The 72,089-nt window shown below is 43.6% G+C and overlaps 1 protein-coding gene and 1 long non-coding RNA gene across 9 annotated transcripts; both read right to left on the minus strand.

Annotated features, from left to right (window-relative positions):
• Positions 1-2,238: 2,238 nt before the first annotated feature.
• RTN4 (reticulon 4) lies at positions 2,239-42,398 on the minus strand. Of its 8 annotated transcripts, none has more exons than XM_015621148.3 (9): positions 41,850-42,398; positions 28,514-28,570; positions 25,283-27,595; positions 12,268-12,475; positions 10,320-10,458; positions 5,426-5,495; positions 4,759-4,805; positions 3,722-3,780; positions 2,239-3,319 (listed from the first exon to the last, which is right to left on the minus strand). In XM_015621148.3, exons 1-9 carry the CDS (start codon positions 42,298-42,300, stop codon positions 3,277-3,279), a joined length of 3,387 nt encoding a protein of 1,128 aa, XP_015476634.1. In that variant the 5' UTR covers positions 42,301-42,398; the 3' UTR covers positions 2,239-3,276. The 8 variants fall into 8 exon arrangements, with proteins under 8 accessions (XP_015476634.1, XP_015476633.1, XP_015476635.1 ...); XM_015621147.3 differs by having other exon boundaries at positions 25,283-27,712; XM_015621149.2 differs by lacking the exon at positions 25,283-27,595.
• A 1,350-nt stretch (positions 42,399-43,748) lies between these two features.
• Positions 43,749-52,406, minus strand: LOC107201624. The gene is made up of 3 exons (XR_004496583.1): positions 49,275-52,406; positions 46,641-46,680; positions 43,749-44,098 (listed from the first exon to the last, which is right to left on the minus strand). It is a non-coding gene; the product is annotated as an uncharacterized LOC107201624 (long non-coding RNA).
• Positions 52,407-72,089: the final 19,683 nt, after the last annotated feature.

Below are 72,089 nucleotides of genomic sequence, written 5' to 3' on the forward strand. Positions count from 1 at the left end.
ATACTGTGTTGTTCAAACCGTGTCTGAAAAGGGAGAAAACGCTGACAAAATGCTGGGCCCTTTAAATTCCAAATTTGTGGCTTGAACAAAGTTCAAAAAGTGGGTGGGTTTTAACCACACCTGCTTAAAACTCCAATTTGGTGCACTCAGTAAAGCTGGGAGGATTTAACAGCAGGCTGGGGAGGGGGGAGATCATCCTTCAGCTTTCATTAATTGAAGGAGCAAAGTATCCTTTTTTTTTTAAGTCCATTTTATTTTTAAATATATATATTTGGCAGAATTTTCTATCCATGAAGTGCCTTGGAATAATTTTCTAGTAGTTTGGGCTGCAGCCTTGCCTCCCCCACCTGCTTTTCACACATGGTGCTATGACTCTCACCCAGAGGAGGGCTAAACCATTCTCACCTTTTCCAGCTGGGTACTTACATTATCCCTGGTTTCTGCTTTGGGGTTTTAATTCCTTCACAAGTGAACTGCCCCGTGTTTCGGCTCTGTGCTGGCAGAAGGCCAAAAAGGGACGGCAGCTGCTCCTGCAGCCAGCAGTGCAAGCTCAACTCCAGCAGTGAGTGAGAGGAGAGCCTTTGGACAGACTTGGTTCAAGAGATTTTAACACCAAGATTGAGGAGTCATTCCCCCAAGTGTTCCTGCATGCTCCCCGTTTCTGGGAAAATGTGCTTTACACTCCTACAGGCAGTGGCCAGCCAGAATCTCAGCCTGGTGGGAAAGCCTCCATCAATTCCTATTTCCTGTTCTGGGGGGGCATCCTAAGCCTCCAAAGGAATCCCTGCAATGTCCCTAGAGCAGGGCCACGTGTGCCCTCCAGCCAGTCCGTGCTGCTTGTAAGCACAACATAAATCCCCTGGAACCAGGAAATGCACCTTTGTTTTCTTTGGGAAAAGCTTTTCCTGGCTGACTCTGGGTTCCTCTCCCTATCCCTGCTTCTCCCTCACCCCACAGAGACCCTTGGCCTGAGGGACAGCAGAGGAGAGCTGCCTCCGTGGGGAACTGGAACCATGGACAGACATTCCCAAAAGGCAACTCAAGCCCTTCACTATTTGTTAGAATATCTTATCAAAACTAAAAACTCAAAGGACTCAAAGTGGAATTGGAGAAAGTTTAAAAAGGAATAGTAAATATGGGCAATGTCAAAATATGTATTTAAGATACTTAGGATTCTGGGCATGGAACAACATCCATATTTTGAAATAATTTGAATTTCTTAATTAAAAGAAATAAAGGCTAAAGTAAAACATTTAGACTTACATTTAGTCTCTGAAAAGCAATAGTGCTTTAGTCCCAGTGCAGGACAATAGTGAACTCTGGAACCTTCCTGCCAGTCCGTTTCTGCTGCCCACTGCACAGAAAAGTAGCAAAAACATCCCATTAAAGGAGTGGATTCCTGTCTGTTTAACACACAAAGTGCTTCAGCAACCTCAAAGAATCACCTTTTTTTTACAATTGAATTTATTAATGCCTTATATATGACTATACAGCAGAGCAGTTTGTCAGATACACAGTACGAGTCCCTATGCAGTCTGTTTTTTAAAGAAACCTTCGGGATCAAATCCTGTTCTGTCAGGTGGTGCCAGCAGTGAGCACCTCTGCCTGTGTTGTAACCACTCATGTTTGCCTTCCTTCCACGTTGATTGTATCCCAAATAAAACCAGTTGCGTGGCAGAATGAATTAATCAACAGTGATGTGAGAAATATCTTCAAGCAATAGTGTCTGTCAGGAAAACACTTACTTACGGTTTGTATGTTTCTATGGTCTGGCTTCCTGTATAAAATGCTCAGAAGTAATGCTGTATTTTACTGTAAACTGAAATATTAATGCATGAATTTCTATTTTTCAATGGTCAAGATGCCATTCATTAAAAATCTGCATCTCAAATAAATTTGTACACAAGTTTTCAATGTCCAGCTCTTCAATCAGAATCAACACGTTGACCTGGAAAGATTATTGGGACTTATTTCCTTCAAACTTGAAAACGGCATCCACCATTCCTGTCTCAAAAATCCAAGAACCTGAAACCCTCTGGAGCTCCCTGGGACTCTGGAGCTGGCCCTGAGCAACTCCTTCCCAGAGCAGAGAAAGAAAAGGGACCGTGACAAACCCACCCTGCACCGCGCTCTACTCGGACACTACTGCCACCACCATGGACAATGGATATTTATCACAATGAACTTCAAATAAACACAAATAGATTAAACTTGCCTCAAGAAAGCCAAATACCGGGATTATTTTATGTCTATAAGCTTTATTGATACTTGGGGTTTTGGGGTTGGTTGGTGGGGTTTTTTTTGCTTTTTTGTTGGTTTTTTTTTTTTTTTTACATTTCACAATGCATTCCACAGACTTAGTTCAGTACAGCTCAAACTGCAAGTGTATAAATTTTCACTTATCATTTCTTGCATAACAGGACAGGGCTTTAAGTTTCCAAACAACATTTGCAGCATTAGATACTCGGTCCACAGATTATCAGAGTCTGAGAGCTGGAGAAGTATTTGCTCAAGATCAACTACTGTACGTTTGTGCAACAAAGTGTATGCTGTAATTTTCTTTTACTCTATGTGGAGGTTCTTTGTTCTTTTCTCTTTTGTTGGTTCCAACAGATGCCAGTGTTTACAGAGACTTTTTAGTTTCTCAAGCTTGTGTGCTCTGGAGCTCGTCCAGGCCTCAGTCAGTTCTCTGACATACAAAGCACTGTGGAGCAGCTGAAAGATCTAAGCTTTGTGAAACACATATATATATATATTGGCAATTGATAAAACAATAAAATCACAATACAGCTATACTCATACCAAAAAGGCAAGATTTTTCAAAACTTGCTAAACTGGTATATTCTTCTAAAACATCTCATTTTAGAAAATCTGCATCAATCTACACAGACCATACACAGTGCACAAACTGGGAAGTGTTCTCCTCTGCCCCACCTGCTCTACACCTCCGGAACGCAGCAGGAACTACCTCTGATGAAGCAAATGTACAGCTGTCTCAGTCGTTTGTATTAGCCAGTGCTGCACACAGGATAAGGAAAGATGATTAGTTTTAGATCCATACATAGCAGCTTACAATACTTAAGATGATGAAACACATGGCAGTCAAAACAGTTATTTTTCCTCAAACACTGCGTTGCTAAAAAATAAAGATCTGTGAAATTGCACTGCAATGTCAAGGGGTTTGCTATTCCCTGACCCTCCCCGTGTAAATCCAATGAGTATTTTTCCCCCTTAAAAGATGAACTTCCTATTGATAAGTTGCTTCAGGCTTTTTTTTTATTCGGTTTTGCGCTTCAACCCGGGGATCTTTGCTTGGATCCTGCAAGAGGAAGAAAGACAAAACTAAATTTGAGTAACAGGAAAAAAGAAAAGGTTAAACGGAGTCTTAGAAACGGTAACATGGCAAAGAACCCTCAACACAGCTTTGTACCCAGAGCCCAATGGAACTGCTGAACTCATTTTCCCCCTCAACTGCACCTGCTGAGGGCTCAGGTATCACTAAGGGGTTGGAATACACAGATTTCTATTAGAAATAATAGAGGCTCGTCTCAGGACAGCATCAGCAATAAAGAAGCTCATTTCCCACCCAGTCCAGAGTTAGAGACCTTTTCCCTCCCTGGCCTGGCACATGGAAGAACACATTAGTCCCAGACAGGAGCACCACATGTGCCAGGAGCTGTCATCAGCACTAAGGGAAATAAATAAACCCAAAGCAACTCACTTTGCCATGGCATCTTTGACGTTCTTGTTCACGAGTCCCAGGTAATGGTCAATTTGGGCCTGCAATTGAAGCACACACAAGTCAGAGCCCAGCTGAGTCCCACAGGGAGCTCAGCCAGGGCTATTTCCCAGTGGGATTCCAGAACTCCAGGAACGCACCCAGCAGGAGGCAAGGTGGGCAAAGCCCCAAAGGACTCAATCCCTGGCTTCTCCCGGGTCTGTCAAGGCCCAGTTGTGGGTGTGGGGCCGGGCCCCTCTGGGCCCCAGAGAGCAGCAAAGCTGCTTAGCTGGGCTGGGCCGGGTAACCAGCTTAGGCTGCAGCTCAGGCTAAGCCCCACACCCGTCCATGCTCCTGCCTCGGGGCTCCAGGCTGCCTTTCCCTGTGGAGGAGGAGCCTGGCCAGGCCCCATGAGGCTTCACCATCTGCTCCTGCCTCCCCCCCACGGCAGCCTTGTTGTTGAAAGGGGAGACAAACGGGCTGAGCCAGAGCTGGCTCCCCCCTCCTGTGCAGCGACCTGCCCAAGACAGCCCTGGCCATAATTTAATCAAAAGCATTTTACTTTGGCTCCTTCCTCCCTCCTCCTTTTACATGGGAGCCTCTCCCCAAGAGCAACACTGGACTGGGCCAAGCAGCTCCCACCTCCTGTTTTTGCCAGGGCTACAAATTCCACAGATCTTTGGGAAACCAATCCTGAATATCAACTCCAAAAGGTACAGCAGGATTAACAACACACCATGCCCAGTGCTGCTCCAAGTCCTGACCAAAGCTGGACCAGCAGAAAAGGCCTCCAAGTTTATCAGGCCTTTTCCAGAACTGTTTGCTGGGGAAACCTCTTCTTCCACACCAAGCAGGAAAAGGGAAAACACACAGTGTGAACTTCAAACTAAACTAGCCTTCCCTATCCCCTGGGTAAAGGCCTGTTTTTAAAGGCTTTAAGTATTTCAGAAGACTGAAATTAATTTGAATTATTTGTTTCTGGTTTTGCTTCAACACAGCTGATTTTATGAAACATTTAATGAATTCTATTAAACACCCACCTGATGTCTCTCATAAATAACAGGAACACTGAAGAGTGAAATCAAAGCTGGAAAAGAGCACATCAAACATATAAATATTGACAGCAGGGATGGCGTTCAGGCAGAACAAGGACTGGTTTCCACACCTTGATATGTCTTGCAAAAAGGTACAAGAAAAATGAATTCCTAAGCCCCATGCACCAATTGTTGGCCAGTAAATTCAATAATCCCTATTAAGGAAAGCCTGGGCTGTTCTCCAGGTCTCAGCAACAGTACAGTAAGTCTGGTCACAGGTCACTTTTCCACTGTGGGTTATGCAAATTCTTCCCAAAGGCTGCTCAGGCATCAGTTGGTTTTGACACCTGAAGCCAGCCTGCTCTGGGATATAAGAAATTAAATCCTGCAGTGGGACACAGCCACAGCAGATCCTGCAGGGACAGGCACAACAAACTGCCTGTAAACAATGTAATAGTATGGAAATCAGCAATCTTAAGGAATTCAACAACTCAAAATTATCCATTCTGTTGTGTTATCAAAAAAACAAAAAAAAAAAAAAAAAAAAAAAAAAGAACCTAAAAATGCAATAATCTTGAGGCTACAGGATCAGCCTGCCAGTGTTGACCAGACCCCACTCCTTTCCCCAAGGTTATGTGGTGTGGCAGGTGTGTAACACGAGTCAAACACTTACCCAGGATCAGTAATGTCAGACCATTGAACAAGGCACCAACATAAGTGAAAACCCACATCAACACTGCGAACTGCAAGGGAAGAAGAGCCTGTCAGCACCCAGTCTGTGCCCAGGACACCCCACAGTTTGCTGTAAACACAAATACCAAACTGAACAGCCCCAAAGTGCACCTCACCCTTGTGCACCTCCTGTAACCAGAGCTGGCTGATGAGATGGCTGAAGGATTCAGTCATGGGATCCGAGGCCTCCTGTGTCCAGGTCACGGGGCTCAATTCAGCCCGAGTCAGCAGCGCCCGACACTGCCCTGTGCCAATTCCACAGTGAGGAATGATGGGCAAACAGTTCCTACCTGCCATCCTCCAGAGACAGGGGACAGGCCAGGCCTTTAGAGAGGCCAAGGGGCTGGTGCATGACAGAGCCAGAGAGAAAGGAGGTCACACGTGTGTGTGTGGTGGCCCTGCTACCACCCGAGTGTCCACCCAGCCATGCTCTGACCAGAGCAGGCTCTGTCACATCAGGAAAAGCCTGGCTGCAAGATAACAGGATAGGGTGGGCTTGATTTACCTTTTCTCTTTCAAAAAACCCAAAATGCACTTTGGATATTAAAAAGTTCAGGAACAAGGAGTGACAAGTGCTCTAACGTGGAAGCTGGCTCTGGGTCAGAGCCAAACTCAGAAGCAAAGACATCCCTAAAGCCCCACACTGCCACCACTGCTGGCTCCCTGTCCCAGCCCTGTTCCCTCTTCCCATTTGTCCAGCTCCTGGTGGGGCACAGGCTCCGCTTCCCAGCTCCACACAAAGGTCTGCCCACGTTTAGTGCCAGGTGGAGTGTCCCAGGCACACCTCTGACCTATAGCAGTGGGAGGGGGGCCAGGGCTGCCAGCTTTATTTCGGACCAGGATTCCTCCCAAGGAAAATCAGCCGCTTCCTTCTAGAGTTGCGGGGCTGCTGAGGAGCGGAGCAGCAGCCAGGACAGGACCAGCGGCTTTCCCAGCATTTATTCCTTGGAGCCCCCAGCCCTGGGCAGCTCAGCACACAGGGTTGGTTTCCAGCAGAACCCCGGACAGACACCGTGGGAAGGCTGGCACTGGCACCAGGGAGGGCAGAGCCGGGCATGGAGAACAAGCCAAAATGGAAATGCTCCCATCGGCGGGAGCTGCACCCGAGGAAAGGACGGGTACAAAGTGCTGGCAAGGAAAACAATGCATGGGTGCAGGACTGTGGGTGTGGGCCAGGACCCTGGTAACTGGCCTGCAGCCAAGGCACTCTGAACTTAGGTATCCCAACATCCAATTTTAGCTTATCAAAGGATGTAAAATATCCAAACCAAACAAAATCAACAGCCAGCAACAAGATAAGGGCATGATGGTCAATGCAAGTTTAATTCCATGACCCCTGCAACAAAATTAAGTCAACTCAAAAGCTTCACTCAAAATTGATCCTGTTAAAAATTCAGGTGCATTAACTGCAAGGGATGCAGCTCTTTATCTGTCAGCACTTTTGAGATGTGACAAAGCAGCAACAGGGAGGGGTACAAAGTTAACCCTCAGAGAGGCTGCAGCATTCCCAGCACTGAAGGGTTCTGCCAGGTTTCTCAAGTAAATAAAGCAGATGTTACTGAACTCCGTCATGACTGATTCAAAGCCTGGCCCAGTTCTGCCCTGCAGTGGCAGTGTGAGCCTGGAGCTGACCTCTGTGCATCAGGCATTTCACACTTGCATGTTGGACAGGCTGCACGTGCAGCACATCCCCAGAGGGAGGAAAGGCACCAGCTTGCACTGGGCAAAGAGCCCCAAGTGTGTGATGGCTCACAATTAGTTCTCTTGCATCCCAACAGCCATCCATGACCTGCTACCAATGGACACAACTCCTGAAGCTCAGCACCACCCTGCCAGCTCAGCAGCCAGGAGTAACACTGCTGATGACTCTGCCCAGGGCAGAAAATGGGAGTTTACATAAGCACAGGGGTAACAAGACACAAATCAATCCCAAAGTCCAATAATTATCAGAACTGTCCTATTTAGCGAGCATTGAATTTATGGTTCAAGAAAGAGCAAAATCCAGGAGTTCACATTTGACTACACAAGCTTTTCTCCACCCAGAGTCTGTCCAGAACAGCATCAGGACAGAGTCAAACTGCTGCATGTGCAGTTTTAATCCTCTTCACTTTTACAGTACTGGATTGGAGAGGGACCCTGATCCTACAACTCCCCTCTCTGCACCCTCCCGACATCTCAAGCAGCTCTCACAGGATTATCCAATCCTGGAGTCCATCTCAACCCCACATACTCACTGGTCTCTATTTTCTTTTTCTTATAAACTGTCTGTGAGACTCTCACAGACACAACAAAGCTTACCTGAAACACACCTCAGAGATCTTGACAAACACAAAAATCCCCTTCCCTGAAACACCTCTAAGACAAGAAGAGGGAAGCAGGAGGCAGCCCAGGATCCGGCTCCAGAAGGACACTGCCCCTCCCAGCCGCTCGGGAGCCAAGCTTGGTGTGACCCTCCCAAGGACGGGTACCTCAGTGCCTGTGGGGCTGATGGACTGAACCCAGCTTTGCCAGCCAAAATGGGCAAATCCACAAGTATCCCATACCCCTTCTTTGCTACACTCAGAATACAGAGCTCTGCTCCTCAAAGCCTCAGCTGAGCAGGAACAGCCGTGCCCAGTGCCAGCACAGCCTTTACCAGGACAAAATGCAGCTTCCCCTGGGGCTCTGGCAAGGGCTCTTCTGCAGTTACTCCTCAAGAGCTGTGAGGAATTTCTCCTTGTGCTGCATAAATATTTAGTCCATTTTAAGACTTCCCTGACTGAAGCATTGTTTAATAAAGAAGAAAAAAAAATCTTAACAAGACAGATTTTACAGTCAGAACTATTACACACAATAAACTGACCTGCAGACATTTTCTACATTAAAGCTCTGTAACTTGAATTATACATAAACATGTGGTTTCCTATAGTGAAGATGTTTAAACTACACAAGCCAAGATATTTTTATTTTTTAAACCAGGGCCATTATATTACATAAGACCCTGGAATCCCAACGTTCTCCTCGAGCACAAACTTTTCAAAATCAGTAACTTGTGCTTGTGAACTGTCCTGACATTCACTGGTTTCTGATAAAGGGTTGTTTCCAACTACCATAAATTAGACTAATTAACCTACATAAAACGTTTAAAATGTCAGAAGGAGAGAGGGGAAAGGAATTAGTTCAGCTGAATAAACACATCTATCCTATGGACTGTAGTATTTTAAGTGATTAGAGTGCCTTGAAGACATTCTGGCTGGCATTAATTCTGCTTTTAACATAATTCCTCCAGAAGGCCTTGTTTTCAGACCAGTGTTGACTGGAACAGCAGTTGGCTGCTCACTGCTCCCTTCTCCTTTACTGCAAGGGGTTGGGATCTCTACACAAACGGTGTGAGAAGTCTCCTAACTCAGCCCAAGGCACAGATCACAAAGAGCTCAATCAGAAACACAAGGGACCTTGTGATTCCCAGTTTTTCTGTGCTGTTCATAAATCAGATCCAAACACGACTTTAGCAGCAGCACTATTGATCATGTCTCCAAAAACAACCAGAAAAAGAATGCACAACCAGCTCCTAAAAAGGCTTTTCCTGCAAAGCCCCTTGGGAGCAGGGAGATTATTGCACAACCCCCAGGCCAATACTCCACTGTCCTCTCTCCCTCCTGAGAAAATCAATCTGTCCCAGGAGCAGCAGAGCCCCCTTACACCTCTCCTGCTTCCAGAGGGAACTGCCTGACTGCAGGAGCCTTGCAGGGCATCAGGCACAGCTTTTCTGGCACAAACTGTGTTTAACTTGGAGTGGAATGAGAAACTGGATCTACAAACTCTGGGTAAGATTCCGAGATCTGCCTGCAGATTGCCATTGCACAAATACAACAAAGACTTGGACAGCCTTTCTGGTTTCCCCCACGTTTCACAAGGAACCCCTCCCCCAACTCCACAGTAACTCAAAGGACTTTACAAAGCACTAAGTAAGGGGATTTACTGCAGGATAAATGCAAGTTTTTTCAAGAAGATTAAGCAAACTGAAAAAGAAGTGGACAACACACTGCACTGGGTAAAGGAAATACCAGTTTCAAAAACAAAGAAAGGTGATTAGAGCTTGAAAAGAGAGAATATAACTCTGCCAGCACAAAACTAAAGGGGATTCAGCCAATTCTTTTATTTTGGAGGGTTTATTGGGGGTGTTTTGTTGGGTTTTTTCTCTTTCTTTTGGTTACATTTTGTTTAATTTATTACTATTCTTCACAATAAGTTGTGCTCTGCCACTCTCAATAAATGTCATTAAGTTCTACATGGATGTACTCAAGCTGTTATACAGCACTGCTCACACTAGGTCGAGAAATTTGCAAACCCCATTTCAGTAATTCTCATCACTAAAAGCAGCAGCTTTCACTCCCAAATCCAGGGGCTGGAACAAGAACTCCTGTTTGAGGATGTGCACTAAGAACAAACACAAAACCAACTCCAAACCAGGCTGGGACAATCCAGCCCAGAGCCAGGTTTTCCAGAGGGACACACACATCAGTGACACACCCCCAATGCCCAGACAGGAGCACAGCTTGATTTTTTTTAGAAGATTCCTGCTGTGAGTGGCACCAGTAAGGAGCTGGAACAGAGAGCTGCAGGCAGCCACAGTTATTTCTGCTTTCCATTTGTGTTACTGCTCTGCCCATGTGCACATCAAGTCATCCTTTACCTACCCCATCACTGCAGGCAGCTCCCGATATCCAGCCCTGTGCCAAACACTTCCAAGAGCAAACTACACCTGGTTATTTACTTAACCAGAGCCATTGCTCATTCCACAAGGAGCAGCAGGCTTTGCTAACCTGGGTCAATGTCCTCAGAGGCAAACTCACCTTGAGGGAATCCACCAGGTCATCGACGAGGAAGAGGCGCCGCAGCTCCCGGACGGTGCCGTTCACGTGGCCCAGCACGACGTTGCTGTACTTCTGGATGAGCTCCTCGGACACGGCCACATCCGAGTCCAGGTAAGCCCTGCAGGAGACAGCCAGGAAAGCTCAGGGTAACAGCCTGCAAACTTCATCTGTGTGTTAGATACAGTGTCAACAGAACCTCCTTTTTATGCTACAGAGAAACAAACTTCACAGGGTGAGGAATGCTGAAACAACAGAGCTAACCACAGTTATTCTTAGAGAACCATTCTTTTTCTCACTGCTATTTACTCACTCACCTGCAACAGGCAAAAAAAGGTGAGCAGGCTAAGACAAGGGGAAAAAAATAATCCTACAAAAGCAATATATCCATTTCTGCCCCTGGAAGGCCATTGTGGAGTTACCATTAAGCTGTAACATACTATGGCACAGCAAAATGACCTAAATTTCTCATTTGCTAGGAAAAAAAAAAAAATCTTACAGCTAGTGACAGTGGTTCTTTTACATAAAGATATAAACCCCTATTCACTTATATGCTCCTTCCACCCCACTGTCACTTATCTGTAGTTGCAGTGGCTGTGGCAATTTGGAGTCCTTAAACAAAGTATGAATTATTTATCTAATGTGCATGCTGGAGGCAGCAGGAGCAATGCAGCACATCTGTAGCACAGAGCTCATTTTCCAGTTGTTAAACTTTCATTTAGGGGATTCTGCTTTGGGGTGGTTTTGTTTGGGGATTTTTTTAATAAGAAAATTGCACAATGTTCCCATGGATGTCATTTAAGGCAAAGGTGACCTTGTGGCAAGTCCAAGACAAACGAAAATACTTCAAATGGTAACTGCAGCAAGTGGCCATTTCAAGGCTACATTTCTGCCATCTACCCTTGGATCCATCTGCTCATCCTTCCCAGCTCGTCCACAAGATATTCAGTGCCTGCATTAAAAATCCAGTTCCTCTCATGGGGTTTTTCAAGTAAAAATATCCTTCTTGTAGCTAAGCTATACAGAAAAAGGTAAGCAACAAAAAGGTATGCTGGGCAAGAATGTCTGGGAGCTACGTAGGAATACTGGTATTCTTAGAAAAAAAACTGCAGAAAGAGCATGGGTAGAAAAAGTTCTGCTTGTTCTTGCTAAGAAAAAACTTGAAACTGTTGTTTGGATAATGAGAAGCAAGCTGGATTTCAACTGAGAATATCCACCCTAGCAGGGGGGTGTTTTTTCCCCAGAATTTTGTTCCAGAGAATTCTTCCACTGGAAAAGGAGCCACTGTATGTGATCTGAGAGGAATGGAGGGAAACCCACAGAAACATTTTACTTTGCCTGACAGAAGATGGGGAGAAGGGAATACCACCATATTTGTAAGAGGGCTGTAGACAGAGAGGAAAACAGGACTTTCTGGAGGCTGCAAGGGGAGACTGAGCCACTTCACTCATTAGTGACAGGGAGAAAAGCTGGGCAGAGTGGGACAGGGCTGGCAGGGAAATGGGATACACACACTGCTACAAGCTCTCCAACACAGATTAATAAGGTTTGTTTTCTCTTGAGGCAGTTCTGCAGCAGTGGGTACCTGGACCCTGTCACTGACCTTGCAAGTGGGGAGCACAGCTACACTGCTGCACACTAAACCACAAGTTTTAAGGTCATAAAAGTTTCAAAAATATTAAAGTTGCTCTTTGTCACGGTTTAAACCCCTCTACATTTATTCTGATTTTTCTATCCCTTGTACCAAGCCCTCAATCCATTTTCTGTATAAACTGTCTGACTCCTGAGAAAATCTGAAAGTGGGGAACATTTTTCAGTGCAGTCTATTTACGTTATTATGCAACGTCTTGCAGCATGTGTCACCCACTGCTTCTGGCAGCACCAACACTGCTGCTCTCCAAAACAGCACAAATTAAAAGAAAAATCTCACCTGAAGGGGTGGCCCTCATCAGACTTCTGGATTGCCTGGATAACTCCCTTGTATATCCTAAAGCTGATGGTGACAGAGAGCAGGGCCAGGGCAATGTAGGCTGTGACGCTCACGATGCTGAAGACTGTTAATGAGAGCAGCAGGAACAAGCTGGCTCCAAACACCACCCCGGTCTTCTTAATGTCTCGCCAGTAAAGGAGGTCAACAACTACAATTTGAAAGAGGTAAGAAATTAGAACAAGACACTTTGGCATTCGTATCAAGGCAGTAATTTTTCATTATTCACTCGGCTGCTGAGAGTCACCGAGAGCAGAACTCACGAACCCCTGTCAAACCAGAGCTGAAATCACAACTAGAAATAGGTTATTTAGTGCTGGTTCTGCTCTGGATTTCAGATTATTGGGATTACTGCTATTAGGATTACCCCAGATGCAATTGTTTAAATTTTAAAACAGTGATGCCCTTAAGCAATGTCAGAATTCATCTCTTCAGCTGCTGTGCTGTGTTCTGCACCAGAACCACAGCAGTTTGTGCCTCACTTCCTCTCACTGGCAGGCATTTTGTGGAGGTCACTCCCTGGAGAGACTGATTCCAATTCCCTGCTAGGACAGATAACAAGACACCAACAGATCCCTAAACCATTATATCTTTCCAAGCCTGGTAGAGGCAAAGGCACTGCTCAAAGACTCATTAACAGTTCACTTTGTTTTCTTTTGATGGAAACATTCCCGTGGCAGTTTATAATGTTGATTATGGCTGACAGACTGAGCCATCAAAAGAGAGAATACTCACCCCGAAATGTCAATCCAGGCTAAATCTGCTGTGCTCCAAAGCAGGAGACTTCATTTGCAAACCAACTTTAGTTTTCCTTAAGTGACCCTCATTAGAGAACACAATATTATGCCATTTTTAGCATCACTGTTCAGAGCAAAGTACACCCTTGCACAAGGCATAGGTAATGGCTCAACACACCCACTGCAGCTCTGTTTGTTAACAGCAATAACCCACCAGAGACAGAGTTCAAGATGAATTACAGAAACATATTACTACTGCACTAGATATTTAGCAATCCTGCCTCATCCTAAACATCACCAAAATTAACTGTAAAACAATATATCACAGCCTGGAACAGATTTTTTGGATGACTATAGAAATATTTTTAAAAATAGCATGTGTCTATTATTTCTTGCAGGATAAAAACACAGTCAAGCACCAACATTCAACACTTGGTAGCCTCTGTAGGGCAAAGTCTGTGTAACCCATTTGTAGCTACAACGTGCCAAAACCCCTGGGGCTGGGGTGTGTTTTCCCAGGCTTACAAGAGCTGATGTTCTTTCCAGTTATTCCAAGATGTAAACTATACTGCATAGCAGGAAAGATGAAAACCATAGTCAGAAACTTCAGCCCACCCTGAAGCAAAGTATCCAGCCCCAATATTTAATTCACATTTCAGCAGAAGTTTTCCTGCAGCCTCATAAACAGAGCCAGGTTACAGCTACACCAACACCTCCAATTTATCACAGGCCAGAAGCAGTGTGGAAAGAACAGCCTCACCCCTCCAGCACCATCCATCCCACTCCTTTCTTCCAGCCTGGGCGCCTGTGCTGTGCCAAAACCACGGCAGAAAGCCGGGAGGCAGCCAGATCAGGGGCTGGAGCTGCCACCACACGTGACTGCACAAACATATGGGGGCAGAGATAGAGCAGCATCGCCCAGAGGCCACCACGCTCCTGTTTCCCCAGCACCTCCAATCCAAACTCCTCCTCCCACTCTAGTCCAGGCACCAAGCAACACAACTTTTCCTTAACATTTGTAAAAAATCAAACAAAATCAAGTCATCATACATCTGCTTTCGTGAGGGTTGAAATCACAAAACTTAGCTGCTTCTTTGGGTTCTTCCTTTGCTTCCAGACATAAAACAATCTATTATTAATTATTGTCTGTGCACACCTTGCATCATTAAACATCAACAAAACTGTGTGATTGACCTAAGAATCCTTGCAACCTGTAAACCTAAACTGAGCTGGAAGGAGCCTCAACACCTGGGTGAGATCTTCACAACCAACCAGTCTTGCCAAAACCAGTTGGTGGATTTTGTGCTCTTAAAGCATGTAAGGCATCTTATTTAAAAAGAAAAAAAAAAAAAACAACAACCCTCTCATATCTTTTGGAGTATTTGCTGCAAGTATTGAAACTGTGTTTATTTTTAAATGCTGCAATTTGAGCATCCATGCACTCGAATTTGGTGCTGCCCCTGTATCAGGTGACACATTCAGTATGAGCCCTGCAGACAGCATTACTTCTGTAAATGAGCTGCTCCCTCCTCTCTGCACAGCTTTAAAGCCTTGGGTTCCTCCTGCTCCATAGGAAATCACTTATTCCATGCATTAATGCATTAGCCCAGTTATAAGGAATGTAAAGAGAGTAATTCATCTGTATGACAGCTCCAGAATGCCAGAAACAAAGGTACATTGCTGGAATTAAAGCACACAGCAAAAGCCAAATGGCCTTTAGCGACCCATCAAGTCTTTTGTTCTCGGTAATCAATAAGAAAAATCCCACGCCAGGAGCTCCCGGACCAGGGTTAAGCTGCACATAAAACATTTTTCCTCATTCCATCTCCACTCCTTTTAGAGAACGATCAAACGAGCCTTGGCTTAATGACATAGGGATCTGGTTTCATAGTAAATTCCTCAAAGGAAATTCGGTGTTTAAGTCACTGAAAAAACTGCTTTGTAATTTTGCAGTCCAAGAAAGCAGATGAAACCGCTGATTTGTATTCTCCAATTGATCAGAAACAAGTTATTTGTGTTTATTTTGAAAGGAAAATATTAAAAGCATTACTAGAAGCAGCTTTCTGGCTTCAACTTACACGCAAGATATTCACAGCAGATTAAAAATAAAACCAGAAAAACAAAAACCCCAAACCAATTTTCAACAACGGCCCCGCAACATCTTTCCTTATGGAAGCCGTTCTGAGCTGCACTTAATACAATACGAATAATAAAATAAATAATATTAATACATGTCTTACAGGCTTATTCTAAAACAAGAACAGCTGCCTACATTTGGTAAGCACGAACTGTCACTTGGCACGTCTAAAAATAGTCCTGTACCATCCGTGCCTTACATGCACAACTCATCCAGTTACATTTTGCTTTCAAAGCAAGTGCTGCCATAGCTTTGGCGTTGTATTCTTTAAAGTCTTTTCCTTGCAGATATTTAACTTAAAACCGAGCAAATCATATCGGGTTTTGGTGACAAGAACAAGCGGTCTGATATATTTAACCTGTTAATTCTCATTTAAAAAAATAAAAAAATAACTAAACCGAGCGACGCTGTGTTGTTTGAAGAATGAGAAATTAAAAGCGAGAGCTCCAAGGAGTGGAGCTCGCGTGTAGCAGAGAAAAAGCAGGAGAAAGGGACTAACCCATTTTGGCATCCATCTTGAGCGTGCAGCGAGCGGCCGGCCCTGGCACGGATCGCTCCCGGCGCTTTGCACTTCCTGTGAGGGCAGCCCGAGGTCGCGGCTACGCAACCTCCGCCCGCTGCGGGCCCTGAGGCGGCGGCACCGCCAATGGCAGCCGGAGAGCTCGGAACTCGGAGCTCGGCTCTGGAGACACGGCTTGCACAGCCTACAGCTCCCCGCAGGGATTTACAGCTCTACAAAACCCCTTCAGAGCCAAAGAAAGGCTGTTTGTGTCAAAGGGGAGGGGAGGGAACGCTGTGGGAATTACAGGCGTTGTTACACTGGAACATTTGTGTGATGCGAAAGGTAGGCACGGATGCTTTCTGTTCTCCCAGAGCACGAGGCACGGGGAAGAAGAGCATTTTCTGCCTCAATTTCGCCTTGTGCCGATAGAGAAATGGGCCAGGCAGCTTTCAGCACGGCTGTGGCGCAATGTCCCATCTGTCACCGAGCACGGCAAATGCACAGCCACAAATTGCTCTGTGTTTCTGCTCAGAGAGGCCTTTTCTGCTTACACGTAATAAACTCACATAGGATGTGATCTTCGGGGTTTCTGGTGATGTGTGTGCAGAGATCTGAGTGCTGGCCCTGCAGGGTTGTGCTGGCTGGACACGGCCCATCCCCCAGAGAAGCCATCAGCCAGCCCGTGTTGGTGTGGGGCATCACCACACACTGGGCTTTGACATTTTCAAGCTTTCCTGCATCAAGGTGATTATTAAAAATCCCGGTTGATCTCCTAGCAGGGCCACAAGATTGCAGCCAGTCCCAGGGACAGGCATCCCCAGGGAGCAGCACATCCAGCTCCACTGGGTGCCACAGGACACGGAATGAGCCTGCACCATCCACACTTCAGGCTTGGCACATCTGCATTGCAACCCCAGCAAAAATAAAGTCGTACTTTTTTGTCATACAGATTTCACAAGTACCTGCTAGAATGACAAGGCAAGCTACCAGATTCTCAAAAAAAAATTAATTAGAAAATAAAAATTAAAATCCCAAATGCTACCTAATGAGCCAAAGCAACACTTTCCTTTTATTTCTACTTGACCAGATACTCCTGCCTGTGTGCACAATGTACCAACTGGGAAACCATTCCAAAGCCCCAAATATTCATGATAAAAGTTGCCTACGCAATCTTTGCCATCAGTTAACTAAGCTAAAGCAAAATTCAGAGAGTTTCTGCTCATTAATTACAAAAGAATCCTGGCATAACCTGGAAGTATAGCTGTGCTGTTCACCATATCGTCGTATCAATATTCAGCCATTAAAACCTGACAATTCCTTGAAATAATTTAAAAATAAATTAATAAATGTTACATTTTAGTACCAATTACTCCATAGGGCTTATCTTCAAGAGCATTAAAAATTAAAATGCTATCCCCAGGGTAGATTTATTTCATCCTATCTATCTGGCTGATCAATACCACAGGTATTAATCAATGCCACAGGTTGTACCACTTGCATTATGCTTGTTCCTCAACTACAACACATTCACCAAATCTAAATTTAAGATTATATTCATTAGGAAGCGATGTTTCAGCTGCAAAGTCCAACTACCAATCATACTTTTTGCTCTTCTCTGGTTTCAGATGTAATTGGTTTTTTTAAAAGTAATTTTTTAGTATGGAAAGAAGCATGTTGCAATATTTGCTTCTATATTTATTTTGGGACTTGATGAATAGTGCAATCAGTCCCTGAACTTTTACCCATCATTTTCTATGCCACTGGAGCCTGAAGGAAGAACGTGAAGCACAGCGTCTTCATCTTGTTGTAAACAAAAAAACAACTCTAAACCAGGCTTCAACAGCAGCTGCAGAAGGAGAGGAACCAGGGTCTTCTGCTTCCCCAGAAACCTTCATTTCTGCTTCCATTTTCTTTTAGACCTGATCACTGCTCAGGGTGGGAAATTCAGGGCTTTTAAACCAAAACAGACTCCATTATCCTGAAGGCCTCAAATTCCAGGGTTGGAAATGTGCTTTCAGATCAGCACCACCCCTGCCGGGCTGGTTGTAAAAGAAACCTGAAAATTTGGCCTGAACACAAAAAGTGAATTTGCCTTTAGATTTTTACCAAAACCTTCTGATCTCACCGCTCTTTTTTTCTTTTTTTTTTTTTTTTTCCCTTTCCTTTCTTTCTTCCCATCCCCAAGAATTTCAGGCCTGACATGCAAACCCTTGAACATTTTAAATTACTTACACATCAACAACATATTGCTAAACACTGCAAAATATTTTTTCCTAATATTTTACAGCCCTTTAATGAAAGATTAAACTTTAAGAACCTGATTTTGCAGGGGTGAAGTATTTTCACCTTCAGGACTTCTTTTGCTATATATTTAGGTTCTGATAAAGCATTCTATGGATTTCAGAGAGCTGAAAATTTTATCCAAGTGGAAAAAATATTAAAAAAACACAGATTTTGAACAATAATTCCAAAAAAAAGAAGAAAATCTCACAAGCACCAAGCACGACAGGGCCCTTTAAAATATATTTAAGTATCCAGAGATGATTAAATGTTTTAAAGCTTGTCCTGTTGATAAAGTATGAAGATTACTTATTCAAATAAGGCTTAAACTCTAACACACTGAGCACTAATGTAATGATCCACAGAGATTTACACCGGAGATCTCCCATTGGTTCTTACAGGAACAAAGGTCATCACCACACTAATTTAAGGTTAGCTACTTATTTACCTAAAACAATTTGACATTATGGCTGTATATTCTGAAAAATCAGACACAATTTTACCTAGAATTCGACAGAATTGTGAAAGATCCAAAGCAAATGGGATTAAGGGTAGATTTCAAACAGATTTTTAGAGAAAATACCCCCAACCCTGCTGTAGCCTGCATGCATTTTCTCCTCTTAAAAATATTAAGACATGACCTGCAGATTACGTGGGGTTTTTCAGTTAATGGTTAGTATTGTTAGATTATTAATAATCTTGAAATTTCCAAGGAGCACGGACTAAATTCGGACTATGCCGGTATTTATGCCGTGCATACCAAAACAAGCCCTTCATTAATATGCTCTGTAGGACTGGAAAAGATCTGCAGTGTCACACGAGCCTTTTCACCTACATAAATTATTTATTTTTGTGCATTGCTCGTATTTACCCATTTTAACCTGCAGCTTTTATAATTCTGCACGTGGCACAAAGATATTCCACATCTTCGGCTACATTTCACAATCAAATAAATACGTGATACAGACACCATTTGCTGAAAACAACCCGCGGCATCTCAAATGAATAAAATAAGGAAAAAAAGGTGAAAGAATAAATACCCTTATCCTTCCAACTGCTCGGCTGACTGTCCATCTCTCCAGCTGGGATTATCAATTATGCATTCCAAAAGGGGAGAGCTGCGGGAGAAGCGCCCTGCAGCCCAGGGAGGGAACCATGGGCTTCCCCGTGCTCCGCAGTGGTGCTGCACTGGTGCTGCAGGAGCGGGTCAGCTGACGGGGTGTGGAGCTGACGCAGTGCTGGCACCGCACGGCCCCGCTGCGCCCGCCGCGGCCCGGAGCGCCGGCAAGGAGCGCTGCCACGGCGGGAGCGGCTCCGGCAGGGCCGGGAGAGCGGTCCCGGGAGAGCGGCCCCGGCCGGCCCGGGAGAGCGGCCCCGGGAGAGCGGCCCCGGCCGGCCCGGGAGAGCGGCTCCGGCCGGCCCGGGAGAGCGGCTCCGGCCGGCCCGGGAGAGCGGCCCCGGGAGAGCGGCTCTGGCCGGCCCCCAGCGAGCGGCTCCCGGCAGAGCGGCCCCCAGCGAGCGGCTCCCACCGGCCCCGAGCGGCTCCCGGCAGAGCGGCTCCCGGCAGAGCGGCCCCGGGAGAGCGGCTCCCAGCGAGCGGCTCCCGGCCGGCACGGCGGCCCCGCTGCACGGACGGCAGGGAGGGCTCCAAAGCCCGGCCGCGCTAAGCGGCTTTTCGCGGCCCGGCTAAAAGTAGTCAGCAGACGAGCTCGAAATAGATTGCTTTTCAAACAGAGGGTCAAAGGCGTTTACAAACCTCCCAGATGTATGGCTTCCACTCGGGCTTCTGTAAACTAATGTCTGCCTGCTGGAGGACTAACAGAGACATCTTTGTAACACTTCTCCCTTCACAACAAGCTGCGTGAAGGGAAGCAGAAAAGGACCCTTTCTGTGCCTGGGACAAAAGCAGAGGCTCACGAAGAGCACGATTAACCCATTTGCTGGTATCTTTAGTCCTCAGGAGCTGCTCAGCTGCATTTGTTCCTCTTAAGGAAGGCTGCAAAAAAAGTTACTCAGCCCTTTACCTAATTCCTCCAAGCAAACACCTTCCCCTTTTTTATTTTACGTCAGCATTTTCTGTTTGCACCTGACAATTAACTGTTCCCCTCATTTAAATAAAAACAGGAACCTGACAGTTTACACTACCAACATATGTAAAGTATTGCACAGAGTCAGGAGACTGAATCTGAAAGAGAAGAGCTGTGGGAATCCTGTTGTCATTTTGTTTTCATCTCTGCTGAAAAAACCACAACTTTTCCAGTTTTGATTTTCTTAAGGTCTGGAGCTAACAACAGAACGCTAAAATATTCCCAGGACTGCTCCAAAGTCTCTTAAATGTCACCATTTCTTAAGAACATTCTCACCATTTTCTTAAGAACAAGAAAAGGGCATTCTCACATTTCCACAAAAATCCTGTAGACCAGAAGGGCTAGAGATCCCAATTCACACCTTAAATAGACAGGTTCACTTTTCATTAGAACAATCTAACATTAAGAAGGATTACTAGAAAGAGACCCAAAAGCCCTGCGTTTTACTTTAACTGCTACATAAATTTAAGGCCTCCTTTGACAGCAGGAACAGTTACATCTCCTTTTAACTTATACAAAGATGTGTATTTCAGTTCCAATTTCAACAGGTAAATCCAAACAAATCCAAAATAGGAGGGAAGTAGGGAGTGTGCATTCAAACATCACAGTGCAAGTAAATGTGAAAAGTTGCACTGTACTAAAAAAAAAGTACAAAACACATCTGAGAACCTGTTTCTGTCTTCAAGCTGAACTGGAAACCACCAAAACCTGTCAGTCCCTTTCAATATTTGCACTGTCAATAAATTTGCCAAAAACATTGTGCTTGCAAAAGTCTTTCCATTAATTATCTAATATATAAAGATACCAAATTGAAGCCTCTTGATTTTATATTTACATCCTTTATCTTTTAAAATAGTGCATTTGTGCAACTGTGCCTATGGAGAGTTTGTTGTGGCCACAGCAGAGTGGCTGCTCCACATCTCATCTTCCCATCTCCAGTGTGCCCCCACCACCCTCCAGGAGTTCCTCCAGAGCCTCCTCTTTACTCTCTGCATACTCAGTGTTCACTCTCACCACTCCATGCAAACACCATCATGAAATCCATCTCCTGTTCCAGGCACCAGGGGACCCTACTCTGCACATGAACTGGGCACCAGCACTGCCAAGCCTGTGGAGCAGCTGTTTGCAGCAGGGATATTGCACAGCTGCCTCCAGAGCATGTTTGAACGCCCAGCACAGAGGAGCTGGCATTATCAGCTCCCCCAGACAAGTCAGACACAATCAGTTCTGGACACGTGGCATGGAACGCCCCAGGCTCCATGGGGCAGGGTGAGTGCTTTACTCACTCACTGCTCACACTGACAGCAGCACTGCACCTCCCTCAGTGCTGGTGCCTACCTGGCAAAGGTGGGAACCTGGCCCTAATGTTCCATTTTCTCCCTTATTGTGCCACTCCAAAGGAGCTTCCCTCAGGCTTTGCTCTTTTAGCAGCCTCAGCAACACAAGTCTCTCAACAGGGGTCATGAGCTCTAATGAAACACAGCAGGTCTGTATCTTTCCTTCAGAAAAATTTCACTCATTGGGTTTGGTTTTTTCCTCATTTCTCCTCCTCCTCCGCAAATTCTCTGCCCTCTGGAACTCTCCATTTATTACTATTTACCTGATATAGCATAAAAGATGACCTGAACAAGCAAAGAATCTAAGAATACAATGAGATGAAATTAAATCAAGATATTTTATGTTGAATTAAATTTTACCAATCTGCTTCTGAAATAAACTCAGAGGCATTCCAAAGCCTTTTTTCTCCAGTGAAAAACAACAAACAAACCCAAACACCTCTCATCTGCTGAGTGGCTCCATTTAACTCACTACAAACACAGAAAATAGCAGAAATTCCCCAAATGGGTGCAGCTGGTATCAGGCAGAATTTCCTTTAAGTGTCCTTCTGTTACAGCATCACAGGAAGTATTTGATTTCTGCCCCCCATGTTGTAGGAAGAGAAAGGAAAGATTCAGCATTAGTACCACCCTGTCAAAGCACATTTCCCACCTGAGCTTCACCTTTATATTTGCCCCCTCAAGAAAATCTAGGAAATATTATTAATTAGCTGCATTTCTTAGTGCCTGTAATGAAAGCAAATAAAGCAGTTAGATTTAATCTGAAGGGAATATCTACAGAGCTGGTGGTCAAACCCACGATGACACAAGGGTATTCTGGGAAACTGTCTTGATTACTTCTAAATATTGTTGTAATACTCAGCATGGACACTCTGAGAGATTGAAACCACCAATGTCCATTTAATAAGTAACTTTGTTGTGGCCAGAGATTTTGAGTCTGTAATTCAATAATATCAATGATATAAAAGCCTCTACATCCCATCAATCAAAAGCAGGTTTGTGGAAAGCATGGACTTGGGGAGGATTAATGATCTGTATGAGAGAAGAAAGTCTGTGCAACAGAAGGGCTGAGATATGGAAAGTGTATATTTAGCTTTCACCTCTCTTCAGGAGCTGGCAACTTGTCCAGACCAGGATGGATCCCTCCTGTTGGGCAGGCACTGAGGTTCCACCTCGGTGACAAACACTAGATGGCATTAAAGCCCTGTCACACAGGCTGGCCCTAACCCAGGGCTCCCCAGTGCCTGCTGCAGGCACACAGGAACACACAAACACACAGGAACTGCCCTCTGAGGTCACATCTCAGCAGGCACAGCATTGATGGAGCTCAGGAATGTGTATGTGAGGTCTGCTGAAGGTGACAGAGAATTTTTTGCTATTTGCTCAAAGCCAAATACAGCAGCTACCGAGAAATACAAACTTGGGAAAAAAACCACCACTGTATTCAAGACAGCAGAAATTGCTGGTGTTACAGGGGGGTGTTTGCCCTTAAAACTGTTCCTGTTGTTACCCACTCTTCTGAATTTGTTTGGGTTTTTTTTGCTTTTGTGTGTTTCTTAGATCACTCCAGGTTACTCAAGGGTGTGCCAGGCACCATTTAACAAACCTCCTTCTACCCAGGAGGCTCTTCAAAGTTTTCCACTTGCTTCAGTGGAATGGGGAAGTTTAAAACGTATCTGCAACCTTTTTAGAATACCTGTTAGCTCCCTGCAGCCCACTGGGGCTGTGGGAAGTTCCAACACACCGGCATTTAGGTTAGCTTCTGAAAAATAGAACTATTAAGTAAGCATTCCACAACCTTGGATTTAAGTGCACCAGTAAGGCAGCTCAGATTAAAGCTTTAACAAGCATCAGTCACACCATCACACCAGCTGAATTCCACGAGTCTTAAGACACAGCAAAATCTATTTCAGTTCCACTGACTGGTAGGGAAAAAAAGCCCCAAAGAAAAAACGTAGACTCAGAAGGCCAAACACATGCACAGATGTACTTGGCCTTGTGATGAACAATCCCTCCTTGTTAGTTCTTCAATGATAGCTCTGAAATTGTGCCTAAGCAGGGTGGTATTTAAAGCAGACAACTGATGTCTGTGGCTTGTCTCACAAGTCCAGTTCTGTATTTTGCAACACAGCAGAGTGTGGAGAAAAATCCAGGAAAAAAAAAAGGCCCATTTTTGAGTTGGTAGTCTCATCTATTTAGCTTTGGCGTAAAGCAAAAAAATTTTCTTCCCAAACAACACAGCACATCAAAAATGAAAATTCCAGCTGCTCTCCAGAGTGAACACAACACTGGGAGGCTGCAGCTCCCCAGCCCAGCTCACAGCACTCTGCTGGGCCGGGTCCCTGGGCTGTGGATGGGAGAGCCATGACACTGCTCAGCTCCTCCTCTTTGCTCTGGCAGCTTCCCAGGGATGGAAGAGCAGCAGCTGTGTCCTCCCCAGAGCCACAGCCAGGGGCTGCCTGCCCCAGGCAGGGACTTGCCAGCCCCAATGCAATGATTGAAGACCCTCTGCAAAGGCCTCCCTTTAAAAACAACTAACACAAAAGCTCTTCTATTAAGTGTAGTGTTTTGTTTTTGGGTTTCTTTTTAAGTAGTCTGAGCTCTAAGCAATTAACCCCTTGACATGAAGTCCAAGACACACAGCTGCTCTCTAGACAGTTCTGTCTGCTGGAAGCCTTCACAGAACACACAGACACACTAAGAGTTTCAGCAGTGCAGGTTATCCATGAAGTTTTATCCCAAGGGAAAAGCAAAACTCTGTCCTTTCTGCCTTACCTGTATGTAGAGGAGGTGAGACAGGAAAAATGGCAAAGGTAAATATAAAAAACACATCATCTACCTTATTTCCCAAACCTATTTCAATTGCACCAACACTGATGTGCACTCCAACATACACCTGCCATTCCCTTCCAACTGAGGGTATTCTGTAATCCTATTTTATGAACTGTAGGCTGGAGCTACTGCATAAATACAGTACTGCTGCTGAGTCAAACTAACTCCTGCTTTTCTATTTAGAGCACTGTGCTTTCTGCAGTAGCTGTTTTTTTTTTGGTGTGATTGCTTCTGGTCAAAGCTTAAGTAGCAGCAGAGTGCTGCAATATCAAAAAGCAAAGTATTCCCCTAATCTACAAAAAGCTGGAAATGCATGAGGTGTTCAGTTTAGAGAAAAGAATACAACTTCCTGCTACTGTGACTGCACATTACTGTAAGAAAAATTAACTACGCTGAAGTGCAAGCCCTGCCTGAAAAGAGAAACAGAAATTAATACCTGTGCTGTGCATAAGCCAATTTTAGTGTTTGCAGAACATTCAACTTCCTAACAGGCACTTCTCCAGTAACCTGCACACTAAACTCACTCACGTTCTCCACTTGGTTTAAACCACCAGCCTTATCTAAGGCAGGCTGGAGATGCACAGGCTCTTTTCCAGATTCCAGGCACATACAGGAGCAGCAGGGGTATTTTCCTGAGTTTTACAGACTGATGTCTGAACTGTTAATGAAAAGGAAGAAATGCCTCTTCAAAACATGTGCACACAGCAAGCAGCAGCCCAGATTCAGAGTTTGGGTGGCCACCCTGTGCCCAGCCTGTGGACAGGCATGGAAGGGCCTGCAGTGAGCAGCCACTTATTTCTGCATCAAGCAGAAGAGCTGGAGGAGAAACCTGGAGATGCTGAGTCCACCCCTGATAAACAGAAAAAAGCTACTAAAGCAATCAGAATATGAGAAAGGTACAAGTGCAGGCACCGACATTTTCTGTTACCCTTGGTCTACAGAGAAGTTTACAGAAAGCGATTTTAAAAGAGTAAGTCAAGACATGCTTAAGTTTAGCTAAAGAATTATGCAGACCAGCAAACTGCAAGACAGCATACATGGATTACCTGAAGACTTATTCAGCTTTGCTGAAAATACAGCAGTAGGTTTTTTCTTTTCTTTAACAGAAGCAGCTTCTTTCTCAGCTTCCTTCTCAAAAGCTCTTGGTTTTACTACACTGACTAGCTCTTTTTCAGCAGATAAAGGTGAGGTATCTGTGGCTGGTAAGGACATGGTGGATACTTCAGGCACTTCTCTGTCCACAGCCTCCAAAGACTTTTTCAAGGCATTGCTATCTTCCTCAGCTTTTACTTCTACATTCTTCACAGATAGATCACAGGGCAGCTCTGGGCAAGGCAACTGCCTCTTCTCACCCTGGATCACCTTACTGATGTCTTCACCTTCACCTTTGTGCATTATTTCTCGGTCAGCGGCTTCTGTCACAAATTCAGGAATAGTTTTAGGATGACCTAACATCACAAAGTCTTCTTCCACTGAGACTGGGGAAGACTCCATGGGTGAGAGAGCTTTGTCATCTCCTGTTTTTGGTTCCATAGCAACAGATTCATCAGCTGAATAAGCCAAAGCATCCAGCTCTTCCATTTGAAGAGGAATCTTATCTGCCTTGGCTATTATTGGCTCAGATGGTGGAGCAGCAACAATTTTGGAAGAGTCCAGCTCGGGTTGGAATGACTCCAGATAAGGCTTGCCCGTGGCAGCTACTGAATCCACCAGTCCTTCCTCATGTTCTTCGTCTGTGGCAATACTCTCAGTGGATTTACTTTTAAAGAGAGATGGATCTTCACTTTCTTCCTCAGCAAAGTCAGATATCATCTGGCTATTAAACAGGCCAGCTTTTCCAAACTGTGGAGACAGGGTTCCATCTAGCTCCTTGTCTTCAGGCACATCCTGAGAAATGCTTTCTGTTACCGGCATCTTTGAATACTCTGTGAAAGATGGAGAAGGAGATTCCCCAGAAACTTTTGTTCCCTTAATTAAGTCACATGCAATAGATATATAAGGAGTCTCCAGATCTTCAGGAGTGCTGCTACTCTCACCATCAGGTTGTTTAAATGCCAGTGTCTCCTTTGCTTCCTGGGCCTGTGTCAGTGGTACCTTCACTGCCTCTTGGTACACAGGAGGTTTTTCAGCCTCTTTTACATTCTCATACTTGGCAGTGGGCATAAATGTTTCTAGTGGGGAAGCTTCCAGCTGCACAGCAGATGCCTCTGCCCCAGCAGCACCGGTGCTTAGCGGAGCTTCCATAACAATATCTGGCAATATCGGGGATGGAGCGGCTTCCGAGCCCTCAAAGGAGGGGCAGATTTGTGCCGCGGGTTTCAGCGTCTCCTGCGCCGCCTCGGAGGTTTGCACTAAATCAATCTTGGGTTCGTAAGCCAGTTTTGTGCAGGCTGCATCGTGCATCTCGTACGCCTCCTGCACCAGGTCAGGAGTGAGACCCTCGGGCATGTTTGCGGCGCTGTCGGGCGGCACTGGCGGGACCCCCTGGGCTTTAGCAGGGTCAGCTCCCTGTCCTTCCTGCCCAGTGGCTCCAGCAGCAAAATTACCTTGTTCTGGGCCCGTCTGAGCTTTCAGTTCTGCAATTTTTTTCTCATCGTCTGTTCTATTTTCTGAAGTGCCTTCCTCTAGTGGAGAAAGAGATTTGCCTTTGTTACCACCAGGACTTGGAGTGGAGTCAAATTTAGTACAAGTGATGTAAGTCTGCGAAGGTTCTTTTACAGCTTCTGGGGTGCTGGGGAAGGAGGGCTCTTCAGCACTGCCTTCACTCTCTCTTTCGTAATCCTTCTGCACATTCAGCTTACCCACACCATATTTGTCATCTAAACTGCTCTCCAGCTTGGTGTCTATCTTACTTCCAACATCCTCTCTCATGCTGCTCAGTCCGTGACTAGCACCTTTGACTTCCCATATTGGCTCAAATGGTTTGAAGTCTGCATATTCTTCCCTCCTAAGAGGGTCTTCTTTCAGCACCCCTTTTTCACCATGATCACCACTTCCTCCGTACTTGTCTTTGTTAAAGGAGTCATCTTCCTCGTTTCTTTCAAACAAATCTTGGGGAGATTCTGGAGACATTTTCAGCTGCTGTGCAGGCGTTTTCTCCAGGTTAGGTAATTCTTTAGGGCCCTCTAGCTGTGTTTTTTCTTTAGCTGGAGATAAAATGGCTGCTTCTTCTTTAGCAAATGGGGCCTGTGAGTGTTTCATGTCTGAAATGTCTTTATCATTTCCCTCTGCAAGAAAGGGGTTTCTGGCATTTTTCATGGGTTCTTTATAAACCTCACTGGAGCTCTCTTTGTAAGTGCCTCTTGCAGGAAATCCATCTGAGAGGGTACCAAAGGCTGCGTGCTCTTTAAAGGGATCAGCTGAGAGAGGAGAGAAGGAGGGAAGAGAAGGAGCAGGATCAAGCGAGACTGCAGAAAAATCCTCTTGACCAAGCGACTTAGTGTTACCTGGCTGCTCCTGCAAGTCCATAACTTTTTCTGTGACCGTGGATAGAAAGGAAAGTTAGAGAATGCAAGTGCTCTCAAAGTCAGTGCAAACTTTCAACAGGTTCACATGATTTTAGCTACTAAAAAGCTCTTCCAAGGTCTAGCATGGATACTATGAGCCATTAATCACTTAAAGCTATTCTACTTCACTTCTAAGAGAGAAGTGAGCAAGAGGCTCAAGAAGCAGCAACTTTATGCAGTGCAAAGATCTCAGTAAAGCTGAAGATGCCAGACAAGTACAGGGGGGCAATATTAACAAAGCCAGAACAGGAGGGTGGCAAAGGGGAGACAGAGAGAGGGGGTGTGTGGATGCTTGGGCATAAACATATTGCACAAATGTGTGCCAGCAAAGTCTTTTTTTGACACATTTTTTTTAAATGGGAATTTGTGGATGGTGTACCAAATAAAAACCACTAAATCAATACCACAGGTACAAATTTTACTTCTTTAAAATACTGCAGAAAGTTACTATAGATTAAATCTTTCTGCTAAATCAGCAAAGCAACTATGCTCTGATGTGTTAACCTGTTAACAGTATCAACTTCTCTCCTACATCAAGGGTCCAAGAATTCACAGATGGCTGCATCTTGTTTATGAAACAGTTTACCACGTAAACAAATGAATGTGTATTAAAATCTGGAATAGATCAGCCGAAAAGTCAAAACTGAAAAATGCGACAGAGGCTATTCTTGGACCCATGCTGACTTTCAGTAGAGGCAGACTAGTGGGAAAGGGTTAATGAGGTCAGAAAGGCAGGAGGTACTCAGACAAAGGGGAGCAGAAAGAACTTGCCTGCAGAGGAGTGCATCAGAGGCGCAGGTGTAGCAGGAAGAGCAAAAAGGGTCTCATCTGAAAAACAAACAAATAACCTCAGCAGAAGGAAGGGCCAGGGTGAAGAGGGGAGAAAGCGCACGAGGAGTCAGTTCCCAATAAACCCAAGGGATCCACAGGCAGCGCCCAAGAGAACCAGGGAACACCATCGGCAGAGCCGACACCCAGATTTCCCCATTCACAATGGGATCTTTACTGAGGGATCTCCACCCTCCAAGCCAGTGACCAATGTAGGCTGAGACACACCTTGGCAGCTGCTCTTCTTTTCATTCCCTGACCCTGCACACCACTGGGCAGCTACACCTGCCATTGCCAGTGGCACATGGTCCTTACTCGGCTCTCCCCACCCAAGGTGTCCTCACACCCTGCATTTGTGTGAGAGCAGCCCCAACAAACTCAACCAAACACTGCTCAAAGTTGAGATGACTAAAGCAAGCTCCGAAAGGCCCCACAAACACAGCCACACTGGGCCATACCACCTGCTTTATGCCTTCACTCTTCTCCTTTTGGTATCATACAGACAAGCCCCCAGCAGAAGCTTTTATTTTTAAAGTCTTTTTTGGCATGATCCAAGCAGTGTATTTGGCTTTGTTGTGTTTGCTTTAAGCCCAGTATCTCCCAAGACAAACCCAGTTCTCCAATTTCCACTCCAAGCTGCAATACCAGCCATCATGAGGAAACTGGCAAAGCAAAACCAGTTCTTCTCTGGATTTCTGTGTCAGCAGCAGGGTTTTTCCCAGGTCCATCACAGTCTGCAAGCTTTACACTCATGTGAGAATAATACCATTTAGGTAAATTTATTTCATTCTGAGAAGTGCATAAACTTTTCCAATTGAGGCTGTTAGAGAATATTTGCAATTTACATCAATTGCATTAGCAGAGCAAAAAATTATATTAAAGCACCTAAATCAGATTTTTATTCTCAGTACAGACACCAACAATCTTTAACTATGGTATTTGCCTGGATAAAATCAAGTATTGGAAAAGAGGTGGGATATTTTTGGCTTGTTTTTTTTACTAATATTAAAAGCAAAGAATAATAGAAGGTATTGATTTGAAAAGATGAAAGGCAAGAAGTGAGAAATATGGTAGTTCAGCAGCACATACATAATAACCCAGGCAAGGAACTAAACTAAGCTGTGTTTTGGCACTAAACCACAACTTGTGCAGAAGAAATGCCACTTGCAGACACTCATGACCTGTCTGGTTTATTCAAGTTAATCCCTTCCAAAAATCAAGTCTCTTCACCACCTGCATTTCCTGTCACAATCTACAGTCAATTGGGTTTGATTCACAGAATATTTATCTCTTGCTGTATTTTGTGGATTATAAGTATCACCTGAAGATGACAGAACACAGAGTAAGAAATAAAGTTGAGTGTAGGACTTGGTATTCAGAAGGGTCCTCAATTCCTGCTGGGCCAAAGGGATTTCTGCTCAGTTTTCTAAAAATTACATTTTTCGATTAAGGACCATATAGAGAGAAACCTCAATTCCAAATTTAGAGCACATTAAAGCAGTGTCACAGTTCAATGGTTGCAAAGCTTTTAAGGACGAAAACCACACTGGAGGACAACTGATGGGCACGTGACACAGAGTCACAGAACTGCTCCACCAAGTACCACTACAGGCCCTTTATTCCAGGAGCTCTTGACTCCACATCCCCTGGCTCACCAGGAGCAGAGGCTGCTCCTCAGCCCGCACCTTTCCTGAAACCACACACTCTCCCTCCTTCAGATCATCCCAGAGCAGCACAGCTCGGATGTACTGGAAGGGTTTTGGGGGCAGGAGAAAAAGCAGGATGGCCCTGATGGGGCCAGGGTGTGAACAGAGACCCTGAGAGCCCAACAGAAAAGGGTCTCCCAGGGAAACCAACACCAAGGCAGCGGAGAGGAGGTGCTGGAAATGCAGGAGAAAGGGCAAATAAACACAGCAGAGTCCACTAGGGGGGCAAAGAGGGTAAGGGGAAAACACACAAGTCATCCCTGAAAGGTGCAGCTCCCTTCCTGTCCAAAGGCCAACTGCAAACTCTACCAAAAATTCCACATTTAAAACCTTTTGAATGCTTTCCAGCCCCAGACAGAGAGATTTCACTTTCTGGGGAAAAGTACTGGGTTTAAGAGCATGGACTCTCATTTTTCAGTGTTTACTTAAGAAAGCACAAGGCAAAAACTCCTTCTGAGGTTTGGCTTCCATTTACCCAACACAGAACCATAAAATCGCTGTGCCAGCCACTGAATTTCCAAGGTTCTCTTAATGGAAGGATATCATGTCCACACCCAACCTTTATTTTCCACACATGGCTAGAGTGTGAAAAGAGATTACATAAAAGCAGTGTTTCCTAACCAGCCAAGGAGAACCACCCACTCTCCCCTCCACCCACATCAGAAAGGCATTTTTCCTGCTGAAAGGAAAAAGATCCAAGGGTTTTTTCCTGCCCTTGGGGGGACTGTGTAACACCTCCAGGAAAGCAGGGAAAATGGAGTAGGACAACTCCCCATCAGCATCGGTGCTGACTGAACCACCGCTCTCTGCAGAGTGCAATTGAAGTGACATGGTGAAAGGGATTTTTTCCAGCAGTGACACTGCTGAAGAATCCCCACCTCCCATGTGGAGGTAGAAACCTCTCAGAAACACAGCTCTGTGGGTAAGTAGGACACTTCTAGGATCCATCACCAGGGGTGGCTTCTCCTATTTGCATCTCAATGGCAGAAATCAGGTGATAAAAACAAACACCCAAACAAGCAACACAACAGAATTAAGTAAAAAAAAAACCAAAACAGAATACATCAAGCTCTGAGCAACAATATTGTCAAGCAAAAGCAGATATTCAAAACACCTTAACTGACAAAGTGAGTTTCACGACAACAAAGTTTCACTCTAATATATACAGAAAAAATCTAAGTGATCTTCTTACAAATAACTTTTTACAAATCATAACTAAAACTCCTTCAGTAAGATCAACTCAGTGAACACTTCCATCAGAAGGCAGATTTTGTTTCATGAAACACAGAAGAATGAGATCTCGAAATGAACACAATCTCCATGAAAAAAGTTTTTATTCCAAGTCTTTTGCAGCCAAAAATCCATAATGATTCAAGTTAGTAAAGTACTTTCAGCATTGCAGCCAAGACAAAGGCTGACCTCTTATTTATGAGTGGCACCACTTTATATGAGTTACTAAAGCACTCCAACTGATGGCTTTTAAAGAGAACTTTAGAGACTCAGCCTGACTGCATTCCTGTTTTTAACCAGAAACATTCTGTAAACTTTAAATTGGATTTCTGAAAATGTAATATTCCCTAAAAAAAAAAACCCCAAACCGAAGAACAAATCACCCACAAATAGCCCTGTCACTTCTTTCATTAGCGTGGAATCTCATATTTTAAAACTGCATTATGATTTCAGCTAAAACATAACATCCCCCAACGAAAATCAGATTTCAGTTTTGTTTAAAAATAAAGAACCCTGACACCAGCATGACAAAGACGTGTAATTTTAAACCCTCATTTTAATTTTTGCTGATTTCCCACTAACTGCTGATGTTACAAGATGCTGATATTACCAGCATAAAACTTAACATTTAAATACCAAAATTTCAGATAAAAAGTAGAGAAATAAAAGGAGATTTCTCACACGACTAATGAACGTTATCTGCAAAGGTTTCCAGAGAAAAGGAGAAAAACGTTTAAAATTAAGTAGTACACTGACAATGCCAAGAAAAGCAAATTATGAGAAAAGAGCCTTTTTTCTTCCCACAAAAAACACTTGCCAAAGGAAAGCAGAGGACTTCAGTCTAGTCAGAGAAAATAAGAACTGAGCCAGAACAATTCCTATCCCTCATCACTGGGTTTGTGTAAGTGAAGGACCCTTCCATCTGCTCCCATGTGCCTCCTTCCAATCTGCAGCAGCAGGACTGGCCTAAAGTGGCTTCATTGTTCTGCTGCTCTCCTTATTTCTGTGTATGAGCTCAGCATTAAAACAGACAAAACCCACAGAAATACCGAGCAAACTTCACCTGATGCCCAGTTTAGCTTTGGCAGCTTTTTCAGTTTTGCATTAGGCTGTTAGATGGCAGTTTCAGCCTTCAGAGCTTAAAAACCACTTCCTGGATTAGTTTGCTGGAAAATTCGTGCTAGTCTTAAAACAAAATTAGCAAAAATGGAGACTTCAAGAATCCATTTCACCTTTGCAAGCTTAGGAAATGAGCAAGATACCAAACTAACAGGCCAAGGACTGCTTTTACCTTCCTGACCTCCCACAGTGGGACATTGTGAAAGGCCTCTCCTGTTAACATAAATATTTAACAATAAAGGAAAACAGGGTAAAATTAATACTCTGAGGAATGGCATCTGTGACATGACTCACACATCGTGTAAAAGTTCCATTTGCAGCAACCCCTCTAGGGCAGAGCTCAAAGAGAAATTGTTCTTTCAATGCACCAAGTTGTTCATGTGCCCACAGTGGAGGCTGCCCCAGCAGCACTTCTGTCTCAAGCTGTTTAGCAACACATGTGGCCATTTAAAAGTTAATTATTTCAAGTTCTTGGATGCCTAATTTCCTACTGCAGTACAAAACAAGGGCACACAACTTCACAAGAATTTCCTGAGAAAAGAGGCTGCCTACACAAACTCCATTTAAATCATCTCCTGTTATGATGCGATTGTTCTAAATACGGGATTTCGCCAAATATTTAAACCACTCAAGATTAAGAACTTTAACTATTAATAGAACCTTCTCACATCATTAGATCAGGCTGCAGAGCCACAGAAAATAATTAGTTTTCCCCTTTGGCTCCTTTTAGTTACAGGTCTAAGTTTTTAAAGAGAAGTTTCCAGTTTAGGAAACTATTTGGAAATATTGGGAGGAAAGTGTGCCAGCTGCTACAGAAGATGGGAGTTGTTGAAGATTTAAGGGGGTAAAAGGAGCTCCATTTTGGACATCCTGAGGGCTTCTCAGCTGGGATCACAAAAGGAACAAAGACCTTTGATCATTAACGAGCCCAGCTGTGGGGTTGTTTCAGGCCTTCATGGCAATTACTGCAAAGTGGAATCATGCATCACCTGCAGGGAGAGTTCTGCACTACTCAAAATGCATGAAGAAAACAAGTTCAAAAAGAGCATTTTAAATACTCAGTTTCTGCAAACAATTCTCCAGCAAATAACATTTTCTTGTTGTCTAAGCAGAAATCTGTATCCAAACCGGTTTAGGCAAGTTTTTTCAATATACTTTTTACATGGTCCAGTTTCACAGCTTCTCCTCTTTTAAAATAGCTCCACTTGAGGCAAGCTTCCCAGCAACACAGAGGCTGTAAAGCATGGACAGAGGTGAGCTATGTGCTATTTCTTCTCCTTTTGATCAGCTATTTAGTGAAAAGAAAGGCATTTCCACTCCCTTGCAATAGCCAAGTGCCAAGCAAAGCAGGAGCAGAGGGATTGCAAGGAAGAGACATTAGCCCTGGCTCTAGCACAACATTCCCTGTTACAATTCCCAGGCTGCCAAATTAAGAACCCACAAGGAAGATGTTTCTAAAAGGCCATTAAATACTGCAGACACAGCTGCCACTCTCCCCTCACTCTTTTGACCAGCAACACCAGGGACAGGATCCAAAGCATTTCAGAGAGTGAAAATGTTCTGTTCCATAATGCCACTGAGTGTCACCCCATCCCCTCAGAGCAGGGACAGGATTTTATGGGGCATCTTTTGTTAGCAAAACTAAACAAACAAAGAAGAAAGTCTCAGGGTTCAGCTCCAAAGCAACTTTTCACTCCTCTCCCACCACGTACACACAGAATTCCCAGAAACAGGACGCACGTACCTATCCCAGCCCAGCAATCCGCAGGAGCTCACCAGGAGGAAATGAAATTCTCTCAGGAACAAAGAGAAAACTGTTCTGCTCCTGAGCACGACCCAAAGCTCAGGAGGAGTAAATGGCACAGCTGAGTACCACACACCTTGGCTGGAGCAGCTGCCCAATCACAGAAATTCTGTTTATTACCCAAAGTAGCATCAGGTGGTGGGCAAAGCCTCCCTTTGTAGAAGTCAGGTGGCCACAATTAACCCCAACTGTTCACAGCCACCTCTGATGGCCTGAAATGCCCACTTCACAATCACAACTGCATTTAATATAAAAATCAAACCTATTTAATTGCAAAGATAAAGCTTAATTTAGAACAATCTAAAATATGAACGTTCCCAGATTCAGCATTTGCAGCCACCAATTTATACTGTTTCAATAGCTTTGATTAAAGAGAAGCAGAAAGAAACAATCTAGCCAAATGCAAACACGTGTGTCCAGCTAAACACAGCTTTAAATCCAACTATTCGGTCTTGGGCAACATTTGTAACCAAAAAAATACTTCATAATTCCTCTAAAACCTAAGTAACTCTTCCTTAAGACCCAGACTCTTTAACCATACGTTGAAATAACAAGAAATTTGAGTTCTGGCAGTGCCACAAAGCAGAAAAATATAGTAATTACATCAGAACTTATTCAAAGGCAGGAGGTCTACAGAGCCATGCAAATCCTATCATTATGCAGACATTATCCAATTTAATTTTAGAGATTATACCAATCATAAGATTCCCTTTCACTGATTTGTACAGATGGATTTTTCCCTGCTTTCCCCACAATTAAACAAATTAAGCAGTATTTAGCTGAGCAACCTTATCATTGCAGAAGAATGTATTTATTAGCAAAATAATCTTTAAAGAATGGAGATGAGATGCTACTGATTTCTTTTGGCATCTCTTCCCAGCACATTACCTTGTGTGACAAGCCTCTGACATAAGAGTTTACAGTCTGCAAAATAAAAACAAATTGGTGCATAAGATGTCTGATGGGTAAGAGATGAAAAACAGGGAGCAATGGACTCGGTGTAGCCATTAATAGCTGTAGAATATCTTTTAATTAAAGGGAAAAGGCAATGTGAAGATTCTGAGTCTTGATGTCCTCCTGACAACCATGCAACAACACTACCACAGCACTGTAATTTTGGTCAATACAGGTATTGCCCAACCATTTCAATTTTTTTCTCATTCAAAACAGAATACACAGAGAAAATCAAATTTTCCTGTCTAACAGTGTGGTATTTTAAAGAAAACTTTAGTTTAAAGTGTTCTAAATCCATCCCCCTGAGCAGGCTGAAGGTACCCCCAGCAGACCTGGCTGAAGCCCACGAAAGAAGGAGCCTCTCTGCCACCAGTGACATTTTTCTCCCCGTTTGTTCCCGTCTGTTCTGAGCTCCAAGCTGCTTTGCAAGGCCTCACACATGCTCTTTCGTCTGTTTTCCTTGGCACACACAGGGGACACAGAGCGACAGGCATTAAGGAATTTTCTCTCCTGTCAGAAAAGGGGGGACAGCAGGGTTCAAGGAAAACTGTCACAAACCAGCGCTGACTGGATAAGCAGGAGGATTTTGACAGACTGAGAACATTTTTAACTGGCAACAGGAAAGTTTATATTTATCTCAGTCTTGTATCTTATTTGAAGACATCTTAACTAACATGCTGTCCCCCAGTTGATGAAGTTGATGACATGATTGCCCTGTTCATTAAAAAGCTGCCAGTAGAAGCTGGGAGTATCTTCTCAGACACAAAGCAACTCTCCCAGGAAAACCATGGAGGGTCACACTGTTATTCCCAATACTTCTACACTAAGAGGGGATATAAAATGCAAAGTATTTTTTCTTTATACATCAGAAAGCAACAAATTGAGACAAACCCATTAAAATCATAGGGGAAAGCAGTAATTTAAAACCATAAACTCTAACCTAACTTAAAATCTCGTATTTTGACAGCTACAGTTGGCAGCAGATTGATTATTGCCATTTGAAAGACAAAAAACATTCCACTGAGATAATTTGATTTTCTCAGACTTTGTGAATATTAATAAGGTCATTATTTTATTGCTGTTGTAATAGTTCTTATTGATGGAAAGACCAATTTAAAAAGCCATCCACCAAGTATGTGTCATCTGTCTGGAGTGCAGGATCTCAGTGCTGGCTGCCCTAAAAACTGAGACTGCAGAATAAGTAGAAAATATTATGCAGTGTTTCCAAAGCATACACAGGAGGAATTTCTATTTTAGATCATACACAAAGAAATTTTTTGAAAAACTGCATTAAAACATCACTTTTCTACTGAGGTCTCACAGTTCACAATTTTTACTTGGCAATAATAGATCTTTTTTTTAAAAAAATTTCATTTCTAAAGCAGCTTGATAGTTACACAATTTACCTCCTACTTTATGTAGAAGCATTTCTGAATATCTCAAGACAATCTACCTGTAAGATTCAAGTTGCTTTCCATTTTCTAGCCAATAAATGACCAAGAACTATTTCCTTGCCTCCAAACTAGACCCCAAAGGACATTCTCAGATTGAATTATGCTTCGCTAATTTTTCTATCTGACTTTGGTAGTTACTATAGAAACCTGCCAGCACAAATAAAAGAAAAAAAGAAGCTTCTGTCAAAATATTAACAGAAAATAAAGAAAAAGAACTCCAGCACACCAAGTGCTCCAGTTGAAGGTTAACCACCCTTTGTTCCTTCCCAGCACACAAAGGCCAGGCGGATCAGAGAGCCATCAAGCAGCTGGGTGTGGCAGAATGGACATGGAAACAGGCACACAAAGCCTCAAAATCCCCCCAAAAAATTGTGTGGCCACCATCAGAGCCCCCCAGAATTCCAGCAGCACGGAAACACTGGGCTCCAGGGTTAAGAAGACTGATGCCTAAGTGCCTCCTGCTAAGTAGCCAGGCTCTTGGACTGAGTGCTCTCCAAAGCACTGCAGGAAGAGGAAGGAAAATGAAAACATCTGCTTTCCCAGCAAATTCGAAAAAACCTCTGACTGGGAGTCTGAACACTCCCCTCAACTTCCTGTGAGTGCTGCTGTTTGTGGTTATCTGTGAGATAAGAAAGAGGTTTTGTGGCCACCAGTGGTGATGCAACAAGGTGGACAAGGCAGTGGTCACTCCATAGCCATGTCCCAAGCTTCCTTAAGTACAGGCTGGGAAGATGGGGAAAGAGGGCAAACAAACTGTGGCTCCTCACTGTCTTCTAACTTGTGGTTTGTAGGATTTCACCTCCAAGGGGAAAACTCCCAGTGCAATTCAAAACTTCCCTGAGGGCTCCATCATTATAGGGCAGGAGGAAGCAGTGTGGTTTTATCCTGGAAAGCAGGGATACACACATAAAACAAACATACCATCCAACTCGGCAGGACTATCCTTGCACTTCTGCTTACCAGAAGCCAGGGCTGTTTGGCTTCTGAAGCTCTTATACCAGCTCAGTTACAGAAACAGGCCCCAGTGCTAGACACTGCACATGACAATGAATACAACAAGCTTTTGTTGAGCTCACCAAGATGGGAACACTGAAATATGAAAATGAAGGTTTACTATACCAGCCAAATTGCTGATTATTCTCCGCTTTACAACAGAATAAAAAAAACCACATTCCATGTTAGATAATCCAGGTTCTGAACACCTCCCTTAGAGCTTTGCTGACTATACTTGGGAAGAGAAAGTGTCTCTCACCTCAGAGAAACACTGAAGATCAGTGGGTATATATTTTATTAAATGAAGGGTGTAAATGAAAGTCACCAGTGATAGCATTCAAGGACAGCTCTGCTTTTCCAAGTCATGCTGCATCCCGTCCTTAAAATGCACACAACTCCTCTGGAGCAGCCCATGCAGACACAGCAGCACAACAGAGAAAAATCTGAGGAGCAAATGTGCTGGTTTAGAATTAGTCTAAAATGCAAATGCAGGATGTGCAGGGTAAAAGGTTCACTCGCTGGGGTGAGCAGAAGCAAGTATAGATCTGCATTTATTCAGCACCTCCTGCGGCTGGGCTCAGCCAGGCCAGGGACAGCTCCAGGCAGCTCTGCTGACCTCTGCTTGACACTGTCTGGCAAACCTTCCTGAAACCTCTCCTCAGCATGGATGAATTAAAGAAAAAAATCCCATATAATCACATGGAAAAGCAAGACTAATTAATAAACTGGCCCCTCACAACGTTTGCATATGTATTTAACCCAGGTCAGCTGAAGGCAACAGACACACAAGGAAACATCTTTATTCTCTCTGCATGCTGGCCTAGGGCCAGTCTGGTGGATTTTGTGTCCAGGCTTCTGGTAAGTGCAGTTTATCTTCAAAACACACCAACCTCTTCCAGGAAAGTGATATATGACCCTCCTTTTGCTGCAGAATCTAGAGCTTGAAGAAGAAAAGTGGTATCTACTCATTGTAGTACACTAGTTATGCTTACTTTGGGCAGCTAGCCAAAAAAAAGGGGATATTACTTTGGCCTTGTATAACTACCCCAAACTGACTTTTTTTTGTTTGCACCCTATGTAAATTCAGGTAACCAAAAGATTTAAGCAGAGCTGTAGTTTCTGCTACTAACAAAACAGCAAGCACAAACCCCCCAGTAATTGTTCAGGAGAGCCCAAGTTTGACTGCAGAGCTCCTGCTTGTTTTCTCCTCCTGCAAATATTTATATTAGCTCTTCACAAGGTAGGCTGCTGTTACCCTGCCAGAGACTTGCATTACATATAATTATGTCACAATGATACCGAATACTCTTAAGTGTGCAACCCAAAGCAATTACAAAGGTTGTCTTTGTAAAAAACACCTCCATATATACATAAAATCCATTTCAATGGGCCATCAAGCAGGCAATACATTTTTGCTATTGTTCCACTGACAAAAGGCAGCACCACGGCCAATTGTTGCAGATAAAAGAAACCCTACTATTCTCTGCATACTTGCTACAGGTCATACTCTACTCCTGGAAACAGAATTTCAAAGTTTTTTGCCTCAAATCCTCATAGATCAAAAACATAAAGAGGTTTTTTTTCCCAAATTTCTAGATGGTGAATTGTAATTCTTCAGTTACACCTTAAATTCAAACAGCAGAGCTCAAAGTAAGTGAAACCACAACTCTGCAGAGAGCAAACCACAGGGCCATGTGGCTGTCCCTGCCATGGTCACCCTGCCACCAGTTGCAGGCAGCAAATTCATTTTGCCAGTCTCCCAGAACGACTGAGAGTGAACTCATTTGAAGCCAAGTCAAATATCTTAACCCAGAGAGTTTTAACACCCTCTGCTAAATGTAAAGTTAACAAATATTTGATGTTTAAATGGATATTTAAGATGATGGAAACTAAGTGCTCCTGTATCTGAGAAGGCCGAAGTACTCATGAGATAACCTGGCAATGCTTTTATCAGCATAATTTGTTCTCATCTAGGAGTTTCAAGTACAGAGCTTCTAATATTTCAACTCATCATTAGATGAGCATTGTGTTACAACACCTTGTCTTTGGAAACCAGGCCTCCCCCAGATGCCAGTCCTTACTTCAGAGCCCTAAATTAATCATCACTGACAAATTAAAATAACTCTTTGATGCCACTTCTCAGCTGTACTACGCAATTCTCACAGTTAGGTCTCTAAAACAGAACTATTTCAGGAATTACTGTGCTCTTTTTGCCTTATCCTTCAGGGGTCAAAGAGAAAAAAACAAACAAATCCCTTCCAGAAAGCACACTTTCATCCCTCCTTTTCAAAGCAACATGATTTGGTAGATCCTATTTCTTCCATTCAGTTCTGTTTAAACCATCCAGAGCTCCACTCAAGAGAACACGCCTAGAAAAAATTCTGTTCATCCATCATATAGAATCCCTCCTCTCCAGTCTGTTGCAGGCTTTTGTCATCATCTGCCCTCCAAATGGTGGAAACAAAAAAAAAATTAATCTCCTTGGCATATTGCTACACAGAGAGCTTCCAGAAGAACAAAACAAAGTAGGCTTCGTTAAAGACAACAGCACAAGTAACTATAAAGTCCTGTCACACATGCAAATAAAATGCATTGTGAAACTTCCCCTGAAAAAAAACAAATCCAGGTTTTAAAAAGCCTCTTTAAAAATTATTGTTCCAGATTTTTTAAATTAGATCTTAAGTATCATGCCCCTCCATACTGTGGTGTTTAGTTATTACTGAAATCCTGCATCTTTACAACATACCAACACCACAACAGCAATGAAGATAAGCACACACCGTGATGATCTCAAGGCACTTGAATTTGTTCCTTTTCACTGTTTTAGTGGCCTCAAGTCAGCTCTTGTACTTTGAATTAAGAAGTGGAGCCAAAGCACACTCGCAATCCGCATGCAAGGCATTAGTCACGCGGGTCAGCTCCCGGATTAGACCCGAGAAGGGCCCTGGCGCTCGGGCAGCACCAGCAATTGTTGGGGGGTGACGCCCTCCGCTCCACAGCCCTGTGCTCCGGCGAACCCCCACATTACGGGGCGACGCCTTGGAGAAGCCCCAGGTGACAGCCGTGGCTAAACCGCGGCCATCCAGGACGCGAGGCTGACATTCTTCTCCAGGACTGCCACACCTAAAGCAGCGAGCCTGGTCGCCCTTTGTGCTAGCACACATTCCTCCCTAGGTCACCGGTTCCCTCCCGGGGGCTCAGCCCCGCAGTCCGCGGCCGGGGCGCGGCGTCCCCACGCAGGCTGCGGGCCGCAGGGTTGTGCCGGCCAGGTGGAGGGCCGGCGGCTCCGCAGTCCATCGCCTCGCCCCTCCCTCCAGGCGCTGTGTTAAACATGAGTAAGATTACAAGTATCTTATGTTTCCCTCCTCCTCCGCGCTCCCACACCCAAACCCGCAGTGCCGGGCCGCCCCGGGGAGAACCGTGCCCGGGACAATGCGGCGAGGGAGGGCTCTGCGCCGGGAGAGAACCGGCCGGAGCCTCGAGGACGTCGCGGCCGGCCCCTCGGGATCTGCCGGTACCCCGGGCAGGGCCGTCCCCAGGGGGCTCAGTCGGTACCTCGGACACGGCCGGTCTCTCTGGCCTCGGCCGGTAGCCCGGGCTCGCCCCCCGCTCCCCCCGCGACGCGGCCGTTGCCAGGCGGCGGCGGCGGCGGCCTCGCCCCCGGGCGGCCCATGTGCGAGGCGGCGGCCGGGGCGGCGCTTCCCCCTCCCGCCATTAGCATAACACAGAGGGGAGGAGGAGGGAAAGAGAAGAAATTACAATAAAAAAAAAATTAGAAAAAAAGAAAGAAAGGGGAGGGGGAGCGCTTTCTCCAGCATGAGCTGCGGCGGGGCCGCGGGGAGCGGGGCCGCGCCCGAGCGCGGCTGAGGGGAGGGAGCGATGCCGCAGGAGGCGGCCGAGGGCCGGCAGACAAAGGGAACCTCCCGGCGGGGCAGCGGGGCTCGAGAACCGGGGCGGCTCGGTCGGAGGCTCTCCCGGACGGCCGCCGCCCTCCCCGGGCCCGGGGCGGGAGCACTCACCAGCTGAGCCAGAGGAGGACCCTCTGCTCCGGGGGGCAACAGCAGGCTCGGGCTTGGGCGGCTGGGGCTGCGCGGGCCGGGCGGGGGCCGGGGGCTGCTCCTGCGCGGGGGACGGCGTGGTGGCGGAGGAGGAGGAAGAGGACACAGCTCCCCGAGGGCTCCAGTCGGGCTGCGGCGGCTCCGGAGCAGCGGGGCGGGGCGGCTCGGTGGGGCCACCGAGGTCCAGCAGCTGCGGCGGCCGCTCCTGCGGGGCTGCGGCGGGAGCCGGGGCAGGCTTCCTCTCCATCACCTCCAGCTGCTCGTCGAAGTCTTCGTCCTCGTCTTCCTCTTCCTCCTCTTCCTCCTCCTCCTTCTCGTCGTCGAGCACGAACTGGTAGTTAAACTGTGGCTGCTGCGGCCGGGCTGGCCCGGAGGAGGAGGAGACCAGGGGTGACTGGTCCAGCTCGTCCATGGTGCCTGGAGCGGGCGGAACAATGAGCGGTGCGGGTGCGGGGGGAGGCGCGGGCTGCGCTGCCGCCACCGCTGCGGGACCCGCACTCCACGCCCTGTGAGTCACCGCCCGGGAGGCGCGGGCGCGTCCGCCCCGCCCCCCGCCCGGAGCGGCGGCGGCGCCGGCCAATGGGAGCGGGAGAGAACGAGGAGCAGCCAATGAGAGGCGGGATCGGGCGTGGCCCCTCATGAATATGCATCAGGTGGGGCAGGCCCGAGGGCTGGCGGAGCGGGGCTGAGAAGTCGAGTAAAGTTCAGCGCGGAGAAACGCGGGTGGGGCGGCGAAGGAGACGGGCACGGCCCGGGGACCCTCCATCCCCCCGTGACAGACAGCCTGAGAGCGGTGGCGTGATTCACCGCTCTCCTCTGCCAGGGCTGAGTCATTCTCTCTCGTTTTTGTTGTTTTAAACAGCGATCTCCATAAAGAGAAGGGGATGGCCGGGCTCCCGGGTACGGATGGCGCAGGGCACCGCTCCGCCCTAGGCCGGCTTCTCTCACCCGGGATGTGACCGAAGGATCCCGAGGCATCCTGGGCTCCTCCGCACTGCGGGGCCGGGGAAGGGTGAGGCGCCGTCCCCATCCCGATGCTGTTCCTTGGGCATCGCGCCGATCACCGCAGGCACATCCCCCTGGGGCGGGAAGTGGAGTCAGCCAGCGCCTTCCTCCCATGGGAATGGAAGTTTTAACCAAAACATGATGCAAAAACCTTCCCGAGTCTGAAAAAAGAAACAGAGGGGAGACACTGTCAGAAGAGACAAACTTGTTTAACCACCCGTGCTAGTGTAAAGGCAGCCCCATGAACAGATCTCAGCATCTCTTTAGAGTATGAATTTAAATCGTGCAACTTCTGCGGGAAAGAATGGAAAGGAAAAGTGAAAGGAGAAAAATAAAGGGAAAAAGGAGAAAGGAAAGGGAAGAGGAAAAGAGGGTAAAAGGAGGAAAGGGAAGAGGAAAGAAAGGGGGGTAAAGGGAGGAAAGAGGAAACAAAAAAGGAAGGAAAGGGGTAAAAGGAAGAAGGAAAGAGGGAAAGGAAGAAGAGGGAGAAATGAAAGGAAAAAGGAATAAGAGAAAGGAAAGAGGAGAAAGAAAAGAGGGAAGGAAAAGGGAAGACAAAATGTAAGAAAAGAAGAGGAAAGGGGGGAAAAAGAGGAATGGAAAGAGATAAGGAAAGAGGAGAGGGAAAGCAGAAGAAAACTTGGCACCTGCCTCGTGTTAGATTCTAGTGTGGTCTCCAGCTTTCTGCTCAGGGATGGAACATTGGCCAAAGCCCTTAGGGTAACACTTAATTTAACTAAAATAGCATCTATTTGGATGCAATTCCACCCACACAGCTGCCTCAATACGACCAAAAGGCCTTATAAGTCTATATTTAACACTACTCCAACATTATTATGGGTTTTTAACCCACAGATGATTTATTCTCCCACATATACCCGTATAAAGAGATTAGTTCGTGGAAACACTCAGAGCAAGCAGCTGCCAGTTCAGTGAGCCAGGAGAAGTTAAGGAAAAGCAGCAGCTCTCCTGGTACCTCCCTTCTGCCGTGTAGGGTGCAGTGGATGCTGAGATGGACGTTCTGTGAGCTGGCCCATTGAGCAGGGACTGCCAGCCTGGAGCAGGAGAAGCTCCCGAGAGGGATCAGTTCAGTTCTCCTGAGCATGCAGGAGGAAGCAGGAGGATCCGAGGGGCAGCTGCAGCTCACACTGCAGAGGGAAGAGTTTCTGGCTGGAAACTGGGGCTCAGTCATCTTCAGTCACTGTCTGAAAAATGGGATGGCAACAAGTGAATGAGGGGCTCCGAGGGGTCCCAGCACTGAGTCTCTCCTGCCTCTGGAAAACATATCCTGTTCTTTGCTTGAGCAGGCTGAACTCAAATATTTGTTGCTGCTATTGATATTGGGAAGGCCATTATAAGATATCCCTTATTCTAAATAACCAAAGACCTTCCAGACCTAATTTGCTCAAGGCCAAGGTACATCCTTTTACCACTTTTAAATTGTTCTTTTCTCTGAATTTTAATTCCTAACATGCTTTGCCCAGCCCTTGCTTTCCAAAGCTAACGCTGGAGAAACCGTGCTGTCACCCTCCCCCTGCTCCTCCAAGCAGCTTTTCCCTGCACCCAGTCCAGATCAGGCACAGGAAATTCCAGATGAGATTTTTTTTTTCCTCAAGAATGTACAAAGACATCAATATTCCCTATCACTACCAGAAATTACCAGAACAAATGTGCAAAGTATTTTTATAAACACAGTGATGGCAACATTGTTATTCTGATGGAGATAAATGTTTCAAGCAGGTGAATAATTTTACAAACTGTGAGGTCTTTAGATGCCATTTTTTGCCCCCAAGATTTTGGGTCTTCATTGACAAATTATTCATTTATATTTTTAAGTCAGCCCCTTTTACAGTGATATAAGGGATGCTACAGCAGTAGCAGAATGGAGGCAAATAAAAGGCTTTGATTGAATAAGGTCTTTATAATTTCACCAGAAAATCTGCTTTTTGTATCTCTTGGTTAAACAAGAAAATGGATTTTAAAAATTCCATTATAATATAACCTAAGGCAACAAGGTACCTTTAAAAATTTGTCAAATTCTGAGTATAGACATGGTGATAAAACTAATTTTAACATACTTAACCACGGGGACTTTTGGTCATGTACAAGAAGGAAAAATCTATATATAATTTGGCTGATTTTATCAGAATACTTGGAAGAGTATCTATCATCAATTAAGAACAAATGAAAGGGGTTTTATTTAGAGACAGGAAGTGACTAAAGATCTTGGAGAGAAACAGGAAGGGAGTTCCAGATTCCCTGAGCAAGTCAAATTAACAAGCGAGAGGAAAACAGCTCTGTAGTACTGAAACTGTATTGCAAAACAGCCTGGGTTTTAGCTCTTTAGAAAAGTATTTTACAATTCTGCTGGGAAGATTGTCAACAAATAGGAGTATTTTGCAGATATTCACCGATTCAATTTCCTTAAAACTTAGTGAAAACTAAGTTTTCAGGAAAACTTAGTCAGGAAGGAATGCATTCCATGAGTGAATTCCCCCAGCAGGAATGTTTCTGAATTTCCACTGCGCTGCTGCCAATGGTACTGGTGGGATTTTGTCAGTTCAGTCTGACCTTCTGCTTGATCTTCCACAGAAGCAATATGATATCACAGCAGATCATAGACTAAGATAATAATGGTGATAGGACAGATGCAGTACTGTCACTTCACAGCAGGATCCAACAGAAATAAACCCCACATTTGGTCTCAGTGATTTTAAAAGATGGATTTAAAATTGCAAGGGTGGCTGGATTTCTGTTCCCCCTTTTAAGCTTTAAGGACAATCCCCCAGGTTTCAGACACAATGTCTTTATCTCTGGAAGGATAAAACTCTGCAATTCTTTGTTTTCAGATTATGCCAGTGCTGAATTGAGCAGATTTGCCTCACAGGTTTGTCTTTGCTTGAACACCTGCTGTACTTCTTCTCAAGATCAGCAGTGGGATATTGTGACTAAATCACTGCTTAGTTTATTAATACAAATGCAGCATGTGGAGGAGGAAAAGTGTGAAAACAACAGAACAAAGGGATTTCCATCTCTTGATGCTAACTGAGCCAGGCTGGGCTTTATCAGAATATTCTGTGGGGCCTGCCTTGTGCTCTGCTATAAATAACATTTTCTTGATGATAACTTTTCTGACACATCCATTTGTACAGTAAATGTCCTACTAACCATGTCAATATACAGTATTCTGATTTAAACCTGTCACAACACACCCTTCAGAAGTTCCTTCAGCCATCCATCTGCATGAACAAGAGCAGTTCCAGGACAGCTCTAAAAGATCCCAAGTGCGACCAGTGAAAAGTTGTCATTAGCTGTAGCTTTAAATTCCTACATCCAGGTAATTCCTTTAAGCTCTCATTCCAAGGGACCAAAGCTGATGTGTGGCATTAAAATGATGTTACAACAGTGAGCAAGAACACATTTGTTCATCATTAAAATACATCGTTTGAAGGGAACCAAAATGACAATGCTGTCCAGCAAATGAGACTATGACATGAAAAATTCACCTCACTAAAGCTGCACAGAGATCCACTGTTAGTGGGAATTTGGTCTGATTACTCTTTTTCTCAGAAAGAACCACTTTGGTCTTACTTAAAGGACAATACAGTTAATTTTATGTCTTACTGACATCCCCAGAATTTTTGAATTCTCAGAATACAGGTCATTCCCTACATTAGGTCTAATGTCAGCCCCTTAAATTGTCAGCCCTTCACACTTTTAAGAAATACAATTAAATAATTCACTTACCAGTTTGGCCATAATAATTCTCACTTGAGGAACATAGGACCTAGACACAAAAAATCCATTCTCTATTAACGCCTCTTGCAAACACCTCCAGGTAATATTAAAAAGTAGCTCCAGCTACTTTTTCTAATTCATGTTCCCCCCTCCTATTTTTTATTTTAAATCACCTCCACACTCTAACTCTAGGTACTGAGCTAGTGGTGCCACTCACTCAGTGAGTAGAATTTACAACAGCAAGAATGAATTCTCTGAAATCATGGCATCTTACCTATATTGTTTTAAGAGCTTTTTTAAAACTTAGGGATTTATTACAGTTATAATAAATTGGAATTTAAACTGATTTGCTTTGTAAAGGGAAAAGCATGTATAATTTCTATTAGAAATTGATTTTTGCTCTTTCTCAGTGCTGATATTGACCCAGTTAGGAAAGAAACAACCTGGTAACCAATATTCAGGGTTATTCCCTTGGCTGCCAAATGTGCTCGAGGAGAAAACAAACAGATTGATGGGGGCAATGTTTTCACCATTACTGTAGACAAGGCTGATGGCATCACTAGTGGAATTGGGAAACTTAATTATACAGACAAAGTGTGCAGAGGGAGCAACACACTGACCTGAAGTCACACTTCAAAGGAAGAGCTGCTACTTTCCAGAACTTTGCTCCCTGTTCAGTAACTTGTCCCTTGCAAGTGCCTTTAGCAGGCCACAGCAGCTGGAGCCTTCAGCTGGGTCATGGTGGTGCTTGGGGCCACAGAGCATTTCTGACTTCCAGGGACAGAATGTAGGGCAGCTTTGGAAAACACCACCAGCACTGAGACTTCTTTCTTAGAGTATTTAGGGAGCTCTTCCTTTTATCTGGGTCAGACAAAGATAGGACAGCTAAGAAATGTCCAACATGACTTCCCTGCTTTCACAGCATCATGTCCAGCAGGTCATACACTGAAGCCCTTTATCTCCCTCACCTTTCCCCAGATGAAATATTCCAGCTTTTGAACACTTTGGATGATTTCAGTTAACTATGGTAGTGGCAGAAGATTTGAGGATATTAAACTCCTGATGGTTTTGTAGAAACCAGCAGCTGGCTAAATGAGAGAGCTGCTGAGCTCTCCTGTGCAGAGGGAGCCAGGAGAAGCTGGTGGTTCCCCATTCCACTGGTGTGTGTATAAGTAGCTTTTACAAGCCTGTCTGTCATTTACCCAGATGGCAAAACCAAAAAGGAGGATGTGAGAACGACTGAAGATATTCCAGGATAGAGATGCAAACAATGTAATACCTGGAGCCATAGGAAACCTGAATTTGCCTGTTTTACTGGTTTTGGAACTAATGTAGATAAGGATGTATTTTAGGTGAGTCATGCCAGTGGTGAAGGACTACCTAAGTGCAACCACAGTGTTGGCAAGGAGATAAAAAGAATCTTGTAGGCTAAATTCTTTCTCATATATCCTGTGAAAAGGAGCAGAAATGAAAGGAAAAGATACTGAGAAAACAGCACACGGAAAAGAAGTGGCACAGGGCTACTTTTTTCCCATGTGAATAACTTCGTTCCCTGTGAAGAACTTTGTTCCCAAAGTTCTTCAGATTTCTAGAGCATGATGTTTGGCAGGTATCCCTTACTCTGAACTATTTTCAAATTTTTTTTTTCAGTGCAAATATAGTTTTTACTTTTCTCATTGTAACTTGTGAAAAACTAATATATTTCAGTAAAAACTAACTACCTGAATGACATATAACATCTGCTCAAATTACCACTTCAGCACAGGCTGGTAGCTAAGATTTACTGGATTTATTCCATCAGGTAGAATCAGGTTGCTAAACAGTGTAAGTTTTAATATATGAGCCTGGAAATAACTTGACCATATCCTGGATAGAAATGCCTGGGTAAATTGAAAAAAACCAAAACAATCAGTTTGGCTTTAGAGGCAGCTAGTTGTATGTTATTTGTTTCTCATTCAATTTTAACCACTTGGAGTTTTTGAAAATGAAATTTTAAAAAGAGTTATCCAACTAAATTGATTCAACAGAGTTCTCATAAATGACAGTTGCTTAAAAGAATTAGATCATGGAACCATAAAATGATTTGGGCTGGATGGGATGTTCAAGACCATTTAATTCCCCCACCATTCCATAGGCAGGGATACCTTTCACTAGAACAAGTTACTCCAAGACCAACCTGGCCTAGAACACTTCCAGGGAATTGTAAATCAAATAATCATATAATTCTTCAACTCTGCAGTGGGCTGTAAGCCAATCTCCCTGAGCAGTTTTTTACCTAGACTGTAATCTGAAGGAGGAAGAAGGCACACAGATATGTGTTCCCTTTTAGGCAGCCACTGAATTCATGTCACTTTTATTCTTTCAGCACACTGTATTTCTTACAGTGTAGAAGTGTTTTGTAGGTATCCTAGTAAAAAAGCACAGACTCAAAATAAAAGTCTATTGATTGGCATTTCAAACACATTCTTTGGATGGTGAGAACACAACCTCCTTGCTCCTATTAGTCACATCTAAAAATTCCTCCATTTTGCTCAATAACTGGTGATCCCAGATTATATTTAGGCAGTTTCTTGATACTTTTGTGTGCTCATGTGATGTGATGGTCAAATGTACCTCTGATCACTCATAGTGTGTCATGCTTACCTTCTACTCTTGTCTCACAGAATCTTCAAATTCAGTCCCCCTGCAGATCATCACTGCCCTCATGTTCTGCTCTCCTGACCTGGTTTAGCCCTTCTTATAGCTTGGAAGTTCATACTGATGTTCAGTTCTTGCACTGAATTCTTTGAAGCAAAGTATCCTTTCTTTTTCTTCAAGAGTATAAAAAAAAGAACAATTGTAAGGCACCACTAAGTATATGTTTTTTATATTAACTAAGTGTAATATTCCATCCTGGCTTTTCCATGAGATGGGTGATGGTTACTACCTTGGGAGAATCAGCCTCTCTTCTCTCATCTGAGGATTTTTTTCCCCTTTTAAAATCCACTTCTATGACTGCTCCAGAATGCTGAACTTGTAAAAGTAATTTATGTATCCTGCTATGGGATAAGAGGGAAGACAGCTGGGAACAGACAAAAAGAGATTCCAAAATGGACCAGACCTCCAGCTGCTGACCCACGGAACAGAAAGATCAGCACTGGCACCACCTCAAACCAGTAACTTTAGTTCCCCCAGACTAAAACAACCCAGGACTGGATAATTCTTACTTCTCCATATAGCATCCATCTAAGTGCAACTAAATAAAGATAAACATATTATTCCTAAAAATAGCACGGGACATCATCACTCATATTTTTCAGAAATAGCAAGAGCTATTTAAACTACTTTGACAATGAAATCAGGTTCCACCATATAAATACACAGTATATGATACATTAGTTCAGCTTTAGATCATTTTATGGCAACTGGATATTTACATTTTTATTGCATTCCTACTTATATGTGAGTTTTAACACATTGTGTTAAGGATTTCTCTTTCCTCTCTGCTTAGAAATTTTAGTTCAAATTATAGATATTCCTTCAGTCTAAGTATTTTTGCATTTATAGTTGTGTGTGGCTTATACATGGCTGGATGGATAAACTCATATCCAAAACGTGAATCAAAGAAGCCAAATCTATCAGGGTCTGGCTGCTGGACATAAATTAGGTTCAGTTTACCCTCTGGTGTGCTCAGTTAAGTACCAAGGCTCGGTGTGTTACACAACATTGGCACGTTATGAAGTCAATTCCTCCTACACGCAGCTCACAAAGCACAATACAACAGGTGGATGAAAGATGTGTTGTGTAGGGGTGTTTTGGAAAACAGAGGCAACAACAAACCAAAGGGGTCAGTGGAAACAGAGCAGGCAGCTTTGCCACTTCCCATTCTTGGGTAGTTGTTTTCTCTTGCAGATGTTTGGGATTTGCTTGGATTTGCAAGACAGATCTAGAACAAATAAGGAAAGATATACACGCACTGAGAAAATACAAGAGAGCTCAGACTAACATCCCATAATACTAAGTTTAGCTCCATATCCAGGCACTATCTGTTCTCTGACAGGTAATGGCACAAGTTCCTGTGAGCCCTCCTCAGCTGTAAGCTCCTAAGGCAAAGCCCCCATAATCTGCGATTTACAGAGCGCAGCACCACGAGCCCACGGTGCCGAAGGCAGCCCCTGACACTGTGGCAGGGTTATAAATACCTTCTGCCAGCATGGGCTTCTTCAAATCTTTTCCAATCAGATTTCTCCCCACTTGGCAGCCGGACCAGACACATCAGCTGGGAGCACCCCCCAACCGGTAATTCACACTGACAAATTCAGAGGAATCCTTCTGCCTGTGAAGTTAATGGTTTGATACAAAGAACAACTTCATTTCCATTTGTTCTGGTGTTATGTCAGCACAGGACTGGTTTGGTCTCGAATCCTCTCAGAGCCTTGGCAGCACACAGATGTGTGGGATTTATGTGTTTGTAGCTGTGTCACCTGGGGCAACATCACATGGGATTGGACAAGATAGGCGGGTTTGGCAATACCTGGATAAGGAGCCCACACGATTCCTGCGTGTATTTGTGTTCTCAGTGCTGCCACACAGAAACTCTGGCCCTGCCATGAGCTGTGTGCTGCTCTCCCAAAAATCCTGATCACCTAACAGAGCCAGCATGGAGAGCGGCTCCTGAGATTCCAGCTCCTGAATAAATGAATAATGGCCTGAATAAAGGCATTTTCTCAGGCACAGTAACCAGCACTGGAGCTGGGAGTTTTGGGGCTCCCCAGCAATGGTTACGTGTGGGAGAGATTGAAATGGCAGACGGGGAAGGTGGGAAGCTGTGGATGGAAGTTGTGGACAGAAGCTGTGCTGGTTGCTGAGCAAGCTTTGGGATGGGAGGACAAGCCAAGCAGAGTCAGTCAGCAGCAGGTGGAGAAACAGAAAACAGAACAAAATGGAATCTGTATCCCTGGGGTTTTGGAAAAGTGGCCTGTAACCAGACATGGGAGGGTTAGGAGAAAAGAGTGAAATGAATCATGAGCCTAATATACAGAAATCGTAACAGATGAAGACAAAAGGGAAAAGGCAAGAAATCCCCTCTTCTAGCACAAAAATAGAGGAGGCAGAAACAGTGAAAAGTGTAATTTCAGGTTACCTTGCTGTATGGAATGTATTAATAGCTTGATTCAGTTTTATTTGAAAAGAAGACAGAAAAAAGAAAAGGGCATTAAGCCCTCATTACAAGCAGAAAACCAGATGAGGCAGAAAACAAAAGAAAAAATTTCTAATTTCAGGTTCCCCTGCTGCACTGAATGTATCTACAGTTTGAGTCAGTTCTGTTATTTTAGATATACAATTAAGTCTATATTTTCTCTACTCACCTTTTTGTTCAAAACTTATTTCTGAGGATCAGTTCTTCTCTCAGGGATGTGTATCTAAGTGTTACTACAGTAAAATGCAGTTCCCTATGGGTATGTGAAGGCAAGAGAACTAAAATCTGGTGCAAAATAAATCAAGAGGCAGTTGTTACACTGCTCTCTGTATGGCCAGGACTGCCTTCATAGCCTGGCCTTCCTTTCTGCTTGTTCCAGTTTACAAAGATATCAAAACAGGAGGGTGCTACCCTGAGACAATACTCTGAAACAGCCATGCATTCATTTATTAAATAATAACAGATTTGAGTCTCTGCATTTATGAATATTACTCAGATTAAATTTCTTGTAGACTAAGAATGCACCTCAATTGACTGTTAAGCAAAAAACCCCGCTCACAAATAAAAGTGGAAAAGACATTTGAATGTATAATAATAGTAATAAGCAAAACCACAACGATGATGAAACCTTTAATGTGATTAATGCTTTCTGGAAGGATTACACCTAAAACCTTGAAAGCACAATGGAGCTGGGGAGAAAAACCAAAAGGTGTTCAGACTTGGAAAAGCACAATTGAAGAGATGCAGCTGCTCAGCTCAGCATTTCTACTGAGCATATATGGGAGTGGCAGTTCAGCCACAAACCCAGGGACTGCTGGGACCAAGGGAGAAGAAACACAAGTGAGCCAAAATAACAAGTCTGGGAAAGCACCACCAAGCCCAGCCAGCAGGGGACAAAGGACACACAGAAAGTTGGTGTTATCCTAACACAGTGACCAGTATTGACATAAACCCCAGTGCTCACAAGGGTTTGAAGTCCCACTGATCTTGTTTGAAGCACTGATGTGAAGCCCTGCTGCAGTGGTTGGAGCTGTGGATTAGGGACCACTCTCTGGGCATGCAGCATGGCAGAGAAATCATCTCCCTCTCAGTTCTCCAGAGGGAGCTTTTCTGCACAGCTCTGCAGTGGAAGGAGAACAACCTCCTTCTAAGAATACACACCACAGCTTTACACATTAATGACATTGGCAAACATGTTCAAAAGATAACCCCAGAAATGTGTGAAATCATGCAAAAGTGCATTTGATTCTGTGAAAAGGGAAGCGACCCTTAATTTTTACCAGCCTGGGTAAAGTTTGGCTCTAGAGAGTTTGTACTGTGCATTTTAAAGAATTGTCACTAAAATCAGATGCAAGTTTCTTAAGCAAGGAGCTGTTGGATGAGACTCAGCTTGTATGGATGCAGTGGAAGCCCTGTGCTGGGCCTGGTGTGAGCTCAGCCCCTGGCTGGCTGCACTCAGGCTGAAGGTGTTCGAGGTGAGGCGCACGAAATGTGGACAGTGTGAAGAGCACAGCATCAGCAGATGTCTCTGTGCAGAGCTAGGGCTGATACACACTCAGCCTGTGTCACAGCCTCACAAAGTCCATCTTCCAGATGTTTAGTGCAGAGCCAAAAACCACCTCCCAGTGCCCTGCTACATCTTTCAGCCCTTAGCTGAAAGATCAAAAGACCAGAGATTTCTTCTTTCGTTTTGTTTTTAATGAATGAATGAATCTAGGTCTCTTGACAGATAAACTTTAGAACCATCAAAATTAGTTACATTCTGTTTCCTGTTATTGTCTCTGATGGACCCAGCATCCTCTGTGTATTTGAAAAAAAGCAAAGCCAAGCTGGGAATACTGCTATTATTCCAACTTGAGCCCATATTCCTTTACTTTCTATTTGGGATGGTATAAAACATTGACACCAAGGAGATGGATTTAGTAGGACCATGCTGTGCTCTCAGGCTGAAAAAGAAAGAGGCATAAAAAGAGCTTTGTAAAGTTTAAAAAAAAAAAATCAAGGAAAGGTTTTAAAACAATTGTTGTTTATAAACTTTTTTCCTAGAACTGTACACTAGGTTTTGCACAAGATGCATTTTTAATGATATCTGGCCTCACTGCTAAGTGTGTCTTTGAAAATAAGTGAATGTTGCCACTCCATATATTTTTCAGAAATTAATGGAATGGGATATACCAACAAAATTATCTTTAACAGCACCCATTTTTTTTTGTATTTGAAGATTTCATCTGATCTTTGTACCTGATTCTAAGCTGAAAATTCTCCTGGATAAAGTCTACACATTTCTAAGAACAAGCAGTTCAGATATTTCTATTCTAGTTACCACCATACCACAAGAACTGAAATAGCATCAATTAAAATTGTCATTGACCTCTTACAGAGCACTGATATAAGGGCCATTCTCCCTGTGTCCCAGCTGCTTTTTATACAACAGGGTATTTGATTTCCTCTGAACATTTGATAGAAAGATTAAACTGTCCAACGTTTCCAATTAAAAACAGTTTGTGTTCTACAGTGGATTTAACTACTTCATTAAATCACTTATAATGGATCTTCTCACAGCCCTATTTTCAGCTCTTTCCTTCAGCCTGTAAATTTTTCACTTACGGATCTAATAAAACCATCAGGAAGCCTAAATTTCATTCATATGCCAAGTATCAGAAAGATGTAATTAAAAACCATTACCAGGATTCCATCTGCCACTTCTGTGCGCTGTCAGTGCACCTGACTCCTCTGTAAGCAGAGTGCTAAGAATTATTGCAGAATGAACAGAGAAAGAGCAGTGTTCTCTAGAAATCCTTAAATTGTGTTCCTTTTATACCATCTCACAGTGCTCCTTCTCAACCCTAGTGCTATAGATACACATTATATTGTTGGCTTTTTGCAAATATTGGAATGAATGTTATAAGATTAGAAAATCTAGCTGTATTAATATAGTTTCCTTTGTTTCTCTTATTGATGAAACTTAGAAATAGTGGCATAATACATATATGTTAAGCTATGGCATAGTATTAAAATAAAATATTTTTTTTTATGCTTTTTGCTTTATGCTTTTATATTATTTTATGCTTTTGTTTGTATAACCCAAAGACTGAAAAAGATAGAGACCCCCTGAATTTGTAAACTATCTTATCCAGATGAAGACAACAGTGACCAGAACTCTAGGGGGAGGAATTTATTGCATTTCTGATATCAGGGAATGTAAATCTCAATGGCGCCAAGAAGATTGATCTATTGGGAAGGGGGCAAGAGAAAACTAAACAGAAGAACACCAAAGATCCTAAGAAGAAAGTATGAATATGTATGAGAATTTATGGATATGTAGTAGGGTTCTGTTTTTAAGGGACAATCCTTTGTTAGTAAGGTGTGCTCTCTTGGCTGAATGCAGAGACACCCAGCCGTATCTGTATACTTTATTTTTATCTCCTAATTGTCTTTTTCTTAAACTTTTAAATTCTATAAAAACATGTGAACCTCGTTTTTCACACTAGGGACCAGCACTCAGCTAGTGCCTTCGTGGGAGCGAAATGCTCCGCCTTGCTTTTTGGGAATACTGCCAACCCACTTCCTCGCTACTTTGGGATGCGCCTGCCCTTCCTCATGTCTGTGTTTTGTTCCATTGAGGCCAGCGTGATGTCAGACCCTCTCTGCTGCTGTGTATGCATGCAGAATTAATAGACTTCATCTGCTACAAAAAGATGTTGGCAGGAGTTTTGTTGGCAGCAGGCAGAGTAAGCACATAACTCCCTCAGAGGCTTAGTTACCCTGGTTGCCAGCCACATTCAATATTGGACTCGAGGTGCTTCCTCTTGACCTTTAGAGCCCTGTGGAGTCACCACCGAGCGTTTTCTCTGCAGCAGCGACTCCCTCAGCACCTTCCAAGTGCCAGACTTGGGCTGGCCTGGGTCCTCCCTGTCCCAGCAGCACGTACCAGGTGTGCCCAGGCAATGGGCAGTGAGCAGCACTGACTGCCTTTCTCCTGCACACATGTCCAACCGCTCTGTGACCAACAGTTACATATGAGTCTTTACCCTTTTTTTCCCAAAAATTCAGGTTTGGTGCCCAAAACCATATGGAAGTCCTTTATTTTTAAGTAAACGCTGAATCTGGTTGCTATAAATTGAAATATAAATTGAAATGCAAATTGCAGTTGTCATTTGGTCATTCCTCCCTTACCAAAACAATGCTGAGCTTTAAGAAGCAGGTGAAAGACAATCAGATGCTAACCCTGATGGCTGTTCCTATCCCTGGATGAAAAGAATAAAAATAGAGAATTCTCTTTGGCGATTTTCAGCACCAAACTAAAAAGTCTGTTTAAACATTAAGCAATTAGTATAATAAGTATGTTCATTAAAAAAAAAAAAACAAAACTTTTTTTAAAATTTATATTGCGAAATATAATTTATATTTAATTTATATTTTAATATATATTGCATTTATATTGCTCAACTATCCCACAAAAATTGTCTTCAGAGGTGAAAATTTTAAGCTTTTTTTAACAGGCACTGTTTGCAGAGAAGCATGTGGTTGTGTTTGAATGGAGGGCATAGCTTGTGTTTTCCAAACTCTAGTTAAATTTAACAAAGTACTGACACAGGCCTGCAATGCAGAAGTCTTGTTTCTGAGCATTAAAAGCCAGCATAATAGGGGAAAACTGATCCTGGCCTCTTTTTTCTGGAAAGCTTGGCTCAACTCCAATCTTCCCTCAGTTTAGAGAGTAGTTAAACTACTTGACAACCTAAGAAAACAAAAGGAAGCCACTTTACCTTCCTGGGATCATTTTCCTGGGGAGCTGTTCCCTGGTCCTTTGCCATGTGCCTGAATTTCTGTGGCAGTCACAGGTTAACACAGAGTGACAAACCCCGCAGGGTGTCCTGGCTGCAGGTAGCCTGGAATCGCTACAAATGAACCTTTTTATCATAGTAAAAGGAGGTGTGCTTTGGTTTGCGCCTGTCAGAGGGGCTGGGGGAGTTTTCACAACAGAGAATCAACACTGCTTTTATTTTAGCAACAAGAGCTGTTCAAGTGATGGTATTTAAGGAATGAGGTCACATATTCAAGCTGTTTAGATACAACAGTGTTTGGAGATGTCAGTCAGGCTCCAAAGTAGATAAAAAGTGCATCGGTTTATCAGCCAGGCATTTCTAGCGCTGGGCACGCACAGTGAACTCCAGCCTGGCACACAAAGATGCTGCTGAAGCCCTTGACATTATACAGCAGTTAGAAAATATAAATTATGAGACCTGGTGCACGTCTCTGAATGCCTACACTTGCATGGTTCAGGAAAAACAAGCACTCTTACCTGAGTCAGTAGATTTTCTCTGTTAGGAAAGGTTTCAGTAAGAGAGGTGTTGCAGCAGGAAATCTTACACAATCTAACACACTTCCTTACTAAATTGGTGAAACTTACTCAGCAGTGTATCATACTAATCTGAGTGTATAACTTCATCCAGATAGAATTAACTGACATGGAAAATCTGGCTCAACATTTTGGGCAAATGACAGAACATATTTGAGTGTTCCCAGGTATCCATACAAAGACCAAAATCTACAGTAAATATCCCATTACGTAAAAAACCAGGCCAGTGGCTGACATGGTCTGATATTGGTTGGAATGACTGGAACCTCAGTAGAAATTTACTTGATCACAGCAAGATTTTAATTTGATCTCCTGCAAAAAGATCAACAAATGGTTGATAGCCAAGCCCAAATCTGATTTACCATCAGCACTTCAACTGGAATCCACAGGAATGTAAGCACTGAGATCAGATTTTATTTGGCCTACAACATTGACAGTAAGTTTCTTTTCAAATGTAGTCAGTTAAAAAATTAATCTGTCTTCCTAAATACCTGTAGCATGACAAGTCAAATGCAGGGACACAGACAAGGCTATCTGACAAGTTCAGATTTTGTGTCCCAGCCTACATAAATCCAATGTTTTTTCACTCCTGTATATTTCTTCTCAATGCTTAGTAAGTGATATGTCCTGTCTCAAAGCACATTTTAGAAAGTGTATTTGCCGCTTCAGTTATTACAAATTTATTTCTGATATGTGTTTAAATTGTAATTCCTGCTACAATAGAGCCAGGAATTAGGCATAATAATTGCTTCTCTGAAAAACTGACACTGACCAAGGCTCCACATTGAAAATATTTTCATGCAGAGTTCAATAAAAGCATTTACAAAAATAAAATAATTCATGTGTACTTAAGTTGCAGACTCCAGCCAAAAACATGATGGCACTCAGCACAAACCCCCTGCAATTGTCTTTAACATGTGCAGGGTAAACCAGGCTGTCAGGCAGTGATCTGCATTCAATTTTTATGAAATAATTTATGCCAAATATCCATCCTCTGACTTCAAAAATGCAGAAATGTTTCCAGGCCTCATACATCAGCAGATATTTACATTAGGCAGCAGTAATTTACATCTTCACAAAGATATCAAGTTTGGGCCTTTGCACATTTATTGGAATATTGGAATATTCCAATAAATCTTAAGTTTCTAGCTTCCCTTAAATTGTATTTTACTGTTTGTGTATTGAAGTGACAAGATTGCAACAGCAATAAAAATATATACAGCACACTTAGATTTACACTGCTTCATTTTTATACAGGAGCCAAAAATACCCAACGAGCCTCACCTGCACATGTGAATTTTACTCAAGGAAATGAGCCTATGCTGCCTAACAGCAGCACTGAGGTGCATAAAGAATTAGCTCCAAAGAGAGGACCTGAATTTCAGGAACTATCCCTGAGAATTTGCTGGAGTGGCTGCTCCCATTGTTTCTGTACAGCCCCGAGGCGCTGCAGAATTAGCCCTGTATGATCCCAGGAATCCGAGAGTACTTCAGTGTAACTGAAAGATATCACAACTTCAGCCTTTTCTAAATGGGATCTTCTAGAAGATTCATTATGGTAAAGAGGAGCAGCAGATGGATGTGTAAAACCTTTGGTAGAGATTTAATTCACAGCAGTCATGCAAAAGCATGACATAATCCTGCTCAAGCATAACAAAAAACCACAAGGCAAGTTAAGCAGAGAATTATTTCACTAAATTCTGATCAGAAAAATTAATTCAGTAAGTGTCCTTTTCCCCCTTATAGCCCAGACAGCAAGCACCTGGGCTGTAAGATATTCAGTGTTTTTGTCTAGGAAGAAGGCAGAAATGTGGAATGTCCAGCTGGAGAAATGATCAGTGAAAGTTCTGCCATGGAAAGTGAAAGCACAGAAGGGAGCAGTCAGTGGGTAAACTGAGACAGCTGAAACTGAGCTCCTGTTTGAAAAAAAATATTTTCACTGACATGTCTACAATATTCTTCTTTCGTTTCCACGCTCTATTGATCATTCTTTTTTTTCTCTCTGCCCATCAACAGCAGACAGATAATTTTTGTCCTTTTCTTGTTCCAAAATGCACTTAAAGCCTGTCTGAAACAGACTGCTTTTTCTTCCAGAGCTTTGATCTTGCTCTTTTGACTTAGGCTAAAAACTTTTGACCAAAACTCTGTCATCTGTACAGTACAATAAACACCTAAACAACCTTTCAAACAGAGGAAACCTATCTCAAGTTGTCCATTAAGCAATTTTCAACCAAGAAATTTACTTCCATTGCAACCAATTAGTAGGGTACTAAGAGCATTTTACCACTTCATTATTTATGTTATCAAAGTGGGGGTGATCTACCACATTCAAATGTCTCACGGCTGAACAAAAGCTTTCATTTTATATATAGAAAACCAAATGAAAAACATTCTATTTTACAACAGAAAATCTGCTACTGCTTCTTCCAGGTGGAATTCAAACAGACACGAATGACTGAGTCTGTTTTGGTTATTGACAGGATATTCCAGCAATTACAAGCGTTTCTAATTTTTTGTTAATTGAAGGTACGTTACAATTGTGCTACACACTGTACTTATTTTGGCCAGATCCTCAGCTACCATCAACAAGGAGATGCCAATTATGTTAATTACCCTGTGTCATTGAGGCCAGCTGAATGTAACTGCCTCCTGGAGGTGTCTGTGGTTTTTAGGCTTGCCCTTGTTTCTTGTGGAGAAGCAGAAGCCCTGACTGTAAAAGCCAACAGAGCAAAGGCCACTGGGGTAAGCCTGGAGCAGCCTCTTCTCAAATCATACATCCTGCTATCATCCATACCTCCACACTCTGCCTTCATTCCCTTCCCCTTTTGGAGAAATATAGTTATTTCCATCTGTCTGTGCTTGTTTCCTTCAAACACCCTCTAATCTTCTTATGGTTTTTAAACAAAAACATTTATTTATTTATTTTATTTGGGGAAACAGCGATAAAATTCACTGGTGAATATTAAAGAGGACACAGAGCTGTGAGGTGACAGCAAACCTTGTCCTCCAGCCTTTGTCTCCAGATTACCCCAACTCCTTAGGGAATCTTCCTCCTGAATTCCACAGACATTAAATCTTCATGGTTTGACTTCCTCATCTTGCAGACACACAGAAGACACCGCTCTAAACTGTGACAGGCTTTACTGTTCTTTCTGGCTTACTCTCAGAGTATTAAACAGCAGAATTCATTTTCTATCTGCCACTCACCTTCCCTTGTAAATGTAATATTTATCTCCATGTATTACCCGGTTAAACCAAATCAATTAAGTTTTTGTTTTAAGATTGGATCTCTTGCTCAGTGCCAAGTGAGATGATAAAGAAAAATCCTAGAAACACCAGGATTTCACTCAGCTCTAAGGAACACGCTATGTAAATTTCTCTCAAATATTTCAGGTGTCCCAAGCCAAAATCTGCAGCCTAAATTATCTGTACATTTCCCCGTCTGTGAAACAGGGTTCTCTTTTCCAGCCCCTATTGTGCTTCACATGTTTTCAGCTGCCAAACCCAGCACTGGGCAATTTCCTCCCACAAACATCCAAGTGGGAATCCCCACTAAATAACCCCTGCAATCTCTTTCAGCACATTGCAGTGGCACAACCATACTGGGGCTTTTGGAAGAAGCTGATGGCTGCATCTGTCTGGGGACCCCATGTACTTTGAAAATAAGCCAAATATTCTCAGATTATTCAGCTTTGAAAAAAGCTGGCCTGAAATAAAGGTTTTTCCTTCCCTGCCTTACAGCTCCACCTAAGACATAGTAATACAGACAGCACTTTTTTCTAGCTGAATTATAGATTGATTATGAAGGTTTGGCTTTGGTTTTTGGCTATACAGACGCCGGAATCCTCAGTTCATGAATCTCCCTCATTCTTTTTTCCGAGACTGCAACAGTGAAATACTGATCCAACAAACACACTTCCTACAAACACTGCAACATTCTATATGCCAAGCTCTGCAAGCAGAGCACAAACATGGGGCACCAGGGAATTTACTCCCCAGAGTCTTCCTGGAAGCTGGAATTACATGCTAAGCCTGAAGGACAAACATTTACGTTTCTTAACCTCATCAACAAAAAGCTGTCTGTTGAACATATACATGAATATCTGGAAACCTGAAGCCTTCTGAAAGGCAGAGGGTGGGCTGAGGCAATGGAGACAATGGAGCCTTTTCTGTCCCCAAAGTGTTGACACATGTTTAGTGGCACAGATGCAGCTCCTAAAGAGGAGCCAGGTAGTCACATGCTTACCCAGAGCCTGCTTTAGTCACAAGCCAAGAGGTCACACAGGTCTTGTTTCTGCCTTGGGTATGAACAGAATTCAGGCAATTTTTTGCCCTGTCAACACCCAGTAGGAATTCTCTCTTAAAAACTTAAAGGCCTCCTTGGTCTCACAGGGAAGGAGTGCAAGGGCTGATCACAAACCCTACAGATAATGACTAATCATCTAAAAACACCCTGCTCATTTTCCCAGCTACAGAAAATCCATTTACAGCCTGTCAAAGATGGGTGAAAGAAAGGAAAATCACAAAGGAGCTAATTCTTCATCTTTTCCCCTTTCTAGTCATTAGTCAGAGCCCATTAAGCCCAGCTCTGACTCCCTTATTAAGGAGAGAAGCCCCGTGCAGATATAATGGGGAGGTGGGGTGTGAGGAGACCCCTGGCCCAGCCTGTGCACTGCCATCTGCTAGCACCAGCTTCCTGGCGACAAGGCTTCATTACAGGAGTGTCTTCCCGTAGGGATCTTGAATGCAGCCAGGCCATTGCTCTCAGGCTGTCTGGCTAAGCAGCTTTTCCCTGAGAAAATGGTCAATTGTTTCATCACTGGGAATACATTTTTATTTCCTAGTTAGAGCTACACTTCTAGATATCCAAGGACAGGTTTGGCCCTCAGTGGGTAAATGCTGGTGAATGGCTCAGAAAGGAATCCACAATTAAGCCTCTCTTTTTTTCATCCTGAGAGTTGATAAAGGGATGTCAGGACACACAAAAATAGACAGAGACAAAACAATTAAAGATACTACAGGATCAAATTCTATCATCAATAAAATATGAACTAGAGATGCTCTGCAAGAATTTACCAAATCTAGTACTAAAACTACCTGTCTTTTCAAGGGTATGGAGAAATAGCCACAAGCCCTGAGATGGGTGTTGCTGGTGAAAATTACATGCCGTAATTCCATGTGCTGTAATTTCAACACAACATTGACCAATGCTTTGGATCATAATGCATAACTTAATACCAGCTTTATATTTACTGCTTAAGAATATGAGAGACAAGGCTTCAGAAAAATTTCCTGACATTAAAATACACAAAGTGCAGAAAGGTTGCCTGTCAGAGTCTGGTACCAAAAAGTAAGGAACTTTTTGTGTGCATGGAAGCAACGTGGCAAGCTTTTGTAGGCTGCCTACAGACACCTCCCTCTTTACATTCTGCACACACTTTATCCTGCAGGAGCTGGTTTTGTTTGCAGATGACAGGGTTTCTCAGCAACGTAAGATTGTGAAGCAGAAACAGCATGTGCCAATAAGAACAATGCAGAAAGTCACTCTTGGTTCCCTTTCACAATCTGGTAGTTTTCCTTTCATGCTTTTCCCCTGCTATGCTCTTTACCTACAGATTACACAACAATTTTCAGAGCCCATCTCAGGTGCATTCCCGCTGTGTACACGAAAATGCCCCAAAGGAAGAGAGGAAATCAAGGCCATAAATACAAGTACAGAGATGAAATGGTTCTGCTTCACATGCAACTCCACAATGCAGTTAAATATTCAAGGTCCAAGCTACATTACTGGGAAAATCTCAGACCTGATGCAGTTTTAGGTCTGTTGATAAGCAGGATTGCAGCTCTTTAGCTTAGCATTCATTCATCTCACTTGGATATGATGAGTGCTTCTGAATACTCATACTGGTTTTACCTGATCTGTGAGTGGACAAGTTAAAAAGGGCTCTAATGATCAGTTTAAAATTCAGGAAACAAGCATACTAGGAAACCATTTAAAGTTTTTTGGTTTTTTTTCTTAATGGTTACATCTTAGAGTAGAACCATTCATCTCTTTGGCACTTTTGACCACAAATAACATTTCTCAGTACTGATGTCACCACATTAATCAGATTTTAAATGCAGCCCCCTAACTACCACTGAGACCTGTTTCTACACTGTTACTAAAACTCATCTTTTGCATCAAGCTTCAAACTGATAGGTAATGAGGTGAACTATAGCAATAAAATGGCCCCATGTAGCCAACAGCAAAGTACTGTCATTCTCACAGCCCCTTTTTAGCTGAGGAGAAGCAAGAACAGCCTTGAGGCTCAGCACTTTTGGGAAGGTCCAGCCACCCAGCCTAAGCAATATTCACTTACCAGCTCCAGCTTTGTTTGCAGAACTTGAAACCAAGTGGAAAACAATACCAACAACTCCTCGCTGCTCAGCTCCATTTGTCCTCTAACAGCTTATTTTGGGGAAGGAAAGAAACTTGTTGCTGGGCACCCTTCATACTTTCACAAAGGAGCACAAAAGAAGGAAAGAAGTCATGTCTCAATTTCACTTGTTCCCAGCAGGCTTATGTCCTGCATACTGTCAATCCAACCCTGAATATTTATATCACTGCCAGTCAACAGAATGTGTTCTCTCCCAGACTGCCAGCCAAAGTGATTGCTCAGAGCCAAGCTGCTGCTGTTCTTCCCTGTCCTTTCCAAGGGCTCAACTTCACGTCACCAGATAGAGAAAGATCAGCCTGAACAAGGGCAACATTCACACATTCTCAAGTCTCAAAACAAGAAAGCAGATTTACCCACTGTTGCGAGAACTGAGGGCAGAAGGAGCAATCAATTTGTTTGATCCAAGATCTTTTGGAAGCGGTGTTGCATCAGGAGTCTCTATAGGAATAATATGAATATTTTGGTTGCTAAGTCTGTGAAGAGGGTGGTTGGAGCATCACAGCAGAGGTGACATTTAGCTGGCCATGTGCCTGCCAGCTTGAAGAGATCAATCACTGCCTGATAGAAGAAGTGATGGATTTCAGAACAGAACAGGAACTATAACTCAGCACTTCCAACACACTGGATGTGACCCTGACTGCTCATCCAACATGTCCACCACATGACCAAAGGAACTGGGATAGAAATTCTTTTCGTCAGAGTCATTCCTCTGTTTTGTCATCCCTTACATTACCATCTGACCAGATGGGATAAGTGTCAAAGCTAAATCTGCAGCATCTGTCCCACTCATTCTTAGCAGGATGTGGGGAACATATTCTTTTACTAGTGATACTTGGAGAAGTTATCCTCTGAAGAGTCACAGATCTATTCTGTGACTGATTCAGCACCTAAGGGCTTATTTGGCATGCTTGAAAAACGGAGAGAGACTCAGAATGTTGGTTATTTTCCTAAATTCTCCACTAATTAAGGTATTTTAGTTATCTGGGACAGTTAAATTTTATTTTGATAAACTGCCTTTTGAAACTGTTATGGAATTTACTGATGCTCTGCAGATGCAGGGCTCTCCTTACTACTACCAAACAACTTTAGGGATGTCGGCTTTTGTTTGCCTCCCAGGCTGCCCACAATTTTTGACAGTGGGCCAGGTCCAAGGACACAATCACTCAAAGAAAATACATTTTCAGTTAAGCACATTCATTTCCCTATTCCTTAGTATGTTCACAACCTCATGGCAGTGGAATTTTCACAGGAATGTGGCTCCATGGTGAAGACAGGATCATCTTTGAAATGTGATCTTTAAAGAAATAGAGGTCATTATATATGCTCTTCATTGTTCCACAGATACTGAAAACCAAATTGTTTTGCTAAAACTGAATTACTAACATAGAGACTTTGAATGCTTGAGCCACATAGTTCAGAGGAGGCTTCCTGAGTTCCATTAGACTTAAAAAAATGATGAAAAATACAACTTCCAGTATTTTTGTCTTTATCTAACTCTTTGGCTGTCATCTGCTGATAGGAGCCCCAGTATTTGCTAAATTTTGTCCCAAATCCAGGCCTATGATGTACTGCTTTGACAGCACCTGTATACACTGAATGTGAACCACACCACTCTGTGTTATCTCAGCTCTCTATTTGCCTAGAGCAATAAACAGAAAAAAAAAAACTTTGAAAAAAATATTAAAGTATTTTCCCTTTTTTCCAAAAAAATCCCATAGTAAATTACATGTATTAGAACAGGCCTGAGAGCCAAGTTTTGATTAAACAGTTATACTAAAAGTTGGGACAATAACCTAGTTAGTTAGGACTACTAACCATAAATCAAATTGTGACCTGTGTTCAAAAGTGGCAAAAAGAAAAGTCTAGAATATAAGCCTTAATTTTTTCCTGCTTCTGAAGCAAAAGACAGAATGGGAATGAATTCAGCCTACTCCAGTTACTGCTAGATGATGGATGACTTCATTCATTCAACTTGCAGCAGTCCCTGAGGTTGCCAAGATTCGGAGAAGACAAAAACTCCTCCAATTTCCAGCATGGGTCTGCAGGCTTTGCACCTCCAGCACAAGCTGCAAAGCTTGGTGTTCCTTTGGGAAGCACTCTGGAGCATGGGACACTCTGAAATGTCCATCTGTAAGGCCATCAATGGGCCTTACCAGCATTGAAAAATGTCCATCCAAAAAGGTATTGAAGCTTTACCAAATTTGGCCTCTTAACTTGAGACTTGGTTTAACTAAAGCCCCAAGCAAACAACAATATTCCAACAATACTGTTTTTTCCAGTCCCTGCAGGACAGTTTTAGTCTTCTGGTTCTGGCAAGGAAAACCTCTGTTCTTCTGGTGCTCCTGAAATGGAGAATAGTTCCTGCAAGCAAAGAGGAAGAAAGCTGAAGTCACATGCAGTGTCACACAGATGAAGTCATGCACTGGCATAACAGTGAGTGTTGTCAGTTGTCAAAGGCCATCTGTAGCCAGCAGACTTAAACTGTCATCCTGGAAAAAGATGCAAACAAGCCTAATGGGAGATTGCATTATCCTCTTCCTGGAATTCAATCAATGAAGCTTGTTCCCTGAACAGATATAGAAAACAAAGGGCCACATTCTTTCATTGTCTTTTTTTTTCTTCTTTAAAAGAAAATCATTATATTTTGGCACTTGCTATGTTTTTAAAATGACAGGAAAAATAGGAAGAACCGAAGAACTCCAGAACTGAAGAGTCACTTGTCAGTCGTGGTTTGTGTGTACTCGTTTGATCCTACAGGAAGAGGGGGATTGCTCCGCTGTTTGTGGAATTGACTCGGGGTTTTGATTGGATCGTTTAGGGGTGTTCTATGTAAACAATTTGACACGCTATTTGTGTTCTTTCTCTGGTCTTGGAGGTGTGGGGAGTTATTTTACAGTGTCAAACACGCTGTGAGAACCGCTGGAAAAAGATACTAAATCGAAGATCCATTCCTTGGAGCAGGAAATGGAGACACACTTAAGAGATGATGCATTAGGTGTTCCCGAGGGAAAGCAGTGACGGCTCCCAGTACATTTTGTGTCGCTCCAGCTGGTGGCAGATTTCCAAAACAACCTGCAACAGAAGCCAGATGTGCTGGGGAGAGGTCCCATCCCACCACGTGTAGGCCCCTGGGATGCACGAAGGGAAATATTCCGAGTCCGTGTTCCAGGAGGCAAAGATAAATGTGCTTGTTTGGTTGGTCCTAGTGCAGGCAGGGGCCAAAGAAGAGGAGCAGTGAAAACTGAAAAATGAGCCTTGGGATCTGTGCCTGGTACTGATGCAAATGAAGGTGAAACTATACAAACAGCAACACAATCAGACCATTCATCAGCCCTTCATTAGCAGCTTTTCTTTGCAACTCCATCAGGAAAGAAAAAAACCTTCCCTCTTTCTGTGAAGGACCAAGAGGGTTGAGAAGAAAGCCTAATTGGTGAGTGTAGGGCATGCACACTGCAAGGGCATTTGTAATGCAAATGGGCTAGCCCCGAATCCATAGGTGGTGTTAGTGTAATTCAATTTACACAGCCTTTGTCCTGAGGAATCTCACTGAGCATGAGATAGGGAACCTCAGCTTGTGGCTAAACAGTGTCTGCCACAACCAGAAAAGCTTCCAGGCCGTGCTAAGATACACATCTACACTTGGGATGAAACCAAAGGCAGCCATCTCGCTCAGATTTACAGGAAAGGTCAGATTTCCATAACACTTGCAAATCTAACGCGCTGGCCTTGCTTACCCACAGGAACACAATCACTAGACGTGAAAAATGACTGCTTTAAAATCTTTTGCATTCCTGTAACAGAAGAAAAGTTTTTCCTCTTCTATTCCCCCGGATGATCTAGCATTACAGTTCTGTTTACATATGTGTGGATTACACTCTGGGCTCCCAGATTTCCACACTGTGAACATTCCTGACACTCCCCATTAAAACAATCCTACTTGAGCTTTTTACAAACCTCTGTGTCAAAATTTTCCATGCCATTGGCTGCAAATTTTGGAGAGCTTTTGAGCAAGAAATGATTCAGCTGTTTCCAGGAAATAAGTCAAAGAGAAAAACACACTGTCATGGTGACAGTGTATTTAGAGGGTTGGGTTTTGGGTTGTTTTTTATCTGGAAGAGCATGTAACTGTAACTGTTGACCTTATGTGATCTTGTTATTTATAAATATATAAATATTAGAATTATAGAGAATCACAGAATGGTTTGGCTTGGAAGGGCTCTTAGAGATCATCTTGTTCTACCCTCTGCCATGGGCAGGCACACATTCCACTATCCCAGGTTGCTCCAAGCCCTGGCAAACCTGGCCTTGGACGCTGCCAGGGAAGGGGCAGCCACAGCTTCTCTGGGCAATCTGTGCCCACCCTCACGGAGGAGAATTCCTTCTGTGTATCTAAATTTCCCCTCTTTCAGTCTGAAGCCATTCTCCCTCATCCTGTCACTCCAGATCCTGATGAAGAGTCCCACTCTATCTTCCCTGTAGGCCCTTGCAGATCCTGGAAGGTGTTGGGATATCTCCACAGGTGAGGTGCTCCAGTCCCTTTATCAGCTTCATGGCCTCCTTTGGATTTTCTCCAGCACTTCCATGTCCTTCTCATGTTGGGGGCACCAGAACCATACAAAATATTCCAGGTGAGGTGTCACAAGAACAGAGTAGAGGGGGAGAATCACCTCCCTCAGAATTCTAACTCAGATGAACCTTGTAGTTTCTTGAGTCTGAAGCCCCTGAATTTCTAGAGATCCCAACATCTTTTACAACTCTGTATGTAATCAGACAGTGCAAGCACTACCCACCTGCAGGACTTTGATCTGTAACTGCTGAAACCAGGTGCTAGAAGATGAAGGCACTGAGAATGAGGTCAGGAACCTGGTCACCCCTGTCCTGCCCATGGTAACCTCCTCCCCAGTGCAGAAGGCAGCTTTTCTCTCCAGATTGACACAAGGATGTTATGCAGGAAGTGAGCAAAAAGGGATAAAATGTCCAGCACAGAGAGCTGATTCTATCTATTAAAGATTTCTCCTATTAAAATGAAATAAAGCATTGCCAGGTTACCTAGAGAGATCACAGATGGGGACTTGGGGCAGCACAGCTTGTTTCTTACTTTTTCCTCTTTGTCCCCATCATAACACTTGTAACACAAATGCATCACACTCGCTGAGCTGCTGATGTGTGCTGTGACAGGGCTGGATTTTAACTGCAAGGAGAAAAGCAGAGGCTGAGCGTTCAGCTCAGGCTCCTTGGAGTAGTGCCTTGTGCCACACTGGGTCCTGCCTCTGGAGCCACAGAGCAGCCCTGATGCAATTCCAAGTGTGTTTGCATGTCAGCTGAAACACTGTGCAGAAGTATGAGTAAGGGAAATTATTACTTCAAAAAGAAAGTGCAAAAATACCAATAATCGATAAGTAGTTTGAAGGACTGCTTCAGGAAAACTAACACAGCCATAGAAATACCATTAAATTCTGTGGAGGCACAAGGAGGAACAAAAGAAATTCAAGACCAAAAGGGATTAAGCCTTTGGAAACAGACCAACAGCCAAGGATTCTTTGGATTTAAGGTCAGCCTTAGCCACTGGCTGCATTGCAGAAATCGTATCTGAACAGATTAGAATAAATGCAGATTTCAGCATTGTGGTGCCTGAGCCTGAACACTTGCCAGCCCTGTCCTTGATTTGACTTCTGCTTAACTCCGTGCCAAGTCTGAGCAGCACTTCTTCACATCATGGCTGATCAATAAGGATCTTTTATGCATGAGCTGCCCAATTATGAAATATATAATATAGATAACTGACAGAGGAATTCAGAGGAGAAAGCTGAACTTTGAACACATGATGCACTATTAATTTGTGCAGTGTGTGCTTGTGTACCTGGCTGCTGCAGATAGTTTGTGGTACTATCTGTACAGATACTACCCGCTATCTGTCAGATGTACAGGTATTATCTCCTATCTGTGCGGATGTGATTCCCAGAGTCAAACCTAGTGAAATCAGAAAGGTGGGTGGGAGTCTGGTTATAGCTGGGGGCTACCACAAACATCAAACATCGGTGCCAAAGTAGTTAAACAGAGGTGGCCAGGTCCACACATTCACACGTTTTCCTGGCCAATTTGGAAGGGACTCATTCCTTTCAACCAAAAGGTGGGCATACAAAACAACAGGAATCAAAACTGGAGAAACAACTGCCCATGGTGTTCCCAAACCATCCACAGGCTCAAAAGCAAACCTTTAATTTAAAATTAGCACAGCTGATATTGATCAACCTGGATTTATTTCAGACTCTGCCTTTCCATCTCCCTTTACATGAAAATAACACGCCTTTAGAACAATTTAACATGCACAGCTGCTGAACCTGTTTAAGCATGACTCAGAGTGAAACATGAACTGCACAGCAGGAAAACACAGCCCTTGCTCTGGGATTTTACAGGCCTGGATCCCAACTCCTCATTACTCACATTTGACTTCAAGGAGAAGCTGAGGCAATGGCCAATATGCAAGTGACCCTAGTGGGGCCTAAAAGGACACAAACTGGGATCAGGACCAGAACAGGGTGCTGAACACTGGACAGTTTAGTTCACTCTCTCTACAATTTAAATCCTTACAAATTGGGATTATATGCAAGGTGCAACATTTCTTCAGTAAAGTAGGAAGGCAGGAGAGACCTCCTCTGAGACCTCACTGAGGTTCAGTTCTGATAGAAAGGAAGGAAGGAAAAGTCAGTTTGGCTGACTCAAGTTTGTCATTTTTCTGCTTTTTAAAGTGAAGCTGACTCACACTTTGTAGATTGTTAGTAAACAGATTTTCAGAAATAAAGAAGGTCACAAAGAAAACAAATGAATATTTCTGATGAACATTTTAACTTTACAGGCCGTTTGCAGGGCAGTCTGTGAGAGAATAATATGGTCACACTGCCTCTTGAATTAAGAGGGAGTGCTAAAGCCACAGACAAACAATAACTGGATTTAAAATTGGATACCTAATTAAACTTCACAGATTACATCAAAATAATTAAACCCATCCTATTTTCTCATACATCATTATTAGGAACTTATTTTAGTAGTATCAAAGCAGAGTTATTGGTGTTTTGATGCAGTTTCAACACCCCGTTCAGATGGAGGATGGACCCAAGACATGATCCCCTTCCACTTCAGCATCCTTTCTTGCCTAGTTGCTGATGCTTGTGCAGCCCTTAAATACATTCTACAGAAATTACTGGCCCCACCTAGCATTTGTTATTCACAACTGATAAAGATTTTCCTGTAGCTCACAGAGTATTTTCCCTAGACTGAAGTGGGGAAACCAGAACTGGATGGATCCTTACTGAAGCTTGAGAAAAGAAACCAAAACTAGTTTTAAACAAGACCAGCTTGTTTGACAGACCTGCATGTTCTCTGGCTGCAGCAATCCTGAGGAGAGTCTGCCATGGGCTAATTCCCCCTGTTTCTGGACAGTCTAGTTCAGGTCAGGTTGGATCCCTGGAAGCCACACCACAATTTCCATTGCAGACATGGCCTGAGGGGAAAAGCCAGCACTTGTTACAGCCCATGCATTCAGCCTGCAGTCATCAGGACTGTCCTGTTGGGATTAAATCACCCCGGATTTACTTTTCCTTTCCAAAAAAAGTCCTTCCAGATGCTACAGCTCAAAATCAAAGCAAAAGAACAGCAACAGAAGTAGACTGGTTTCTTCAATCCAGGGACACTGCCAGCAGTGAAGCATCATCAGCTCTTATCAACAGCTCTTATTTCTACATCCTTAAAAAAGAAGATATTCTCGATAAGCCCTTGTGAGGGAACTAATAATGAGTGCTGTTGGGTAATTCTGGTCACTAATACAAGCTTGGGAAGCTCCTAGGCAGTAGCCAAGATGATCTAGGAGTGAAGAGGTTCTTTTGGCTGGATGCTGGTCTGCAGGAAGAGACCAATCTTAAAGCACAGGCACAAAACAATAGATGTTCTGAGGCACCACAAAGGAAGGGAAAAATGGTGTTACCACAGAGCTTGGCAGGTGTGTTAGCACTGTCACAGGGAAGCCTCATAACTCGTGTGCAGCAGGAGGTATTTCTGGAAACCAAAATACTTTCATGTAGTGCAGTCTCCATTTCCCAAGATAAGGAATAATTTCTTATATGCAGTTCAAGAACAAAATTATGAGGCACAGTCTGTGTTCATGAGAAAAGTTGCTAACATACAGGGTAAATGGAGATTCCCTTAATGGACAAAATGAAAGGTTTCCTGTTCTGTCAATGCCACCAAGAGTGATGTCAAAGACAAAATATATACCAGAGATCCAGGTGAGAAAAATCCTTCTTATTTCTAGCCCAGGGGAAATTCAGAATTAGAACTAAACTTTAGAAATTAAGCTTTTAATGGGATTCCCACAGATCTTCAAACAGCCCCTAGATATGAGAGAAGTTAAGATCAAAATTAAAGCTTCTCTTGTAGGTCCACCTCTGTGCCTGAAAACATCTGTCATACATGGAATTATCCCATCA

This window comes from Parus major, chromosome 3 (assembly GCF_001522545.3).
Source record: "Parus major isolate Abel chromosome 3, Parus_major1.1, whole genome shotgun sequence".
Lineage (NCBI taxonomy): Eukaryota > Metazoa > Chordata > Aves > Passeriformes > Paridae > Parus > Parus major.

What these genes read in the sequence shown, in the direction of transcription:
- RTN4 (XM_015621147.3), bottom strand. Translation starts at nt 42,300, where the DNA reads ATGGACGAGCTGGACCAGTCACCCCTGGTCTCCTCCTCCTCCGGGCCA. An exon ending in ACCTGGTGGATTCCCTCAAG is followed by an intron (nt 5,496 to 10,319) that starts GTGAGTTTGCCT and finishes CTTCCCTTGCAG; the next exon opens with TTCGCAGTGTTGATGTGGGT. An exon ending in TCTGACATTACTGATCCTGG is followed by an intron (nt 4,806 to 5,425) that starts GTAAGTGTTTGA and finishes GCTCTTTTCCAG; the next exon opens with CTTTGATTTCACTCTTCAGT.